At 47.3% G+C, this 72,089-nt stretch overlaps 1 protein-coding gene across 1 annotated transcript; it reads left to right on the plus strand.

Moving 5' to 3' along the window:
- The first annotated feature begins 27,173 nt into the window (after positions 1-27,173).
- PYGO2 (pygopus family PHD finger 2) lies at positions 27,174-53,744 on the plus strand. The gene is made up of 3 exons (XM_069768606.1): positions 27,174-27,390; positions 34,998-35,047; positions 52,243-53,744. The coding sequence occupies exons 1-3, from the start codon at positions 27,330-27,332 to the stop codon at positions 53,299-53,301; spliced, it is 1,170 nt and encodes a 389-aa protein (XP_069624707.1). The 5' UTR covers positions 27,174-27,329; the 3' UTR covers positions 53,302-53,744.
- Positions 53,745-72,089: the final 18,345 nt, after the last annotated feature.

Genomic DNA, 72,089 nt, shown 5'->3' on the forward strand with positions numbered 1-72,089 from the left:
TTGATCATCAGGTCTCGCAGCTGTGCAAAGGTAGTCACTGACAGTCCTTGGGTCCACTGGTCAAAGTGTGTCCCCAGTCCATGCGCCACTTCACTATAACTGTCGTGTGGGCCACGTTGGAGGTTCCGGAACTTTCTGTGTAAACCTCAGGTGTAAGCTGGTACTTGGCTATCAGGGCCTGCTTGATGGCCTCATAGTCACCATCTTGTTCTTGAGGGAGGGCAACAAACGCCTACAGAGCTTTGCCTCTCAGCCTTGGCGTCAGGTATCGTGCCCATTCTTGTGCAGGCTGCTGGTACTGTCTGCAGGCTTTTTCAAAGGCCCGCAGAAAAGTGTCCAAGTCCCCGTCCTTTTCAATAACAGGGAAGTGATCGGGCCGAGGCTTAGGTATCTGAGCGCTGCTGGGCTCACGGCTGGACTGGGACGACCCCTGCACTTGCAGTCGGGCTAACTGCAGCTGGTACTCCCGCTCCGCTTGCCGCTCGGCTCGGGCCTCTCGCTCGGCTCGGGCCTCCCGCTCGGCTCTCAGCCTCCTGCCGGTATTGCTGAATCAGCTGCCGACCCTCATGGTCGTCAGTGGGGAATTCTTTCAAGGCCGCCAGCAGGTGGGGGGTCCAATTCGCCCTGGTTGCTAATCAGGCCCGTATTCAATGGTTGGACCTCTGCTGCAGCACCATGTTCACTTGTGCTGGCTTCTGCGGCCACTGGGCTCTGAGAGTGGTCTAGAGCGGCTTCCCATTGCACCAGATCTGCGACCAGTTGGGCTTTGTTTTTGCCTGCAAAGTCAATGTGCTGTGACTTGCATAAGGCAATAAGGGTGTCTCTGGTCTGCTGCTCATAAAAGGTTTCTCCCAGCACAACCATGGTTGCCAAATAAAAGATAGGACAGAAAACGAAGAGAAAGGGAAGGGATAATTACCAGTACACACAATTGTCTCAGGACTAATAAACACTGAGTTCGTTCTCCAAACTTATTTGCACAGAGTTCTCGCAAGAACTTTGCAAGTTTTTAGTGAGAGGAATGATTGCTCAAACCAAATCACTAATGCTCTAAGATATCCTACCGCCTTGCCACCAATTTGTCACGATTCACACTGTGACCGTCACCCCCACGTCACGGGTTGGACTTTAGGCCAACAGACGGTTATCACATGTGCAGGGGGGCTTATCTTAGTTATCCCTCCACTCCACAATGTGATGAAAAAACACACACAAGGCTATTGACCTCTTAGTTTACAGCAAGGGCTTTTTCTAGGTAACCCACTGCTCTGCAATATACCACGAACTGCAGGGATTTATGTATATCCCGCTTACAGTTCCACTTGAAACTTGCAGCTCTCTGGTGTCCCCCCTTACCCTCAGGTCAGATGAGGTACTGCACCTGGGGTAATTAGTCGCCAGAAAGGCTGCCTGCTATGTACTGGCTATTGGGCACGCTGCAGCGACGCGATTAACTACTCCCACTCAGGCAGGAACAATAATTATCAACGCTGCAGTCGCTACAATGACACCCAAAGGCACTGTACAAATGTATGCTGCCACCAGCTTCGATTAAACGGGTCCGAAGCTAACCCAAAACAGTAGCGTAATTCCCTTCAGAAGATTTAGGGTACGTTTTAGAGCAGGAAGAACGAAAACTAGTAATTTATATATTTTTCTCCGTTAGAATTAAGGCAGTGTCTATAAAAAGATGTTACAATATGAGACAATTGAAATACAGTTAAGTCCATATATATTTGGACAGAGACAACATTTTTCTAATTTTGGTTATAGACATTACCACAATGAAATTTAAACAAAGCAATTCAGATGCAGTTGATGTTCAGACTTTCAGCTTTCATTTGAGGGTATCCACATTAAAATTGGATGAAGGGTTTAGGAGTTTCAGCTCTTTAACATGTGCCACCCTGTTTTTAAAGGGACCAAAAGTAATTGGACAATTGACACCAAGGCTATTTCATGGACAGATGTGGGCAATCCCTTCGTTATGTCATTCTCAATTAAGCAGATAAAAGGCCTAGCGTTTATTTGAGGTGTGGTGCTTGCATTCGGAAGGTTTTGCTGTGAAGTAAACATGCAGTCAAAGGAGCTCTCCATGCAGGTAAAACAAGCCATCCTTAAGCTGCGAAAACAGAAAAAACCCATCCGAGAAATTGCTACAATATTAGGAGTGGCAAAATCTACAGTTTGGTACATCCTGAGAAAGAAAGAAAGCACTGGTGAACTCATCAATGCAAAAAGACCTGGGCGCCCACGGAAGTCAACAGTGGTGGATGATCGCAGAATAATCTCCATGGTGAAGAGAAACCCCTTCAGAACAGCCAACCAAGTGAACAACACTCTCCAGGAGGTCGGCGTATCAATATCCAAATCTACCATAAAGAGAAGACTGCATGAAAGTAAATACAGAGGGTTCACTGCATGGTGCAAGCCACTCTTAAGCATCAAGAAGAAAAAGGCTAGACTGGACTTTGCTAAAAAACATCTAAAAAAGCCAGCACAGTTCTGGAAGAACATTATTTGGACAGATGAAACCAAGATCAACCTCTACCAGAATGATGGAAAGAGAAAAGTATGGTGAAGGCGTGGTACAGCTCATGATCCAAAGCATACCACAACATCTGTAAAACACGGCGGAGGCAGTGTGATGGCTTGGGCATGCATGGCTGCCAGTGGCACTGGGTCACTAGTGTTTATTGATGATGTGACACAGGACAGAAGCAGCCGAATGAATTCTGAGGTATTCATAGCCATACTGATAGCCATCATGGCCATATGCTCAGATGCAGCCAAATGCAGCCAAACTGATTGGTCGTTGTTTCATACTACAGATGGACAATGACCCCAAACATAAAGCCAAAGAAACCCAGGAGTTTATTAAAGCAAAGAAGTGGAATATTCTTGAATGGCCAAGTCAGTCACCTGTTCTCAACCCAATTGAGCATGCCTTTCACTTGTTAAAGACTAAACTTCAGACTGTAAGGCCCACAAACAAACAGCAACTGAAAACCATCGCAGTGAAGGCCTGGCAGCGCATCAAAAAGGAGGAAACACAGCGTCTGGTAATGTCCATGAGTTCAAGACTTCAGGCAGTTATTGCCAACAAAGGGTTTTCAACCTAGTACTAGAAATTAACATTTTATTTAAAATTATTTAATCTGTCCAATTATTTTTGGTCCCTTTAAAAACAGGGTGGCACATGTTAAGGAGCTGAAACTCCTAAACCCTTCATCCAATTTTAATGTGGATACCCTCAAATGAAAGCTGAAAGTCTGAACTTCAACTGCATCTGAATTGTTTTGTTTAAAATTCATTGTGGTAATGTCTATAACCAAAATTAGAAAAATGTTGTCTCTGTCCAAATATATATGGACTTAACTGTATGTGCAAGGTAAATTATAAAATCAACAGGGATTAAATAAGAAAAGGTACAACTCACATGTTCTCAGTTCATATCAGGCAAAACCATGCTGGTGGGCGGAGCTCCCCAAATGTCCCAGTGCATGAGGACTGGTTAGGAACAGCTATTCCAGTTAGACTCACCTAGGCTCCAGCAGACAGACAGACTTATAGCTCAACCTGATGACATCACAGAAAGGGCTGGTTTTTCCAGACCCTCCTACCTCTTCAGTTTAACTAAATTTAACCTAAATTTGTCTAATGCCTGTAACTCCGCTACAGAACATGTCATAGTTATAACAAACCCAGCATTCATCTCGTATTAACATTGGCATTCTAATGAGATCAAATATGTCCTATTTGTGATGCATAATTACAGAGAAATCCCTACTTTTTTACCTGATGGAGGTAGAAGCTCATGTTTACAGCGGTTGACAGATCCGCCGATGGACGTAAAGAATATGTATTTTTCCTTTTTCTAGCCTAAATCGTTAGCCCAATATCTTACAAGAATGGAACAAAGGACTTCTTGCATTTACAGAAGGGAATCAGACCGGTTTTAGCTAGTACAACTTGCCACTGCAGCTATGCCAGTCGTAAATACCTTTTTTCAATAAAACTTCCCTACATACATTGACAAGGCAAGCTAAACACAGAGTGAAGGGGGTCAACGCCCACCCTATATGTGCTGGCAGAGAAACTTATATGATATTTCATACAATATCGTGACAGGATATATTCCAGATTTTTGTGGTCAGTGTAGATTTTGATAGGATGAACGGCTCCCTCCAACAAATACCCGCCACTCCTCTAGCACCAATTTAATGGCCAATAATTCCTTGTCGCCAATGCCGTAATTCCTCTCCGAGACGGAAAACATCTTGGAAAAGAAACCGCAAGCAGCCAATTGTCTGGAAGAAGATCTCTGGGAAAGAACTGCACCAGCACCTATGGCAGAGGCATCTACCTCAAGAACGAAAGGCTTGTTGATCTCTAAACGAAGCATGGGAGCCGAGGCAAAGGTTTGTTTCAAGGACCAAAAAGCGTGTTCAGCTTCAGAGGACCATACGTAAGGGTTGATGTTATGAACAGGTAATTCAGAACCACAATGGACCTTGAAGTTCAGAGCACACAAGGTGACCTGACATATACCAAAAACATAGGACGAGCTCTGAGACGTGGAAACTCTGCTGACCGCAATCCCTAATCCTAACACACCACACTAGAGGTAGCCGTGGATTGCGCCTAACGCTCCCTATGCAACTCGGCACAGCCTGAGAAACTAACTAGCCCTGAAGATAGAAAAATAAGCCTACCTTGCCTCAGAGAAAATTCCCCAAAGGAAAAGGCAGCCCCCCACATATAATGACTGTGAGTAAAGATGAAATACAAACACAGAGATGAAATAGATTTAGCAAAGTGAGGCCCGACTTACTGAATAGACCGAGGATAGGAAAGATAGCTTTGCGGTCAACACAAAAACCTACAAACAACCACGCAGAGGGGCAAAAAGACCCTCCGCACCGACTAACGGTACGGAGGTGCTCCCTCTGCGTCTCAGAGCTTCCAGCAAGCAAGACAAACCAATATAGCAAGCTGGACAGAAAAAATAGCAAACAAAAATAACACAAGCAGAACTTAGCTTATGCAGGATAGAGAGGCCACAGGAACGATCCAGGAGGAAGCAAGACCAATACTAGAACATTGACTGGAGGCCAGGATCAAAGCACCAGGTGGAGTTAAATAGAGCAGCACCTAACGACTTAACCTCATCACCTGAGGAAGGAAACTCAGAAGCCGCAGTACCACTCTCATCCACCAAAGGAAGCTTATAGACAGAACCAGCCGCAGTACCACTCACGACCACAGGAGGGAGCTTGGCCACAGAATTCACAACAGTACCCCCCCCCTTGAGGAGGGGTCACCGAACCCTCACCAGAGCCCCCAGGCCGGCCAGGATGAGCCACATGAAAGGCACGAACCAGATCGGCAGCATGGACATCAGAGGCAAAGACCCAGGAATTATCTTCCTGACCATAACCTTTCCACTTAACCAGATACTGGAGTTTCCGTCTCGAAACACGAGAATCCAAAATCTTCTCCACAATATACTCCAATTCCCCTTCAACCAAAACCGGAGCAGGAGGATCATTAGATGGAACCACAGGTGCCACGTATCTCCGCAACAATGACCTATGGAACACGATATGGATGGAAAAAGAAGCCGGAAGAGTCAAACGAAAAGACACAGGATTAAGAACCTCATTAATCCTATATGGACCAATGAAACGAGGCTTAAATTTAGGAGAGGAAACCTTCATAGGAATATAACGAGATGACAACCAAACCAAATCCCCAACTCGAAGTCGGGGACCCACACAGCGCCTGCGGTTAGCGAAACGTTGAGCCTTCTCCTGGGACAAAGTCAAATTGTCCACTACATGAGTCCAAATCTGCTGCAACCTATCCACCACAGTATCCACACCAGGACAGTCCGAAGACTCAACCTGCCCTGAAGAGAAACGAGGGTGGAACCCAGAATTGCAGAAAAACGGCGAAACCAAAGTAGCCGAGCTGGCCCGATTATTAAGGGCGAACTCAGCCAAAGGCAAAAAGGACACCCAATCATCCTGATCAGCAGAAACAAAACATCTCAGATATGTTTCCAAGGTCTGATTGGTTCGTTCAGTCTGGCCATTTGTCTGAGGATGGAAAGCCGAGGAAAAAGACAAATCAATGCCCATCCTAGCACAAAAGGCTCGCCAAAACCTCGAAACAAACTGGGAACCTCTGTCAGAAACGATGTTCTCTGGAATGCCATGTAAACGAACCACATGCTGAAAAAACAATGGCACCAAATCAGAGGAGGAAGGCAATTTAGACAAGGGCACCAAATGGACCATCTTAGAGAAGCGATCACAAACCACCCAAATGACCGACATTCTTTGAGAGACGGGGAGATCCGAAATAAAATCCATAGAGATATGTGTCCAAGGCCTCTTCGGGACCGGCAAGGGCAAAAGCAACCCACTGGCACGAGAACAGCAGGGCTTAGCCCGAGCACAAATCCTACAGGACTGCACAAAAGAACGCACATCCCGCGACAGAGACGGCCACCAAAAGGATCTAGCCACCAAATCTCTGGTACCAAAGATTCCAGGATGACCAGCCAACACCGAACAATGAACCTCAGAGATAACTTTATTCGTCCACCTATCAGGGACAAACAGTTTCTCCGCTGGGCAACGGTCAGGTCTATTAGCCTGAAATTTTTGCAGCACCCGCCGCAAATCAGGGGAGATGGCAGACAAAATTACCCCCTCTTTGAGAATACCCACCGGCTCAGACAAACCCGGAGAATCGGGCACAAAACTCCTAGACAGGGCATCCGCCTTCACATTTTTAGAGCCCGGAAGATACGAAACCACAAAGTCAAAATGGGAGAAAAACAGCGACCAACGAGCCTGTCTAGGATTCAACCGTTTGGCAGACTCGAGATAAGTCAAGTTTTTGTGATCAGTCAAGACCACCACGCGATGCTTAGCTCCTTCAAGCCAATGACGCCACTCCTCGAATGCCCACTTCATGGCTAGCAACTCTCGATTGCTAACATCATAATTTCGCTCAGCAGGCGAAAATTTCCTGGAAAAGAAGGCGCATGGTTTCATCACCGAGCAATCAGAACTTCTCTGCGACAAAACAGCCCCTGCTCCAATTTCGGAAGCATCAACCTCAACCTGGAACGGAAGCGAAACATCTGGTTGGCACAACACAGGGGCAGAAGAAAAACGACGCTTCAACTCCTGAAAAGCTTCCACAGCAGCAGAAGACCAATTGACCACATCAGCACCCTTCTTGGTCAAATCAGTCAACGGTTTAGCAATGCTAGAAAAATTAGCGATGAAGCGACGATAAAAATTAGCAAAGCCCAGGAACTTCTGCAGACTCTTCAGAGATGTTGGCTGAGTCCAATCATAAATGGCCTGAACTTTAACAGGGTCCATCTCGATAGTAGAAGGAGAAAAAATGAACCCCAAAAATGAAATCTTCTGAACACCAAAGAGACACTTTGACCCCTTCACAAACAAAGAATTAGCACGCAGGACCTGGAACACCATTCTGACCTGCTTCACATGAGACTCCCAATCATCCGAGAAGACCAAAATATCATCCAAGTATACAGTTAGGGCCAGAAATATTTGGACAGTGACACAATTTTCGCGAGTTGGGCTCTGCATGCCACCACATTGGATTTGAAATGAAACCTCTACAACAGAATTCAAGTGCAGATTGTAACGTTTAATTTGAAGGGTTGAACAAAAATATCTGATAGAAAATGTAGGAATTGTACACATTTCTTTACAAACACTCCACATTTTAGGCGGTCAAAAGTAATTGGACAAATAAACATAACCCAAACAAAATATTTTTATTTTCAATATTTTGTTGCAAATCCTTTGGAGGCAATCACTGCCTTAAGTCTGGAACCCATGGACATCACCAAACGCTGGGTTTCCTCCTTCTTAATGCTTTGCCAGGCCTTTACAGCCGCAGCCTTCAGGTCTTGCTTGTTTGTGGGTCTTTCCGTCTTAAGTCTGGATTTGAGCAAGTGAAATGCATGCTCAATTGGGTTTAGATCTGGAGATTGACTTGGCCATTGCAGAATGTTCCACTTTTTGGCACTCATGAACTCCTGGGTAGCTGTTGTGAATTCTGTGGCTGAATTCACTCCTGTGGTCACAAGTGGTATTGCAGCCTCTGGGCTTCCTCCCTCAGGTGTTTTGGTGAGCTCGTTGGCTGCCTTGCTATTTAACTCCACCTGAGTCTGTCTTCCTTGCTCCTTGTCAATGTTCCAGTGTTGGATCTGAGCTACTGCATCTTTCCTGTGGCCTGCTGCTCTGCTAGATAAGTGTTACTTTGTTTTTGTTTCCGTTTTTTCTGTCCAGCTGTGCTATTCTCTTTTGCTGGAAGCTCTGAGACGCAAAGGGTGCACCGCCGTGCCGTTAGTTCGGCACGGTGGGTCTTTTTGCCCCCCTTTGCGTGGTTCTGCTTTAGGGTTTTTTGTAGACTGCATAGTTCTCTTTGCTATCCTTGCTCTGTCTAGAATATCGGGCCTCACTTTGCTGAATCTATTTCATTCCTACGTTTTGTCTTTTCATCTTGCTAACAGTCATTATATGTGGGGGGCTGCCTATTCCTTTGGGGTATTTCTCTGAGGCAAGTCAGGCTTGTATTTCTATCTTCAGGCTAGTCAGCTCCTCAGGCAGTGCCGAGTTGCATAGGTAGTGTTAGGCGCAATCCACTGCTGCTTTTAGTTGTGTGAGGATAGGTTCAGGTATTGCAGTCTGCAGAGATTCCACGTCTCAGAGCTTGTTCTATTGTTTTTGGGTTATTGCCATATCACTGAATGTGCGCTGATTACTGCACACTGTGTTGCCTGATAGCACAGCGTAACAGTACAAGGAGCCGAACCAATGATTCTCAATAGAGGGAAAAAAGAAGTCCTGACATCATTTTTTTTTTTCCTCAGCTCTGTCTTCAGTTTTGTTTTTTTTTTTCCCCTAGACATTAGAGTGCTTCAGGACACAGCTGTGGACATGGATATTCAGGCTCTGTGCTCCTCAATGGATAATCTCGTTATAAATGTACAAAAGATTCAAGATACAATTGATCAGAAATCTATGCTAGAACCAAGAATTCCTATTCCTGATTTGTTTTTTGGTGACAGAACTAAGTTCCTGAGCTTCAAAAATAATTGTAAGCTATTTCTGGCCTTGAAACCTCATTCTTCTGGTAATCCTATTCAACAGGTTTTGATTATTATTTCTTTTTTGCGCGGCGACCCTCAAGACTGGGCGTTTTCTCTTGCGCCAGGAGACCCTGCATTGAGTAATGTTGATGCGTTTTTCCAGGCGCTTGGATTGCTTTACGATGAGCCTAATTCAGTGGATCAGGCTGAGAAAAATTTGCTGGCTTTATGCCAGGGTCAGGATGATGTAGAAGTATATTGTCAGAAATTTAGGAAGTGGTCAGTACTCACTCTGTGGAATGAATCTGCACTGGCGGCTTGGTTCAGAAAGGGTCTCTCTGAAGCTCTTAAGGATGTCATGGTGGGATTTCCTATGCCTGCTGGTTTGAATGAGTCTATGTCCTTGGCCATACAGATCGGTCGTCGCTTGCGCGAGCATAAATCTGTGCACCATCTGGCGGTATTGTCTGAGAGTAAACCTGAGCCTATGCAGTGCGACAGGACTATGACTAAAGTTGAACGGCAAGAACACAGACGTCTGAACAGGCTGTGTTTCTACTGTGGTGATTCCACTCATGCTATTTCTAATTGTCCTAAGCGCACTAGGCGGTTCGATAGCTCTGCCGTCATTGGTACTGTACAGTCCAAATTCCTTCTGTCCATTACCTTGATATGCTCTTTGTCATCGTATTCTGTCATGGCGTTTGTGGATTCAGGCGCTGCCCTGAATCTGATGGATTTGGATTATGCTAAACGTTGTGGATTTTTCTTGGAGCCTTTGCGGTGTCCTATTCCGTTGAGAGGAATTGATGCTACACCTTTGGCCAAGAATAAGCCTCAGTACTGGGCCCAGCTGACCATGTGCATGGCTCCTGCACATCAGGAAGTTATTCGCTTTCTGGTACTGCATAATCTGCATGATGTGGTCGTGTTGGGGTTGCCATGGCTACAAACCCATAATCCAGTATTAGATTGGAACTATATGTCGGTAACCAGCTGGGGTTGTCAGGGAGTACATGGTGATGTTCCATTTTTGTCTATTTCGTCATCCACCCCTTCTGAGGTCCCAGAGTTCTTGTCTGATTATCAGGATGTATTTGAAGAGCCCAAGTCTGATGCCCTACCTCCGCATAGGAATTGTGATTGTGCTATCAATTTGATTCCTGGTAGTAAATTCACTAAGGGTCGTTTATTTAATTTGTCCGTGCCTGAACACACCGCTATGCGCAGTTATGTGAAAGAATCCCTGGAGAAGGGACATATTCGCCCATCGTCATCACCATTGGGAGCAGGGTTCTTTTTTGTAGCCAAAAAGGATGGTTCGCTAAGACCGTGTATTGATTACCGCCTTCTTAATAAGATCACTGTTAAGTTTCAGTATCCCTTGCCATTGATATCTGACTTGTTTGCTCGGATTAAGGGGGCTAGTTGGTTTACTAAGATTGATCTTCGTGGTGCGTATAATCTGGTGAGAATCAGGCAGGGAGATGAATGGAAAACGGCATTTAATACGCCCGAGGGTCATTTTGAGTATCTGGTGATGCCGTTCGGACTTGCCAATGCTCCATCTGTTTTTCAGTCTTTTATGCATGACATTTTCCGTGAGTATCTGGATAAATTCCTGATTGTTTACTTGGATGACATTTTGATCTTCTCTGATGATTGGGAGTCTCATGTGAAGCAAGTCAGAATGGTTTTCCAGGTACTGCGTGCTAATTCCTTGTTCGTGAAGGGATCAAAGTGTCTCTTCGGTGTGCAGAAAGTTTCATTTTTGGGGTTCATCTTTTCCCCTTCTACTATCGAGATGGATCCGGTTAAGGTCCAGGCCATCCAGGATTGGACTCAGCCTACATCTCTGAAAAGTCTGCAGAAATTCCTGGGCTTTGCTAATTTTTATCGTCGCTTCATCTGTAATTTTTCTAGCATTGCCAGACCATTGACCGATTTGACCAAGAAGGGTGCTGATTTGGTTAATTGGTCTTCTGCTGCCGTGGAAGCTTTTCAGGAGTTGAAGCGTCGTTTTTGCTGTGCCCCTGTGTTGTGTCAACCAGATGTTTCTCTTCCGTTCCAGGTCGAGGTTGATGCTTCTGAGATTGGAGCAGGGGCGGTTTTGTCACAGAGAGGTTCTGGTTGCTCAGTGTTGAAACCATGTGCTTTCTTTTCCAGGAAATTTTCTGCTGCTGAGCGTAATTATGATGTGGGCAACCGAGAGTTGCTGGCCATGAAGTGGGCATTCGAGGAGTGGCGTCATTGGCTTGAGGGAGCTAAGCATCGCGTGGTGGTATTGACTGATCATAAGAATCTTACTTATCTCGAGTCTGCCAAGCGCTTGAATCCTAGACAGGCCCGTTGGTCGTTATTTTTTGATCGTTTTGATTTTGTGATTTCGTACCTTCCGGGCTCTAAAAATGTGAAGGCGGATGCTCTGTCTAGGAGTTTTGTGCCCGACTCTCCGGGGTTATCTGAGCCGGCGAGTATCCTCAAGGAAGGAGTCATTGTGTCTGCCATCTCTCCTGATTTGCGGAGAGTGTTGCAGAAATTTCAGGCTAATAAACCTGATCGTTGTCCGGCCGAGAAACTGTTTGTCCCTGATAGGTGGACTAGTAAAGTTATCTCTGAACTTCATTGTTCGGTGCTGGCTGGTCATCCAGGAATCTTTGGTACCAGAGAGTTAGTGGCTAGATCCTTCTGGTGGCCATCTCTGTCACGGGATGTGCGTGCTTTTGTGCAGTCCTGTGGAATTTGTGCTAGGGCTAAGCCCTGCTGTTCACGTGCCAGTGGGTTGCTTTTGCCCTTGCCGGTCCCGAAGAGGCCTTGGACACATATTTCGATGGATTTCATTTCTGACCTTCCCGTTTCTCAAACGATGTCGGTCATTTGGGTGGTCTGTGATCGCTTTTCTAAAATGGTCCATCTGGTGCCCTTGGTTAAATTGCCTTCCTCCTCTGATTTGGTGCCTTTGTTCTTCCAGCATGTGGTTCGTTTGCATGGCATTCCTGAGAATATTGTTTCTGACAGAGGTTCCCAGTTTGTCTCGAGGTTCTGGCGAGCCTTTTGTGGTAGGATGGGCATTGACCTATCTTTTTCCTCGGCCTTCCATCCTCAGACTAATGGCCAGACCGAACGAACCAATCAGACCTTGGAAACATATCTGAGATGTTTTGTTTCTGCTGACCAGGATGATTGGGTGTCATTTTTGCCGTTGGCTGAGTTCGCCCTTAATAATCGGGCCAGCTCGGCTACCTTGGTCTCTCCATTTTTCTGCAATTCTGGGTTCCATCCTCGTTTCTCTTCAGGACAGGTTGAGTCTTCGGACTGTCCTGGTGTGGATTCTGTGGTGGACAGGTTGCAGCTGATCTGGACTCAGGTAGTGGACAATTTGACCTTGTCCCAGGAGAAGGCTCAGCTTTTCGCTAATCGTAGACGCCGTGTGGGTCCCCGACTTCGTGTTGGGGATCTGGTTTGGTTATCTTCTTGTCATATTCCTATGAAGGTTTCCTCTCCTAAATTTAAACCTCGTTTTATTGGTCCGTATAGGATTTCTGAGATTCTCAATCCGGTGTCTTTTCGTCTGACCCTCCCAGACTCCTTTTCCATACATAATGTATTCCATAGGTCGTTGTTGAGAAGATACGTGGCACCTATGGTTCCATCTGTGGAGCCTCCTGCCCCTGTTTTGGTGGAGGGGGAATTGGAGTATATTGTGGAGAAAATTTTGGATTCTCGTGTCTCTAGACGGAAACTCCAGTATCTGGTCAAATGGAAGGGTTATGCTCAGGAGGATAATTCCTGGGTTTTTGCCTCTGATGTCCATGCCCCAGATCTTGTTCGTGCCTTTCATGTGGCTCATCCTGGTCGGCCTGGGGGTTCTGGTGAGGGTTCAGTGACCCCTCCTCAAGGGGGGGGTACTGTTGTGAATTCTGTGGCTGAATTCACTCCTGTGGTCACAAGTGGTATTGCAGCCTCTGGGCTTCCTCCCTCAGGTGTTTTGGTGAGCTCGTTGGCTGCCTTGCTATTTAACTCCACCTGAGTCTGTCTTCCTTGCTCCTTGTCAATGTTCCAGTGTTGGATCTGAGCTACTGCATCTTTCCTGTGGCCTGCTGCTCTGCTAGATAAGTGTTACTTTGTTTTTGTTTCCGTTTTTTCTGTCCAGCTGTGCTATTCTCTTTTGCTGGAAGCTCTGAGACGCAAAGGGTGCACCGCCGTGCCGTTAGTTCGGCACGGTGGGTCTTTTTGCCCCCCTTTGCGTGGTTCTGCTTTAGGGTTTTTTGTAGACTGCATAGTTCTCTTTGCTATCCTCGCTCTGTCTAGAATATCGGGCCTCACTTTGCTGAATCTATTTCATTCCTACGTTTTGTCTTTTCATCTTGCTAACAGTCATTATATGTGGGGGGCTGCCTATTCCTTTGGGGTATTTCTCTGAGGCAAGTCAGGCTTGTATTTCTATCTTCAGGCTAGTCAGCTCCTCAGGCAGTGCCGAGTTGCATAGGTAGTGTTAGGCGCAATCCACTGCTGCTTTTAGTTGTGTGAGGATAGGTTCAGGTATTGCAGTCTGCAGAGATTCCACGTCTCAGAGCTTGTTCTATTGTTTTTGGGTTATTGCCATATCACTGTATGTGCGCTGATTACTGCACACTGTGTTGCCTGATAGCACAGCATAACAGGTAGCTTTGGCTGTATGCTTGGGGTCATTGTCCATCTGTACTATGAAGCGCCGTCCAATCAACTTTGCAGCATTTGGCTGAATCTGGGCTGAAAGTATATCCCGGTACACTTCAGAATTCATCCGGCTACTCTTGTCTGCTCTTATGTCATCAATAAACACAAGTGACCCAGTGCCATTGAAAGCCATGCATGCCCATGCCATCACGTTGCCTCCACCATGTTTTACAGAGGATGTGGTGTGCCTTGGATCATGTGCCGTTCCCTTTCTTCTCCAAACTTTTTTCTTCCCATCATTCTGGTACAGGTTGATCTTTGTCTCATCTGTCCATAGAATACTTTTCCAGAACTGAGCTGGCTTCTTGAGGTGTTTTTCTGCAAATTTAACGCTGGCCTGTCTATTTTTGGTATTGATGAATGGTTTGCATCTAGATGTGAACCCTTTGTATTTACTGTCATGGAGTTTTCTCTTTACTGTTGACTTAAGAGACAGATACACCTACTTCACTGAGAGTGTTCTGGACTTCAGTTGATGTTGTGAACGGGTTCTTCTTCACCAAATTAAGTATGCGGCGATCATCCACCACTGTTGTCATCCGTGGACGCCCAGGCCTTTTTGAGTTCCCAAGCTCACCAGTCAATTCCTTTTTTCTCAGAATGTACCCAACTGTTGATTTTGCTACTCCAAGCATGTCTGCTATCTCTCTGATGGATTTTTTCTTTTTTTTCAGCCTCAGGATGTTCTGCTTCACCTCAATTGAGAGTTCCTTTGACCGCATGTTGTCTGCTCACAGCAACAGCTTCCAAATGCAAAACCACACACCTGGAATCCACCCCTGACCTTTTAACTACTTCATTGATTACAGGTTAACGAGGGAGACGCCTTCAGAGTTAATTGCAGCCCTTAGAGTCCATTGTCCAATTACTTTTGGTCCCTTGAAAAAGAGGACGCTATGCATTACAGAGCTATGATTCCTAAACCCTTTCTCCGATTTGGATGTGGAAACTATCATATTGCAGCTGGGAGTGTGCACTTTCAGCCCATATTACATATATAATTTTATTTCTGAACATGTTTTTGTAAACAGCTAAAATAACAAAACTTGTGTCACTGTCCAAATATTTCTGGCCCAAACTGTACAATCAGGAATTTATCCAGGTACTCTCGGAAGATGTCATGCATAAAGGACTGAAACACTGATGGAGCATTAGAAAGTCCGAATGGCATAACCAGGTACTCAAAATGGCCTTCGGGCGTATTAAATGCTGTTTTCCATTCATCGCCCCGTTTGATACGCACAAGATTATACGCACCACGAAGATCTATCTTGGTGAACCAACTAGCCCCCTTAATCCGAGCAAACAAATCAGACAGCAGCGGCAAGGGGTACTGAAATTTGACCGTAATTTTATTTAGAAGGCGGTAATCAATACAAGGTCTCAGCGAACCATCCTTCTTGGCCACAAAAAAGAAACCCGCTCCCAATGGCGACGATGACGGGTGAATATGACCCTTCTCCAAAGACTCCTTCACGTAACTCCGCATAGCGGCGTGCTCAGGTACAGATAAATTAAACAGTCGACCCTTAGGAAACTTACTACCAGGAATCAAATCGATAGCACAATCACAATCCCTATGCGAAGGTAGGGCATTGGACTTGGGCTCATCGAATACATCCCGGTAATCAGACAAGAACTCTGGGACCTCAGAAGGGGTGGATGATGAGATAGACAGAAATGGAACATCACCATGTACCCCCTGACAACCCCAGCTGGACACAGACATTGATTTCCAATCTAATACTGGGTTATGGACTTGTAGCCATGGCAACCCCAACACGACCACATCATGCAGATTATGCAACACCAGAAAGCGAATATCCTCCTGGTGCGCAGGAGCCATGCACATGGTCAGCTGGGTCCAATACTGAGGCTTATTCTTGGCCAAAGGCGTAGCATCAATTCCTCTCAATGGAATAGGACACTGCAAGGGCTCCAAGACAAACCCACAGCGCCTAGCATACTCCAAGTCCATCAAATTCAGGGCAGCGCCTGAATCCACAAATGCCATGACAGAATAGGAAGACAAAGAGCAGATCAAAGTAATGGACAAAAGAAATTTCGACTGTACCGTACCAATGGTGGCAGACCTAGCGAACCGCTTAGTGCACTTAGGACAATCGGAGATAGCATGAGTGGAATCACCACAGTAGAAACACAGCCCATTCTGACGTCTGTGTTCTTGCCGTTCAGCTCTGGTCAAAGTCCTATCGCACTGCATAGGCTCAGGTTCATGCTTAGATAATACCGCCAAATGGTGCACAGATTTACGCTCGCGCAAGCGTCGACCGATCTGAATGGCCAAAGACATAGACTCATTCAGACCAGCAGGCATAGGAAATCCCACCATGACATCCTTAAGGGCTTCAGAGAGACCCTTTCTGAAAATAGCTGCCAGTGCACCTTCATTCCATTGAGTGAGCACGGACCACTTTCTAAACTTCTGACAATAAATCTCTATCTCATCCTGACCCTGACACAGAGCCAGCAAATTTTTCTCTGCCTGATCCACTGAATTGGGTTCGTCGTACAGCAATCCGAGCGCCAGAAAAAAACGCATCAATATTACATAATGCAGGATCTCCTGGCGCAAGGGAAAATGCCCAGTCTTGAGGGTCGCCACGTAATAAAGAAATAATGATCTTAACTTGTTGAACTGGGTCACCAGAGGAGCGGGGTTTCAGAGCCAGAAATAGTTTACAATAATTTTTAAAATTCAAAAACTTTGCTCTATCGCCAGAAAATAACTCAGGAATAGGAATCTTAGGTTCTAACATAGGATTCTGAACCACTAAATCTTGAATATTCTGTACATTTATAGCGAGATTATCCATCAAAGAGAACAGACCTTGAATGTCCATGTCCACACCTGTGTTCTGAACCACCCTGATGTAAAGGGGAAAAGAAAGACAGAACACAGTGCAAAGAAAAAAAAATGGTCTCAGAACTTCTCTTTTCCCTCTATTGAGAAGCATTAGTACTTTGGGCCTCCAGTACTGTTATGAACAGGTAATTCAGAACCACAATGGACCTTGAAGTTCAGAGCACACAAGGTGACCTGACATATACCAAAAACATAGGACGAGCTCTGAGACGTGGAAACTCTGCTGACCGCAATCCCTAATCCTAACACACCACACTAGAGGTAGCCGTGGATTGCGCCTAACGCTCCCTATGCAACTCGGCACAGCCTGAGAAACTAACTAGGCCTGAAGATAGAAAAATAAGCCTACCTTGCCTCAGAGAAAATTCCCCAAAGGAAAAGGCAGCCCCCCACATATAATGACTGTGAGTAAAGATGAAATACAAACACAGAGATGAAATAGATTTAGCAAAGTGAGGCCCGACTTACTGAATAGACCGAGGATAGGAAAGATAGCTTTGCGGTCAACACAAAAACCTACAAACAACCACGCAGAGGGGCAAAATGACCCTCCGCACCGACTAACGGTACGGAGGTGCTCCCTCTGCGTCTCAGAGCTTCCAGCAAGCAAGAAAAACCAATATAGCAAGCTGGACAGAAAAAATAGCAAACAAAAATAACACAAGCAGAACTTAGCTTATGCAGGATAGAGAGGCCACAGGAACGATCCAGGAGGAAGCAAGACCAATACTAGAACATTGACTGGAGGCCAGGATCAAAGCACCAGGTGGAGTTAAATAGAGCAGCACCTAACGACTTAACCTCATCACCTGAGGAAGGAAACTCAGAAGCCGCAGTACCACTCTCATCCACCAAAGGAAGCTTATAGACAGAACCAGCCGCAGTACCACTCAAGACCACAGGAGGGAGCTTGGCCACAGAATTCACAACAGGTTGAACCCTTTGCGAGTCAAGGCGGAAATGGAAGCAGCCAGAGTGGAGAAATGTGGGATAAACTGCTGGTAGTAGTTAGCGAAGCCAAGGAAGCGTTGAATTGCCTTAATCCCCTGGGGACGTGGCCAATCAAGCACAGCAGACACTTTATCTGGATCCATTCGCAAGCCTGAGTCAGAAATAATATAACCAAAAAACAGTAACGAAGATTGCTCAAAGATACACTTCTCAAGTTTGGCATAAAGATGGTTCTCCCTAAGACGAGACAAGACTTGGCGGACGTCTCTTCTGTGGGAAGAAAGATCCGAGGAAAACACAAGAATGTTGTCCAAGTATACCACCACACAGGAGTAGAGTAGATCCAGGAAAACATCATTCACAAACTCCTGAAACACTGCAGGAGCGTTACACAAACCAAAGGGCATGACTAAATACTCATAATGGCCGTCTCGGGTGTTAAAGGCAGTCTTCCACTCGTCTCCTGAATGAATACGGATTTGGTTGTACGCTGCGCGAAGATCCAATTTCGTGAAGATACGAGCTCCCCTAAGATGGTCAAACAACTCCGGAATAAGCGGTAGCGGATACTTGTTCTTAATCGTGAGATTGTTAAGACCTCGGTAGTCAATACATGGACGGAGGGAGCCATCCTTCTTGACGAAGAAAAAACCTGCACCTGCTGGAGAGGAGGACTTGCGAATAAAGCCTATAGCTAAATTCTCCCGGACATATTCAGACATAGCTTGCGTCTCGGTGGGAGACAACAGGTAAATTCGGCCTCTGGGCGGAGTAGAACCCAGAACAAGATCGATTGGGCAGTCATATGGACGATGCGGTGGCAAGATCTCTGCTTTTTTATTGAAGACATCCTGGAAGGACCAATAGCTGGAAGTAGATTGGAGGACTCCGGATTTGGACGAGAAGAATTACTCAGCAGAACTGGCCGCAGACAGTTGCTTTAGCAAAACAGTCCTCAATGCAGACTATCACCAGACCGCCAGTCAAGATAAGGTTCGTGAGTCCTCAACCAAGGAAGTCCAAGCAGAATTGTGTGGGACAACGAAGGCAGCACATAAAAGACTATCTTCTCTCGATGCAAGATTCCTATTTGAAGTTCCAGTTCTTCGGTCACCAAAGTAACGGACTCCCGCAAGGGCTGACCGTCGACCAACGCAATCTGCCGAGGAGTCTCCAGGGATCTGACCGGAAATCGTAGTCTCCTAACCGCCTCGAGTTGGATGAAATTCTCGGCCGCTCCAGAATCTATATAAGCTAAATCAGAAAAACGTTTAGAACCCAGATGCAAAAGAACAGAAAGAGTCAGAGGTGGAGAGGATTCAGGAACACCTAGGGAGACCTCTCTTACCTGTCCTAGGTGGAGGCATTTCCCGGCCTCAAAGGACAGGAACGCAGAAGATGAGCAGCACTGCCACAATAGAAACAGAGACCTTGAGCCAGTCTCTCCTTCCGGTGATTTTCTGCCAGTTTGAGACGATCCACCTGCATGGGCTCTGGGACAGAAACTGCAGAAATCGTCACAGGACGCGGACGGGAAGGACTCAGAGTAGCTGAAGGAAGACGAGGAACTCTCCTCTCCCTAGCGTATTCTCGGGTATGCGCTTGAAAACGTAAGTCTATGCGGGTTGCCAGGGATATAAGATCTTCCAAGGAAGTCAGAGTATCCAGACCTGCCAATTCGTTCTTAATTTGAGACGAGAGCCCTCGCCAAAAGGCTCCCACCAATGCCTCACTGTTCCATGCTAATTCAGACAAAAGTGTGTGAAACCGAATGGCATATTGACCCACAGAAAGAGACCCCTGGTGAAGGTTAAAAAGAGACTCGGTGGTAGAGGCCAATTGACCCAGTTCGTCGAATACTTTACGAAAAGTATCTAAAAAGATGGATAGTTGAGAGACAAGAGGGTCATCTCGCTCCCAGAGGGGGTTACCCAAGCTAAAGCCTCTCCCTCTAAGTGGGAAATCACAAAGGCCACCTTTGCTCGGTCAGTAGGGTACGGCATAGGAAGCAACTCAAAATGGAGTTGGCACTAGTTCAGAAACCCTCTACATAATTTAGGATCCCCACTGTAACGAGGTAGTTTAGCCAGGCGAGGCGGTGGGTAAGGGGCCGAGGACTGAGAGGAAACAGGACCAGGAGACTGGAGGGCACGATCATCCACGGATGCCATGAAATTAAGGATGTGGGCTTGAATGTCACGCTGCTGAGCAAGCTCCTGTTGGAGACCTGCCAGCTGCGGAGCACTCCCAGGCTGGGAGGCCTGCAGAGACGAGACTCCATGGATTTCAAGAAGGACATGATCCTAGACTGGTTCTCCCAGAGGAACAGTAGTTCATTTTGGGTAGGAGTCGGGGTACCAGCGGGGTCCATGGCCTGATTGTACTGTTAGATCTTTTGGAACTCCTAAAGTGAGCCCGCAGAACCACGACAACGAACCTCCCAAGGGTGAGCTGGTCTGGTGGACCACCCCCAATACAGGGAGTGTTAGGGGCAGGCCCGAGGGAGACTATTGCCACAGAAGCTGATACCCGGGGACAGGAAGCAAAAGCGGAAAACACGCAGAACTGGCTATAACGGAGACACAGGACAGACTGGCAATAACTGAGACTAATAGGCAGGATATGGCGGACGCCCAGGACAGACTGGATATGGCGGAAACACAGGACAGGCAGGGTATGGTGGAAACACAGGACAAGCAGGGTATGACGGACACACAGGACAGAGCAAGGTATGGGGGACGCACAGGACAGAGCAAGGTATGGGGGACGCACAGGACAGAGCAAGGTATGGCGGACGCACAGGACAGAGCAAGGTATGGCGGACGCACAGGACAGAGCAAGGTATGGCAGACGCACAGGACAGAGCAAGGTATGGTGGATGCACAGGACAGAGCAAGGTATGGCGGATGCACAGGACAGAGCAAGGTACAGAGGGACCTGGGTCAAATGAGGACAAATTACAATCAGGCATGGAGCAGAGGAAGGAGTTACCTTAAATAGACCGGGTGCAGCAGAACTTCCGGGTCAAGATCCTCCAGAATTATAGAGTGACGGAACGGAGCGTCTGCAGACCAGAGAGAGGAAGTGCGCGTGTGCAGTGAGAGGCGCGCACCCGACGAGAGCCAGGGACCAGCGGCGAGTCAGGAGAAGAGACCGGAAGGCGCGCGTACACCGCTGGAGCACGCCGGGACTGGCGAGTATGTCGGCGTGCAGCGTGAGCAGCAGACGCGGCGGCAGGTGACGTCGTGACACAGACCATCCCATCTCAGTCTGTATTCCAAATGGCGCTCCTTCCCTTCCAAGCTCTGCCATGCGCCTAAACGGTGGTTCCCCCCACATATGGGGTATCAGCGTACTCAGGACAAATTAGACAACAACTTGTGGGGTCCAATTTCTCCTGTTACCCTTGGGAAAATACAAAACTGAGGGCTAAAACATAATTTTTGTGGGAAAAAAAAGATTTTTTTTCACGGCTCTGCGTTATAAACAGTAGTAAAACACTTGAGGTTCAAAGTGCTCACCATATATCTAGATAAATTCCTTAGGGGGTCTACTTTCTAAAATGGTATCACTCTTGGGGGGTTTCAATGTTTAGGCACATCAGGGGCTCTTCAAACGCGACATGGCATCCTATCTCAATTCCAGTCAATTTTGCATTGAAAAATCAAATGGCGCTCCTTCCCCAAACAGTGGGTAACCCCCACATATGGGGTATCAGCGTACTCAGGAGAAATTTTGGGGTCCAATTTCTCCTGTTACCCTTGGCAAAATAAAACAAATTGGAGCTGAAATAATTTTTTTGTGAAAAAAAGTGAAATGTTCATTTTTTTTTTTCAACATTCCAAAAATTCCTGTGAAACACCTGAAGGGTTAATAAACTTCTTGAATGTGGTTTTGAGCACCTTGAGGGGTGCAGTTTTTAGGATGGTGTCACTTTTGGGCATTTTCTACCGTATAGACCCCTCAAAGTGACTTCAAATGTGATGTGGTCCCTAAAAAAAAATGGTGGTGTAAAAATGAGAAATTGCTGGTCAACTTTTAACCCTTAAACTCCCTAACAAAAAAAAAATGTTGTTCCAAAATTGTGCTGATGTAAAGTAGACACGTGGGAAATGTTATTAAGTACTAGATGGTGGCCCGATTCTAACGCATCGGGTATTCTAGAATATGTATGTATGTATGTATGTATATAGCCTTGACTACTGCAACCTCCTGCTCTGTGGCCTCCCCTCTAACACTCTCGCACCCCTCCAATCTATTCTAAACTCTGCTGCCCGACTAATCCACCTGTCCCCCCGCTATTCCCCGGCCTCTCCCCTCTGTCAATCCCTTCACTGGCTCCCCATTGCCCAGAGACTCCAGTACAAAACCCTAACCATGACGTACAAAGCCATCCACAACCTGTCTCCTCCATACATCTGTGACCTCGTCTCCCGGTACTTACCTACCCGCAACCTCCGATCCTCACAAGATCTCCTACTCTACTCCCCTCTTATCTCCTCTTCCCACAATCGTATACAAGATTTCTCTCGCGCATCACCCCTACTCTGGAACCCTCTAACACAACACATCAGACTCTCGCCTACCATCGAAACCTTCAAAAAGAACCTGAAGACCTACCTCTTCCGGCAAGCCTACAACCTGCAGTAACCACCGATCGACCAAACCGCTGCATGACCAGCTCTATCCTCACCTACTATATTCTCACCCATCCCTTGTAGATTGTGAGCCTTCGCGGGCAGGGTCCTCACTCCTCCTGTACCAGTTATGACTTGTATTGTTTAAGATTATTGTACTTGTTTTTATTATGGCGCTTTATTATGGAATAAATGGCGCTATAACAATAAATAATAATAATAATATAGCAGCCGCATAGTATATAGCACAGGCCACGTAGTATATAGGAACCATGTAGTATATAGCAGACAAATACTACGTGGCCTGTGCTATATACTATGTGACTGCTATATACATACAGTGGGGCAAAAAAGTATTTAGTCAGTCAGCAATAGTGCAAGTTCCACCACTTAAAAAGATGAGAGGCGTCTGTAATTTACATCATAGGCAGACCTCAACTATGGGAGACAAACTGAGAAAAAAAAATCCAGAAAATCACATTGTCTGTTTTTTTAACAATTTATTTGCATATTATGGTGGAAAATAAGTATTTGGTCAGAAACAAAATTTCATCTCAATACTTTGTAATATATCCTTTGTTGGCAATGACAGAGGTCAAACGTTTTCTGTAAGTCTTCACAAGGTTGCCACACACTGTTGTTGGTATGTTGGCCCATTCCTCCATGCAGATCTCCTCTAGAGCAGTGATGTTTTTGGCTTTTCGCTTGGCAACACGGACTTTCAACTCCCTCCAAAGGTTTTCTATAGGGTTGAGATCTGGAGACTGGCTAGGCCACTCCAGGACCTTGAAATGCTTCTTACGAAGCCACTCCTTCGTTGCCCTGGCGGTGTGCTTTGGATCATTGTCATGTTGAAAGACCCAGCCACGTTTCATCTTCAATGCCCTTGCTGATGGAAGGAGGTTTGCACTCAAAATCTCACGATACATGGCCCCATTCATTCTTTCATGTACCCGGATCAGTCGTCCTGGCCCCTTTGCAGAGAAACAGCCCCAAAGCATGATGTTTCCACCACCATGCTTTACAGTAGGTATGGTGTTTGATGGATGCAACTCAGTATTCTTTTTCCTCCAAACACGACAAGTTGTGTTTCTACCAAACAGTTCCAGTTTGGTTTCATCAGACCATAGGACATTCTCCCAAAACTCCTCTGGATCATCCAAATGCTCTCTAGCAAACTTCAGACGGGCCCGGACATGTACTGGCTTAAGCAGTGGGACACGTCTGGCACTGCAGGATCTGAGTCCATGGTGGCGTAGTGTGTTACTTATGGTAGGCCTTGTTACATTGGTCCCAGCTCTCTGCAGTTCATTCACTAGGTCCCCCCGCGTGGTTCTGGGATTTTTGCTCACCGTTCTTGTGATCATTCTGACCCCACGGGGTGGGATTTTGCGTGGAGCCCCAGATCGAGGGAGATTATCAGTGGTCTTGTATGTCTTCCATTTTCTAATTATTGCTCCCACTGTTGATTTCTTCACTCCAAGCTGGTTGGCTATTGCAGATTCAGTCTTCCCAGCCTGGTGCAGGGCTACAATTTTGTTTCTGGTGTCCTTTGACAGCTCTTTGGTCTTCACCATAGTGGAGTTTGGAGTCAGACTGTTTGAGGGTGTGCACAGGTGTCTTTTTTTACTGATAACAAGTTTAAACAGGTGCCATTACTACAGGTAATGAGTGGAGGAAAGAGGAGACTCTTAAAGAAGAAGTTACAGGTCTGTGAGAGCCAGAAATCTTGATTGTTTGTTTCTGACCAAATACTTATTTTCCACCATAATATGCAAATAAATTGTTAAAAAAACAGACAATGTGATTTTCTGGATTTTTTTTCTCAGTTTGTCTCCCATAGTTGAGGTCTACCTATGATGTAAATTACAGACGCCTCTCATCTTTTTAAGTGGTGGAACTTGCACTATTGCTGACTGACTAAATACTTTTTTGCCCCACTGTACATACATATTGTAGAATACCCAATGCATTAATACAGGCCACACAATATATAACAGTGGCCACATAGTATATAACACAGCCCAAACAGTATATAACACAGCCCACGCAGTATATAGCAGCCACGCAGTATATAAAACTGGCCACGTAATATATAGCACAGCTCATGCAGTATATAACTCTGGCCACGTAATATATAACACAGCCTATGCAGTGCATAACACAGCCCACATAGTATCTAACACTGGCCAGGTAGTATATAGCAGCCACGCGGTATATAACAGCCCACGCAGTATATAACACTGGCCACATGATATATAACACAGCCCACGCAGTATATAACACTGGCCATGTAATATATTGCACAGTCCATACAGTATATAACACTGGCCACGTAATATATAGCACAGCCCACGCAGTACATAACACAGCCCACATAGTATCTAACACTGGCCAGGTAGTATATAGCAGCCACGCGGTATATAACACAGCCCACGTAGTATATAGCAGTGTGAGCACCACATCCCTGTTAAAAAAAATAATTAAAATAAAAAATAGTTATATATTCACCCGCCGGGATCCAATCCAGCGAAGCTCTGGCGATGCGCGCAGCTGCCGCCATCTTCCGTTCCCAGGATGCATTGCGAAATTACCCAGATGACAGCGGTAGTCCGCGGCTTGGCTGACTACTGAAGGTGAGAATAGCAGGTTTTTTTTAAATTATTTTTAACATTACATCTTTGTAATATTGATGCTGCATAGGCAGCATCAATAGTAAAAAGTTGGGGACACACAGGGTTAATAGCAGCGGTAACGGAGTGCGTTACCCGCGGCATTAACCTTGTGTGAGCGGTGACTGGAGGGGACTATGCGGGCGCCGGGCACTGACTGCAGGGGAGTAGGGAGGGACTAATCAGACTGTGCCCGTCGCTGATTGGTCGCGGCAGCCATGACAGGTAGCTGGCGAGACCAATCAGTGACGCAGGATTTCCGTTACGGAAGTTGCAGACAGAAAGACGGAAGTACCCCTTAGACAATTATATATATAGACTAGATGGTAGCCCGATTCTAACGCATCGGGTATTCTAGAATATGTGTGCGTAGTATATAACAGCCCACGTAGTATATTGCACAGCCATGTAGTATATTGCGCAGCCCACGTAGTATATTGGGCAGAGCACGTATATTGCCCGGCCCACGTAGTATCTTGCCCAGCCCACGTAGTATATAGCACAGCCCACGTAGTATATAGCACAGCCCACGTAGTATATTGCGCAGCCCACGTAGTACATTGCGCAGCTCACGTAGTACATTGCGCAGCCCACGTAGTACATTGCTCAGCCCACGTAGATTGCCCAGCCCACGTAGTACATTGCACAGCCCACATAGTACATTGCCCAGCCACGTAGTATATAGCACATCCCACGTAGTATATTGCCCAGCCCACGTAGTACATTGCGCAGCCCATGTACTACATTGCACAGCCCACGTAGTACATTGCCCAGCCCACGTAGTACATTGTGCAGCCCACGTAGTACATTGCGCAGCCCACGTAGTACATTGTGCAGCCCACGTAGTACATTGCGCAGCCCACGTAGTACATTGCCCAGCCCACGTAGTATATTGCCCAGCCCACGTAGTACATTGCGCAGCCCACGTAGTACATTGCGCAGCCCACGTAGCATATTGGACAGCCCACGTAGTATATAGCAATGTGGGCTTCATATCCCCGTTAAAAAAAGAATTAAAATAAAAAAGTTAGCCCGGATCCAGGCGAAGCGGTTACCGACGCTCCTCGTGCGCTCCGGTCTCAAGAGTGCATTGCAGTCTCGCGATATCGCAATGCATGGCGCTGTCACGGAGCGTCGCGAGGAGCGGGAAAGGCCTGTTCTAGATCCGAGGGGGCGACAGACGGTGAGTATATAACGATTTTTTATTTTTTAAATTATTTTTAACATTAGATCTTTTTACTATTGATTCCGCATATTCAGCGTCAATAGTAAAAAGTTGGTCACACAGGGTTAATAGCAGCGTTAATGGAGTGCGTTACACCGCGGCATCACGCAGTCCATTAGCGCTGCCATTAACCCTGTGTGAGCGCTGACTGGAGGGGAGTATGGAGCGGGCACTGACTGCGGGGAGGAAGGAGCGGCCATTTTCTTCCGGACTGTGCCCGTCGCTGATTGGTCGTGGCTGTTTTGCCACGACCAATCAGCGACTTGGATTTCCATGACAGAGGTTGCGACCAATGAATATCCGTGACAGAAAGACGGAAGTGACCCTTAGACAATTATATAGTAGATTTTGTGTGACATATCTCTGTGAATAAAGGGCATAAAAATTCAAAGTTGGAAAATTGCGAAATTTTCACCAAATTTCTGTTTTTTTCACAAATAAACGCAGGTAATATCAAAGAAATGTATAGGGCACGTCACCAGATGGTCTTTGGCTTACAGCTACTGAGGTAAAATACTCCACGCACACTGCAGGTGTGAACGTGCCCTCAGTATCCTTAGTATGTCGGAGGCTGGTTAGTGGCAATGTCAGGCAGAGGCCCGTGTAGTCAGCAGTCTCTGGCTGCAGTCACCGCCGCGCACCTCAGCCAGTCTTCCCAGCCTCCCCCCTCGGGTTAACTAGTGCACCAGTCCGACCTACAAGCAGCGAGGAAAACATGGCCGGTACCATTCACATAGTGGGGGCCACAGGCAATAGCAATTAACCATCTAGCGGAGCCTCAGAGTGATGAGCCGCTCTGTCTGGTTAATGATATGATGGCGCCAGAGGAACAACAGTCAATTCAGTCCCGTGTTCTCTGCCGCCGTCCCCGAAGTCTCAACCTACTCTTGCCAATCGATGGTATTACCCTAGCAGCTTCCGGTGCGCTCTTGGCGTTTCCGGTTTTTGTGCGAGTGAGACATTGAGGCTCGCACCTCTGCGCCTGGAAAGTGAGGGAAGAAATTGTGACATATCGGGTACTGCGGCCTGCACACTGACGGGGCACCGGGGACATGCCCGGTGTGTAGACTTCGGCCCGCTTTCTCCTCTAATGGCGGCGGACCAGGACAAGCTGGAAGGTCTCACACTCCCCGGCCGCAGAGCCAAAGCCGGTGAGACCGGGCGAGCGTCAATGTGTGTGGGGGAAAGGAGCTGACTAACAGGGGGAGGGGCAGAATATCAGGGGGGAGGGGCTGAGGATTAAGGGGAGCGGATGGTCTGAGGATCAGGGGGAGGGGCTGAGGAGTAGAGGAAAAGGGGCTGATGATTTGTGGAAGGAGGGGCTAAGGATTAGGGGGAGGGGCTAAGGATTTGGGGAGGAGGGGCTGAGGATCAGAGTAAGGAAAAGGCTGAGTTTTAGGAGGGGAGGAGGATTAGGTGGGAGGAGGAGCAGAGAATTAAGGAGGAGGGGTTGAGAATTAGGAGGATGAGGGTGTGGAGATTTAGGAGGGAGAGAGGATTAAGGGGGAGGGGGCGGTGGATTAGGTGAGAGGATAGGCGGAGGACGGGTGGAGGAATAGGGGAGGGGCAGTGAATTAGGAGGGAATAGGATTGGTCAGATGAGGGGCGGAGGATTAGGAAAAGGGAGGAGGATTGGGGAGGAGAGTGAGGATTAGTGGAGCTGTGGAGGATTAGGTGGGAGGATTAGGGGTAGGAAGGGCGTAAGACTCGCTGGAGTGGAAGGAGGTTTAGGGGAAGAGGGAGCAAAGGATTGTTGGAGGAAACGGGGCAACGTTTTAGGAAGAGTGGAGGATTAGGGGGCAGGAGAAGTGGAGGAAAAAGGGCGGAGTTTAAGGAAGGGTGGAGGATTAGGGAAGTAAAAGGGGTGAAGTTTTAGGAAAGGTATAGGATTGGGGGAGAAGAGGTGAAATTTTAGGTGGGCTGAGCAGTGGGAATAGTGGCAGATGATTAAGTAGGAGGCGCAGAAGGTTAGGGGGAGGGGTGGGGAATGTGTGAGGTGGGGAGGAGGGGCGTAGGATGTGTGGGTTGGAGGGAAGGAGGGGCGGAAGATGTGTGGGGATGAAGGGCAGAGTATGTGGGGAGGAGTTAGGGTGGAGGATTAGGGAAGTAAAAGGGGTGAAGTTTTAGGAAAGGTATAGGATTGGGGGAGAAGAGGTGAAATTTTAGGTGGGCTGAGCAGTGGGAATAGTGGCAGATGATTAAGTAGGAGGTGCAGAAGGTTAGGGGGAGGGGTGGGGAATGTGTGAGGTGGGGAGGAGGGGCGTAGGATGTGTGGGTTGGAGGGAAGGAGGGGCGGAAGATGTGTGGGGATGAAGGGCAGAGTATGTGGGGAGGAGCAGTGGAGGATGTGGGGTGGAGGGATGTGGGGAGGATTAGGGAAGGCTGTGGGGTGGAAGGAGGAGGGGCGAAGGATATGAGGGGTGGAGGGATGTGGGGTGTTGAGATTTGGGGCAGAGGATGTCAGGGTAGGAGCAGCTGAGGGGTGGGGGAGAAGGATGTGAGGGGAAGAGAATGTGGGGTGGAGGATGTGAGTCAGAGGAGTGACAGAATGTTGGGAAGAGGGATTGGTGGGGAGGAGCGACGGAGGATGTGGGGTTGAAGGGCGGTGGGTGATGTGGTGAGGTTGGAAGGAGGAGGTCGAGGGTCAGAGTCTGGAGAGGAGAAGTGGAGGATGTGGTGGAGTGGAGGATGTGGTGAGGAGGGGCAGAAGATGTGGGGGGGGTGGAGTGAAGGATGTGGTGGAGCTTGTGTGGGGAGGAGGAGTGGAAGATGTGGTGAGGCGAGGCAGAGGATGTGGAGTGGAGGATGTGGTGAGGAGGGGCAGAGGATGTGGGTGGAAGATGTCGAGGGGCGGAGTCTGTGTGGGGAGGAGAAGTGGAGAATATGGTGAGGCGTGGCAGAGGATGTGGGGAGGAGGAGTGTAAGATATAGCGAGGCGGGGCAGAGGATGTGGGGGTGTAGTGGAGGATGTGGAGAGGCGGGGCAGAGGATGTGTGGGGTGGAGTGGAGGATATGGTGAGGTGGAGCAGAGGATGTATGGTTGAGTGGAGGATGTGGGGAGGCGGGGCAGAGGTTGGTGGGGGGTGGAGTGGAGGATGTGAGGGGGCAGAGGATGTGGAGGGGCAGACGCTTTGTGGGGAGGAGTGGAGAATGGTGAGGAGGGGCAGAGGATGTGGGGTGGAGGATATGGTGAGGCGGGGCAGAGGATGTCGAGGGGTGGAGTCTGTGGGGAGGAGAAGTGGAGGATGTGGGGAGGAAGGGCAGAGGATGTGGGGGTGGAGTGGAGGATGTGGTGAGGAGGGGCAGAAGGTGTGGGGGTGGAGTGGAGGATGTGGTGAGGGGCAGAGGATATGAGGAGGAGGAATGGAGGATATGGTGAGGCGGATCAGTGGGTGTGGTGGAGTGGCGCCTGTGGGGAGGAGGAGTGGAGAATATGGTGAGGCGGGGCAGAGGATGCGGGGAGGAGGAATGGAGGATATGGTGAGGCGGGGCAGAGGATGTGGGGGTGGAGTGGAGGATGTGAGGAGGGGCAGAAGATGTGGAGGATGTGGTGAGAGGCAGAGGATGTGGGGGGTGGAGTGGAGGATGTGGTGAGGCGGGACAGAGCATGTGAGGGGCAGGGGTTGTGGAGGGGCGGATGCTTTGTGGGGAGAAGGAGTGGAGAATGGTGAGGAGGGGGCAGAGGATGTGGATGGTGGAGCGGAGGATATGATGAGGGGCAGAGGATGTGGGGGGTGGAGGATATGGTGAGGAGGGGCAGAGGATGTGGGGGTATGGAGTGGAGAATATGGTGAAGAGGGGCAGAGGATGTCGGGGGTGGAGAGGAGGATATGAGGAGGGGCAGAGGATGTGGGGGTGGAGTGGAAGATGTGAGGAGGGGCAGAGGATGTATGGGGTGGAGTGGAGGATATTGTGAGAGGCAGAGGATGTGGGGGGTGGAGTGGAGGATATGAGGGGCAGAGGATGTGGTGAGGAGGGGCGGAGCCTTTGTGGGGTGGAGTATGTGAGGAGGGGCAGAGAGTGTGGAGGGGCGGATGCTGTGTGGGGAGGAGGAGTGGAGGATGTGGTGAGGGGTGGCGGATTGGGTGGGAATAGGATTGATGGGATGAGGGGTGGAGTATTAGGAAAGGGGAGGAGGATTGTGGGAGGAGAGTCTGAGGATTAGGGGGAGGAGGGGCATAAGATTCGCGAGAGGAGAGGCACAGGATTAAGGGGAGGAGGGGTTGAGGATTAAAGGAAGAGTGGTGGATTAAGTGGTAGGAGGGGCAGAGGATTAGGGGGAAGATTGGTGGATGATTAGGAAAGGAAAAGGCAGAGTTTTAAGAAGGGTTAGGGGGTGGAGGATTGGGGGAGGAGAGGTTGAGGATTAGGGGAGGGCCGATGGATTAGGTGGGAGGAGTGACGTAAGATTAGGGGGAGGAGGGGTTGAGGATTAGGGGAAGGGCAGTGGATTAGGTGGTTGGAGGGACAGAGGATTAGGGAAGGACAAGGCGGAGTTTTAGGAGGAGCGGAGGATTAGGATACAGATACAGACTGCTGTATTTCTCATGCGAGAATCGCATCGCACTGCACGGACTGGCCTGGCACCTTCCTGACCTGAGCAAGACAGCATGATGGATTACTATGCAGCTGTCAAGCTCAGGTCAGGAGAGCCGACAGCCAGTACAAGGTTTACGTTATGATGGGATTCTCGCACGAGAAATCCAGCAATCTGTCTCTGCCCTTAGAGGGAGCAGGAGTTGAGCATTAGGGGAATGAGGATTAGGAGGGAGGAGGGGCTGAGGATGTGGGGTTGGAATGGAGGATGTCATGAGAAGGGGCAGAGGATGTGGGGGGTGGAGTGGAGGATGTGAGGAGGGGCAGAGGATGTGAGGCGAGACAGAGGATGTGGGTGGATGATGTGGTGAGGTGGGACAAAGGATGTCGAGGGGTGGAGTCTGGGGTGGAGAATGTGGTGAGGCGGGGCAGAGGATGTGGGGTGGAGTGGAGGATGTGAGGAGGAAGGGCAGAGGATGTGGTGGTGGAGTGGAGGGTGCGGTGAGGGGGCAGAGGATGTGGAGGGGCAGATGCTTTGTGGGGAGGAGGAGTGGAGAATGGTGAGGAGGGGCAAAGCATGTGGATGGTGGAGCGAAGGATATGGTGAGGAGGGGCAGAGGATGTGGGGGGTGGAAGATATGGTGAGGAGGGGCAGAGGATGTCGGGGGGTGGAGTGGAGGATATGGTGAAGAGGGGCAGAGGATGTGGGGGGTAGAGAGGAGAAAATGATGAGGGGCAGAAGATGTGGCAGTGGAGTGGAAAATGTGGGGGTGGAGTGGAAGATGTGAGGAGGGGCAGAGGATGTGGGAGTGGAAGATGTGAGGAGGGGCAGAGGATGTGGGGGGTGGAGTGGAGGGGCAGAGGATGTGGGGGGTGGAGTGGAGGGGCGGAGGCTGAGGGGAGGTGGAGTGGAGGATGTGGTGAGGCGGGGAAGAGGATGTTGGGGGTGGAGGATGTGGTGAGGCGAGACAGAGGATGTGGTGAAGCGGGGCAGAGGATGTGGGGGTGGAGTGGGTGATGTGGTGAGACGGGGCAGAGGATGTGGGAGGTGGAGTGGAGGATGTGGTGAGGCGGGGCAGAGGATGTGGGGGTGGAGTGGATGATGTAGTGAGGCGGGGAAGAGTATGTGGTGGGTGGAGTGGAGGATGTGGTGAGGCGGGGCAGAGTATTTGGGAGGTGGAGTGGAGGAAGTGGTGAGGCGGGGCAGAGGACGTGGGGGTGGAGTGGATGATGTGGTGAGGCGGGGCAGAGTATGTGGGGGGTGGAGTGGAGGATGTGGTGAGGAGGGACAGAGGATGTGGGGGTGGAGTGGAGGATGTGAGGGGGCAGAGGATGTTCGGAGTGGAGGATGTGTTGAGGCGGGGCAGAGGATGTGGAGTGGAAGATATGGTGAGGCGTGGCAGAGGATGTGGGGAGTGGAAGATGTGGTGAGGCGGGGCAGAGGATGTGGGGGGTGGAGTGGAGGATGTGGTGGGGTGGAGGATATGGGGGTGGAGTGGAGGATGTGGTAAGGCGGGGCAGAGGATGTGGAGGGATGGAGTGGAGGATGTGGTGAGGTGGGTCAGACGATGTGGGGTGGAGTGGAGGATATTGTGAGGCGGGGCAGAGGATTTGGGGGGTGGAGTGGAGGATGTGGGGAGGCGGTGCAGAGAATGTGGGGAGTGGAGGATGTGGGGAGGCGGTGCAGAGAATGTGGGGAGTGGAGGATGTGGTGAGGCAGAGCAGAGGATGTGGGGGGATGGAGTAGAGGATGTGATGAGGCGGGTTAGAGGAAGTGAGGGATGGAGTGGAGGATGTGGTGAGGTGGGTCAGAGGATGTGGGGGTGGAGTGGAGGATATGGTGGGGCAGAGGATGTGGGGGGTGGGGTGGAGGATATGGTGAGGCGGGGCAGAGGATGTGGGGGATGGAGAGGAGGATGTTGGGAGGTGGGTCAGAGGATGTGGGGGTGGAGTGGAAGATATGGAGAGGTGGGGCAGAGGATGCGGGGGGTGGAGTGGAGGATGTGGTGATGCGGTGCAGAGGATGTGGGGAGTGGAGGATGTGGTGAGCCGGAGCAGAGGATGTGGGGAGGTGGAGTGGAGGATGTTGGAAGCTAGGTCAGAGGATGTGGGGGTGGAGTGAAAGATATGGTGAGGTGGGGCAGAGGATGCGGGGGGTGGAGTGGAGGATGTGGTGAGGCGGTGCAGAGGATGTGGGGAGGTGGAGTGGAGGATGTTGGGAGCTGGGTCAGAGGATGTGGGGGTGGAGTGGAAGATATGGTGAGGTGGGGCAGAGGATGCGGGGGGTGGAGTGGAGGATGTGGTGAGGCGGTGCAGAGGATGTGGGGAGGTGGAGTGGAGGATGTTGGGAGCTGGGTCAGAGGATGTGGGGGTGGAGTGGAAGATATGGTGAGGTGGGGCAGAGGATGCGGGGGGTGGAGTGGAGGATGTGGTGAGGCGGTGCAGAGGATGTGGGGAGGTGGAGTGGAGGATGTGGTGAGGCAGTCAGAGGAAGTGGGGGATGGAGTGGAGGATGTGGTGAGGTGGGGCAGAGGATGTGGGGGGTTGGAGTTGAGGATGTGGTGAGGTGGGTCATAGGATGTGGGGGGTGGAGTGGAGGATGTGGTGAGGCGGGGCAGAGGATGTGGGGTATGGAATGGAGGATGTGGTGAGGAGGGGCAGAGGATGTGGGGGTGAAGTGGAGGATGGGAGGAGGGGCAGAGGATATGGGTGGGAGATGTGGAGGGGCGGAGGCTGTGGGGGGAGAAGGAGTGGAGGATGTGGGGGATGGAGTGGAGGATATGGTGAGGATGTTGGGGGTGGGTGGAGGTTGTGGTGATGAAGGGCAGAGGATGTGTCGAGTGGAGTAGCGGATGTGGTGAGGAGGGGCCGAGGATGTGAGTGGAAAATGTGGTGAGGATGTGGAGGGGCGGAGTCAGTGGTGAGGAGGGGCAGAGGATGTGAGTGGAAAATGTGGTGAGGATGTGGAGGGGCAGAGGATGTGAGTTGAAAATGTGGTGAGGATGTGGAGGGGCAGAGGATGTGAGTGGAAAATGTGGTGAGGATGTGGAGGGCGGAGTCAGTGGGGAGGAGGGGCAGAGGATGTGATGGGTGGAGTAGAGGATGTGGGGCTTTAGATGAGAAGCTGTGATGTGTAGAGGAGGAGAGAGGCAGGAGAAGTGTGGGCAGTAGGATAGTTTGCGTAGGAGGAAAAGTAATGGCAGGCACTGTTGCTGTGCACACAAGTGATATTTGTAAAGGGAACAAATTAACGATGTAGTGCCCCTGTAAGTCCCTCATGGATAGCGCTTGAGTACCAGCTGGGGGTGTGGCAAGTGGAGGCTGCAGCTTCATGCCTCTCTTTATGGCCTCCGTCATTCAGTTGCCTTTTACCAGAACTCCATTGATGGTTGCCATGATGTAGATGAACGGGCAGGCATTCCCGGGTCCCTTTTTAATGAATAGTTGGCCTGTCAACCATTAGGCTATGTGCACACGTTCAGGAATTCATGCAGAAAATTCCTGTGAAAATCCGGACATTTCTGGAAGATTTCCGCATGAAATCCGCATGCGTTTTTTTGCGCGGTTTGGACGCGGTTTTGGCGCGTTTTTTTCCGGACATTTCCCAATGCATTAGACAGTGGGAAAACCGCGAAAAAAAACGCAAAATTAATCAGCAGGTTCATTATTTTTCTGCAATGCGTTTTTCATGCGGAAAAACGCACATCATGTGCACAGAAATTGCGGATTTCATTAAAAATGATAGGATGCTTAATGTATGCAGATTATTTGCGGTTTTATAGCGTTTTTATAGCGCAAAAACGCTAGAAAACCGCAAATAATCTGCAACGTGTGCACATAGCCTCACTGTGGTGGTTCCTCCATAGATCCAGTAGCTTGGGATCATTATGGGGGTATTCCAGCCCTGCTTACTTCCACATTGGGGTTTGACTTCACATCTTCAGATTCCTGCTTATAGGTTTGATTCTGGCAGACGAATTGATCTGTGCTGCTTACATAGTTACATAGTTATTACGGTTGAAGGAAGACTATAAGTTCATCTAGTTCAACCCATAGCCTAACCTAACATGCCCTAACATGTTGATCCAGAGGAAGGCAAAAAAACCCATGTGGCAAAGAGTAAGCTTACCTGATGGGAGATGAGTGGCACATGAATACCCTTCTCATATAATAACGTCCTGGCACATAATTATGACCTTGTTGCTCTTCTTGTGTTTTTCAGGCATGCAAATGAAGAGCCCAGAGAAGAAACGCCGCAAGTCAAACACTCAGGTATGGAGAACGGGGGGTTGGGAAGAAACAGAGCAGAGAGTAAAGGGATATTCACTAATGGCCACTTTCCGAAGGTTGGGGCCCTCCACTGTCTGTAGACTAGTCTCTGTCTCTCAGAACTAAACCCGTTATTCAGTGGTCCTAGTGGTGGTCTCCATTGTCCGATCCTCTACATCCATCCCGTCATTAGCAGCATCTTCCGTAATTTTCAGGGACCTTAGTCCTTTCTGTGTGATACTGGAGGAGATGATGATGGTACACATGGTGTGTGATACTGGAGGAAATGATGATACACAGGGTGTGCTATACTGGAGGAGATGATGATAAACGAGGCGTGTGATACTGAAGGAGGTGTTGATACATGGGGTGTGTGATACTGGAGGAGATGATACACGGGGTGTGTGATACTGGAGATGATGATGGTAAACCGGGTGTATGATACTGGAGGAGATGATGATACACGGGGTGTGTCATACTGAAGGAGATGATGATGGTAGACGGGGTGTGTGATACTGAAGGAGATGGTAGATGGGGTGTGTGGTAGTGGAGATGATGATACAAGTGGTTTGTGATACTGGAGGAAATGATGATACACGAGGTGTGTGATACTGGAGGAGATGATATTCACAGGATATGATACACGAGGTGTGTGATACTAGAGATGATACACGGGGTGTGTGATACTGGAGGAGATGATACACGGGGTGTGTGATATTGGAGGAGACGATACACGGGTGTGTGATACTGGAGGAGATGATTATGATACATGGGGTGTGTGATACTGGAGATGATGATACACGGGGTGCATGATACTGGAGGATATGATGATACACGGTGTGTGATAGTGGAGATGGTGATGATACACTGGGTGTGTGTTACTGGAGGAGATGATGATGATACACGGGGTGTGTGATAGTGGAGGAGATGATGCACGGGGTGTGTGATACTAGAGATGATACACGGGGTGTGGGATACTGGAGGAGATGATACACGGGTGTGTGATCCTGGAGGAGATGATGGTACACGGGGTGTGTGATACTGGAAGAGATAATGATGTACACAAAGTGTGTGATACTGGAGGAGATGATGATACACAGGGTGTGCGATACTGGAGGAGATGATGATACACGAGGTGTGTGATACTGGAGGAGATAATGATACACAAGGTGTGTGATACTGGAGAAGATGGCGATACATGGGGTGTGTGATACTGGAGGAGATAATGATGGTACACAGGGTGTGTGATACTGGAGGATATGAAAATGATACACGGTGTGTGATAGTGGAGATGATGATACACTGGGTTTGTGATACTGGAAGAGATGATGATACACGGGGTGTGTGATACTGAAGGAGATGATGATACACGGGGTATGTGATACTGAAGGAGATGATACACGGGGTGTGTGATACTGAAGGAGATGATGATACACGGGTGTGTGATACTGGAGGAGATGATGGTACACTGGGTGTGATACTGGAGGAGATGATGATACTGTGTGTCTTACTGGAGGAGATGATGGTACACGGGGTGTGTGATACTGGAGGAGATGATGATACACGGGGTGTGTTATACTGGAGATGATGATGGTACCCGGGGTGTGTGGTACTGGAGATGATGATACACGGGGTGTGTGATACTGGAGGAGATGATACACGGGGTGTGTGATACTGGAGGAGATGATACACGGGGTGTGTGATCCTGGAGGAGATGATGGTACACGGGGTGTGATACTGGAAGAGATAATGATGTACACAAAGTGTGTGATACTGGAGGAAATGATGATGATACACAGGGTGTGCGATACTAGAGGAGATGATGATACACGAGGTGTGTGATACTGGAGGAGATAATGATACACAAGGTGTGTGATACTGGAGGAGATGGCGATACATGGGGTGTGTGATACTGGAGGAGATAATGATGGTACACAGGGTGTGTGATACTGGAGATGATGATGGTACACGGGGTATGTCATACTGGAGGACATTATGATGGTACACGGGGTGTGTGGTACTGGAGGATATGAAAATGATACACGGTGTGTGATAGTGGAGATGATGATACACTGAGTTTGTGATACTGGAAGAGATGATGATACACGGGGTGTGTGATACTGAAGGAGATGATGATACACGGGTGTGTGATACTGGAGGAGATGATGGTACACGGGTGTGTGATACTGGAGGAGATGATGGTACACTGGGTGTGATACTGGAGGAGATGATGATACTGTGTGTCTTACTGGAGGAGATGATGGTACACGGGGTGTGTGATACTGGAGGAGATGATGATACACGGGGTGTGTTATACTGGAGATGATGATGGTACCCGGGGTGTGTGGTACTGGAGATGATGATACAAGGGGTGTGTGATACTGGAGGAGATGATGATGCACAGGGTGTGATAGTGGAGGAGATGATGATGCACAGGGTGTGATAGTGGAGGAGATGATACAGTTTATCCCGCCCACCATTCCAGGAGTAAGCAGCACTGAACATGAGCTCCTGAACTTTCATCACTTTATACAGTGGGGCAAAAAAGTATTTAGTCAGTCAGCAATAGTGCAAGTTCCACCACTTAAAAAGATGAGAGGCGTCTGTAATTTACATCATAGGTAGACCTCAACTATGGGAGACAAACTGAGAAAAAAAAATCCAGAAAATCACATTGTCTGTTTTTTATCATTTTTTTTGCATTTTATGGTGGAAAATAAGTATTTGGTCAGAAACAAACAATCAAGATTTCTGGCTCTCACAAACCTGTAACTTCTTCTTTAAGAGTCTCCTCTTTCCTCCACTCATTACCTGTAGTAATGGCACCTGTTTAAACTTGTTATCAGTATAAAAAGACACCTGTGCACACCCTCAAACAGTCTGACTCCAAACTCCACTATGGTGAAGATCAAAGAGCTGTCAAAGGACACCAGAAACAAAATTGTAGCCCTGCACCAGGCTGGGAAGACTGAATCTGCAATAGCCAACCAGCTTGGAGTGAAGAAATCAACAGTGGGAGCAATAATTAGAAAATGGAAGACATACAAGACCACTGATAATCTCCCTCGATCTGGGGCTCCACGCAAAATCCCACCCCGTGGGGTCAGAATGATCACAAGAACGGTGAGCAAAAATCCCAGAACCACGCGGGAGGACCTAGTGAATGAACTGCAGAGAGCTGGGACCAATGTAACAAGGCCTACCATAAGTTACACACTACGCCACCATGGACTCAGATCCTGCAGTGCCAGACGTGTCCCACTGCTTAAGCCAGTACATGTCCGGGCCCGTCTAAAGTTTGCTAGAGAGCATTTGGATGATCCAGAGGAGTTTTGGGAGAATGTCCTATGGTCTGATGAAACCAAACTGGAACTGTTTGGTAGAAACACAACTTGTCGTGTTTGGAGGAAAAAGAATACTGAGTTGCATCCATCAAACACCATACCTACTGTAAAGCATGGTGGTGGAAACATCATGCTTTGGGGCTGTTTCTCTGCAAAGGGGCCAGGACGACTGATCCGGGTACATGAAAGAATGAATGGGGCCATGTATCGTGAGATTTTGAGTGCAAACCTCCTTCCATCAGCAAGGGCATTGAAGATGAAACGTGGCTGGGTCTTTCAACATGACAATGATCCAAAGCACACCGCCAGGGCAACGAAGGAGTGGCTTCGTAAGAAGCATTTCAAGGTTCTGGAGTGGCCTAGCCAGTCTCCAGATCTCAACCCTATAGAAAACCTTTGGAGGGAGTTGAAAGTCCGTGTTGCCAAGCGAAAAGCCAAAAACATCACTGCTCTAGAGGAGATCTGCATGGAGGAATGGGCCAACATACCAACAACAGTGTGTGGCAACCTTGTGAAGACTTACAGAAAACGTTTGACCTCTGTCATTGCCAACAAAGGATATATTACAAAGTATTGAGATGAAATTTTGTTTCTGACCAAATACTTATTTTCCACCATAATATGCAAAAAAAATGTTAAAAAAACAGACAATGTGATTTTCTGGATTTTTTTTTCTCAGTTTGTCTCCCATAGTTGAGGTCTACCTATGATGTAAATTACAGACGTCTCTCATCTTTTTAAGTGGTGGAACTTGCACTATTGCTGACTGACTAAATACTTTTTTGCCCCACTGTACCTTGTAATGAGGAAACTTTAGGACACGACCTGGAAAAATTCATACCTGTGGATTACAGAAGTGAGCTGGACTGAGCCGGACTATAGATCTTTATGAAAAAGGAGAAAAAATAAGTTTTAAAGGACAAAACAAGAATCTCCTGGCGGACAGACAGCATCCAGAGGACAGCACCCTCAGGTAGGACCATCCTCCGCCTCATCACACTCGTAAACTTGCTAGAACTTACAACTATCAGAAATAATGATTAGAATTAAAAAAATGGAAAAATTAAATCTGGAACAGAACAAAGTAAATGCAGATCGCAGAGATACGGGGACACAATCCAGCAGGGGGTCAGAAGGACAGAAGGGCAGTCGTCAGTGAAAGTCATAAAAACTGCCACAATTAGAGAAAACCCAGAGACCCTCTATGCTGACTTAACATCTAGTGAGGAAGATAAAAAAAAAACAAAGTGTTATTCTTCACAGAGTATCTCCTGGCCTGGCACACCGCCCTGTGCAAACAATATAAATATACAACCAAGTCTGATATCAATAATGGCCAGCAGATCAGAGTCAGAAACCATGAAGATGATGAGTGCAGCTCACTTACCATCACTCTGTATAACAATGGCACCGTCCTGGTACAAGGGACTGAGGACAATCTGGAGCAATTTGAAGACAGGTTCCCTCATATTAAACTCCAGGCCCAAACTCACATAGAACAACAAACCCAAACCACCACTGATGTCCGCACCCCTACAGCCACCTCTGATGTCCGCAGCACTACAGAGACCTCCAGAGACACCACTGCTCCCAATGCTTCACACCCCTCACCCCAGACCCTCAGAGACTGTCTGTCTCAACTAGAAAGAGACTTTGTACAATTTAAAGAAGAACATCTGAGAAACACTGGAGACAGAAATGCTAATGACCCAGCAATTAATGAGATAAACAAACTGAAATGTGAATACAGGTCCACTGTGCAGGAAATAAGAGCACCAATGTGTGAACTGCAGCAAGAAAATGCCAGACTGAGGCAGGAGATAGAAAAGTTACAACCACCAACCCCTGGACATCTGAGCCAGGAGGGGGGCATGGAAATGAGGAGTGCAGAGGACATAACCTCCACTGGCAAGGAGGCTGAGAAGCCTAATAAACCCAATATGGAAGACCCTGAGTCTAATAAAAGGGAGACAGAAATAAGACCCATAGTAGAGAGAAGAGAACCTGCTACCAACGTAATCTCCAGCACAGACCCCCATCAGCAGTCACACACCCCACCCACAACGTCACAAAGTTCTGATACCGTCCTCATAATGGACTCAAATGGGAAATACCTAAATACACGGCGGCTATTCCCAGGAAAAAGGGTCAATAAGATCCGCTGTGCAACTATTAAGCAGGTGACAGCAGTCATCAATAATCCACGGTTTACCAACCCAAGCCATATCATTATACACACTGGCACAAACAATCTGCCAGACCAGCACCAGCAGATCCAAGGACAACTTTCCCAACTAGCAAAGACGGCACAACTAAAATTCCCTGACAGCAAAATCATTCTGTCATCTCTGCTCCCAAGAAAGGATATATCCAACCACACCAACTAGAATATTAACACGGACTTAACCGCAAGATTGAAATCTGTGCCACGAGTAATTCTGGCATAACACCCCTCCATGAATCACCATCACCTCTATGACAGCAAGCACCTGAATAAACTGGGGTCAGCCTTCAGGCCAAAGAGCTGAAGGACATTGTACTAAACAGGGACCCTAAGCCTGGATCCAATGCCAACCAGAATCTCATGAAAATACCCTCAACAATGAAAAGGCAGGACGCCACAACCATATCTAAGGAAGCTGGAAACAAACACCCTCACCCAAAGTCACACCATCAGAGGAGGAGACCTCTGACCTCACATAGAGACATACAAAACAGAGGCATCCAGAGCAGAGATATGGAGGAGATAAGGACTCTGCTCAACACATGTGCAGGAAACTAACGGAACTGGATGGAACCAACAACATTACTAAACCAGTCTGAGATCCGGTGTGTCCTACACAGCCACACTCATTACAAGGTATACACACACAAGTGATAGAAAAAATGACTTCACTTAATTTAGCAGCTGGAACATCCAAGCCCTGAACACCTCTGTGTTTGGATGTAAAACAAATGACCCAGATTTTATACACAGACTGAAAAACATAGACATTCAGATTCTCCTAGAAACATGGACCAGGGCCAAAAATGAATCCCTGGTGCCCATCGGATACAGGGAAATCTGTGTCCCTGCCCTGAAAAATAAGAACATTAAACAGGGCCGCTGCTCAGGAGGAGTATTGATCTGGCATAAAGAAGAGTTCCACCAGTACATCAAACCAGTGAAGAGAGGAGACAGCCACATATTTTTTTAGAATCACCAGCTCCATCATCACCTCTCAGTCTGATGTCTATGTGTGTGCCATCTATATAGCACCACCAGAGTCACCCTACGTCAATCCAGAGAGCCTTGAGATCTTACAAGAAGAAGCTGCCCATTTTCAGGCCCTGGGCAAAGTTCTCATCATCGCAGACCTCAACTCAAGAACCAGGAGAGAAAAAGACTTTCTGACCGTGGATGGAAACATCTACATACTTGGAGCAGAGACTGACAGCCATGACCCAGTACATATGGAGAGAAACAGCTACGACAGTACATTCAAGAAACGTGGCAAAAAGATCCTGAACCTATGTAGAAGTTTAGGACTTCATATTCTTACTGACCGTACTAAGGGAGACTCCCTAGGAAGATATACATGTAGGAAGGAGTGTAGTAGACTACGCCATTATAGATATGGACATGGAAAATATCTGCGGGTTCATAGTCAACCCACAAACATACCTGTCAGATCACAGTCAACTTCTTCTGTACATAAAATCTACAAAGAAACCATCGGCACAAAAGCCTTAGCAGAGCGGCCTCTTCAACCTGCCTCCATCCTATAAATGGTCCAAGATGTCAGCAATAAAATATCAAGAGACTCCCAGCAGACCCAGAATAAAGGAGATGCTCCACCACTTCTACAACTACGGGTACAAGCCTAACCCAGAAGGAGTGAACCAAGCTACAAAACAGCTCAGTGATATATTCTACACCATGGCCGAACTGTCCGACCTTAAAAAAGTCAACTACAAAAGGCCAAAAGAAAAACAGGACAATGGTTTGACAGAGAATGTAAAGCCATACGGAAGACCCTGAGAACAGCCTCAAACAAGAAACACAGAGACCCCAACCATCTGGGCCTGAGGGATGCCTACGACACCATAAAAAGGCAATACAAAACCAGCCTCAAGAGGAAGAAGCAAAATTACATCTCCACTAAACTTAACCAACGCCAAGATGCCCTCCAAAACAACTCCTTCTGGGAACTATGGAACCACATGGGCACAAAAATCAAGAAAAACAACATCCATATCCAAAATGGCAATATCTGGCTTCAGTACTTCAGAGACCTCTACAAAGACATCCCGAAGGAAGAACTAAACCAAGAACAGAAAAACTAAAAGCTATGGAGGAAAAAGTCAAACATTTCCAAGACCCACTGGATACACCAATTGTACTACAGGCAGTTACAGAGAGAATCTCTTCCGTAAGGTGTAGAAAAGCCAGTAGCTCGGATGGAATCCCACCAGAAATGCTGAAATACAGCCCACCAGAAATACAGGCAGCAATGGTTAAACTGTTCAATATTGTGCTGAGTGCTGGCTACTTCCCTCGTACCTGGAATCAAGGCCTCATCTCACCCATTCACAAGAGTGGGACAGGTACGACCCTGCAAACTACAGAAGAATGTGTCAGCTGCAACCTGCATCTTGAACAAAAGGATCCTTAATTTCCTCACCGAGCATAACGTCCTCAGCAAAAGTCAAGCAGGGTTCATGCCAAACCACCGCACTACCGACCACATCTACACCCTGCACAGCCTCATTCAGAGCCACTTCCACAACACAAAGCACGGGAAGATGTTCATTTGTTTTGTGGATTTTAGAAAGGCTTTTGACTCAGTGTGGCACCCGGGCCTGTTACTGAAACTGCTGGAGAGCTGATTAGGAGGAAAGACCTATGATGTCATCCAAAGCTCCTACACCGAGAACCGCTGCAGCGTGAGCGTAGAACGGTAGAAGAACGGCTGATATCCACTAGAGCCGGGGAGTCAAGACATGGCTGCACCCTAAGCCTAACACTCTTCAATATCTACATCAATGAGTTGGCCACTGCTCTGGAATCTTCCACGGCACCAGGTCTCACACTCCATGACGCCCAGGTGAAATTCCTGCTGTATGCAGATGACCTACTGCTGCTGTCACCAACTGAGAAAGGTCTCCAAGAAAATCTGAAAATCTTGGAGAAATTTAGCTCCGCATGGGCACTACCGATCAATGCAAAGAAAACCAACATCATGGTGTTCCAGAAGAGAAAGCCAAGACCGAACCAGCACCTTCGATTCGTGCAAAACAACTGCGCTCTTACAGAAACGGACAAATATACCTACTTGGGCCTGGAAATTCACCAGTCAGGGAGCTTCAAACAAGCCATAGAGACCCTGAAGGACAAGGCCTGCAAAACCTTCTATGCCATCCGAAGGAAACTCAACCATCTGAAGCCACCAGCGAGGGTCTGGCTAAAAATCTTCAATGCCATAATCACCCCAATCCTCCTGTACAGCAGTGAAGTGTGGGGCCCTCACACATATCCGGACTGGTCAAAGTGGGATTCCAGTCCAACAGAAATATTCCACCTGGCAGTGACAGTGCCTGTTGGGCTGAGCTGGGCAGATTCTCACTGCATCTAGCAATGCTGAAGAGTGCGCTGTCCTTCCAGGCTCACATACAAAGTAGCAACCCAAGCTCCCATCACCATAAAGCCATGCTACATATAGGATGTCCCCACAAACCAGGACCCCTAAAACAACTCCTCCAAACCCAACCTGACCAAACCATCAACCAAAACAACCTGACAAAAGCCACAATCAGGAAGATGGTAGAGGAGGGGCAGAAGAGGTATGTCAGTGTCTGGAGGAACGAGATCAGCAGCTCACAGAAAATGACCGTGTGCCAGAGTCTACAGAGAGACTACAGACTGGTTCCATATCTGAAGAAACTCGGACCTCAGAGACCGCCAGACCCTGAGCCGGTATAGACTCAGTGCCCACAATTTGGCCATCGAGATCGGCGGGCACAGACAGAGCTACAAGCCCAGGGAGGACAGACTGTCCCTACACTGTGACCTGGAGGCCCTGGAGTATGAGACCCACTTCCTGCTACACTGTCCCAAATACTCAGCAGTGAGGGACACACTTCAGGAGACTCTCCGATCTCTTCCTGGATTTTAGATCCATGAAGGAAGAAGAGAAAACATATATCCTGCTGGGGGAAGAAGAGCGCGCAGTGGAGATAGCAGCGCAGTATGTGAGCACATGACATAGACTGTTTAAAAAAAAGACAGCCATGATATGCCATGGACTTCCTTAGCCCCCACCCTGTACCCCATCCATCGTCCCCACCCATTATCCCCACAGCCACTACTCCCTATTCCCTATTGTTCACGTTATTTGGCAAAACTAATGTTTATTTTGTTCTGCCAATAAAGCTTCTTTGAATTGAATTGATGATACATGGGGTGTGTGATACTGGAGGAGATGATGATACACGGGGTGTGTGATAGTAGAGGAGATGATACACGGGGTCTGTGATACTAGAGATGATACATGGGGTGTGTGATACTGGAGGAGATGATACACAAGGTGTGTGATACTGGAGGAGATGATACACTGGGTGTGTGATACTGGAGGAGATGATGGTACACGGGGTGTGTGTTACTGGAGATGATGATAAATGAGGTGTGTGATACTGGAGGAGATGATGATACACAGGTGTGTGATACTGGAGGAGATAATGATACACTGGGTGTGTGTTACTGGGGGAGATGATGATGATACACTGGGTGTGTGATACTGGAGGAGATGATGATACACAGTGTGTGATAGTGGGGATGATGATACACAAGGTGTGTGATACTGGAGGTGATGATACACAGGTGTGTAATACTGGAGAAGATGATCATACACAGGGTTTGTGATAGTGGAGGAGATGATACACTGAGTTTGTGATACTGGAGGAGATGATACACGGGGTGTGTGATACTGGAGGAGATGATACACGGGGTGTGTGATACCGGAGGATATGATAATGATACACGGTGTGATAGTAGAGATGATGATGATAATACACTGGGTGTGTGATACTGGAAGAGATGTTGGTACACGGGGTGTAATACTGGAAGAGATGATGATGATACATGGGGTGTGTGATACTGGAGGAGATGACACTGGAGGAGATGATGATACACAGGGTGTGATAGGGTCATTCCATGTCAAGTGAACCAATGATTTTTACCTCTATATTTTTAATTTCTTTTGAGGTTTTGTTATTTGGTAATCGTGTGTCAGAAAATGCAAAATGTGAAGAAATTTTTTTTTTTTTTTTTTTTAATTGATTTTCAAAGTTCGGAAAAAGTGCGATTTTCGGTGTTGCCTGCCTTTATGTTTCTCCTCATAATTCGGGCTAGAAAAAAGATAGAGAAACAAAATAAACACCATTGTACTCAGAACTGTACAGGCTTTCGCCAGATATGTCACAAGAGTATCTTTGTTAATATTTTACCCATGTGAATGGAAACGCAATATTTTAAAACGCATTTCTGAAAAAACGTTTAATTTCAAAATGTCAAAAACTGCACATTGTGCCTGCTATGTTCCTACCCACATCTGTACCAAAATACAAGATGGGATCGTGATGGGATCATATTTTAAAAAATAAAACTTTTAGTGTCAATTCGAAAATCTTGAATTCAGATCTGTTCAGCCTGTGGTCTAAAAGTGTGGGGTCTATATTTACCAAATCCATGATTTTTAGATATTACTGTATTATTTTATTATGTTACAGCTTAGAAGCAGGAGAGGACAGAGGAGAAAGCTTTGTTAGGGCCCAACCTGAGAGTGAACAGGGGTAGACAGTGAATGCAGAGCAGATGACGGGCCGGCAGCTCGAGCCTCTAGAGGCCATATTTACACCAAAGCTTAACACCCAGGCAACTCCTCAAATGGAGGGAGAAAAATATTCTTAACATCCAGTTCATGTATTGTACAAACCAGGACTACGAAGCGGAGGAGAGTTTCTGAAAACATCGGTTACATGAAGCAGAACCCATCAAAGGGACTCCGCAATACCACACTGTCATCCCATGTAGTGACACAGAAATAAAAACAAGGGTTTCTTCATTCAGCAAAGACCGTGAAGTCCCTGAAGTGGTAGAAGGCGGCACAAGATCAGCAGTGGATGACATAACTGGTGATGTGACCTGTGAATATGATTGGCGCTTGTGGCAGCTACTGTACTCTCCAAAGATTGTGAAAATGAAGAAGTACCGGTAGGTGACTTTTCTGCACCTTCTGGTCCAGCGCCGTCCTTTGTGTATCCAAGAAAACCAGACATTTTAAAAGTGAACAAAAATCAGATATGAACTCCGGTGGAGCTGAACACCATGACAGGCCACACATACTCTTGACACAAAAGGAAATAGCCATTGTTAGTAAGCGCTTATAGACAAGATTACATTTCACCCACTAGAAGGGACACATTGATGATAAAAGGCCAGTTTAAAAACCTACTAATGATTGTTTGATTAGTTCATACTTTATAGAACGAAGATTTAACTACTGTACTATTCTTCTTAAACACTTCATAAATGACATGTTTAGTGAGATAAAACAAATGGTTACATGTATAAATAGGTGGTAAAAATATTGGTTCTTTTAATCTGGATTTCTGAAACTTAACATGGACAAAACAGAATTCATCATCTTTCCCCCATCTCACATGACCCACCCAACGAACCTATCCATTACAGTAAATGGCTGGCCACTCTCCCCAGTCCCACAAGCTCGCTGCCTCGGGGTAATCCTTGACGCTGATCTCTCCTTCAAACCACATATCCAAGGCCTTTCCACTTCCTGCCGACTTCAACTCAAAAATATTTGACAAATCCGTTCATTCCTCAACCAAGAATCTGCAAAAACCCTAGTCCATGCCCTCATCATCTCTCGCCTTGACTACTGCAACCTCCTACTCTGTGGCCTCCCCTCTAACACTCTCGCACTCCTCCAATCTATTCTAAACTCTGCTGCCTGACTAATCCACCTGTCCCCCCGCTATTCCCCGGCCTCTCCCCTCTGTCAATCCCTTCACTGGCTCCCCATTGCCCAGAGACTCCAGTACAACACCCTAACCATGACGTACAAAGCCATCCACAACCTGTCTCCTCCATACATCTGTGATCTCGTCTCCCGGTACTTACCTACACGCAACCTCCGATCCTCACAAGATCTCCTTCTCTACTCCCCTCTTATCTCCTCTTCCCACAATCGGATACAAGATTTCTCTCGCGCATCACCCCTACTCTGGAACCCTCTACCACAACACATCAGACTCTCGCCTACCATCGAAACCTTCAAAAAGAACCTGAAGACCTACCTCTTCCGGCAAGCCTACAACCTGCAGTAACCACCGATCGACCAAACCGCTGCATGACCAGCTCTATCCTCACCTACTGTATTCTCACCCATCCCTTGTAAATTGTGAGCCTTCGCGGGCAGGGTCCTCACTCCTCCTGTACCAGTTGTGACTTGTATTGTTTAAGATTATTGTACTTGTTTTTATTATGTATACCCCTCCTCACATGTAAAGCGCCATGGAATAAATGGCACAATAACAAAAAATAATAATAATAATAATCTGGTTTTTAACATATAATTAGGATCAGACTGTATTTAGAAAATCACACTTGAGGATATGATCACCTTTTTTCTTTTGGCTTGCTCAGCATTTTCAACCTGAATGCATTGAACAAGTTGTGTTATGATGATGATTAAGATGTATTTATTCTGGCACTTCGGTATTTGTTTTTTGTGCATCTTTATTGTTTCATATAAATGTTGAATTCAGTAAGTTGTAATTTGAAAAGAAAAAGGGAAGAAACTCACACAAACATAAAATCAGATGATTCAAGGCTTAAAAAAAAAATAAAAATTTGATCGGTCCCAAGTTGAGTCCCTGTACAAATATAAACAAGAACACAGGTAACACACATGCATGTTTTCACAATTTTAAAACATACGTTTTTTTCTTAATTGCGCATCAAAATTTTGAATTTAATTTCTCCAAAACAAAATATAAAGAAACATAGTCTTGTGACATATCAAATGAAAGCTGGTACCGTCCTGAGAAAAATGATACCTCTCCCACCTCTATATCTTAATTCTAGCCTGAGATATGATAAAAATGTAAAGCCATACCAGGCCAAAATCCGCACTTTTCAAAACTTTAGAAATCTGTAAAAAATTAACTGATGAAGAAAAAAAATCAAATCTTTTAACTTGTAATTAGCTAAAGTTGTACTTCCTAAAAACAAAAAATAAAAAAAATCTAAAGACGTCAGGTAAAAAAATATTCATATTTGGATCACTTGATATAGAATGACCCGATACTGGAGGAGATGATAATGATACACGAGGTGTGTGATACTGGAGGAGATGATACGCGGGGTGTGTGATACTGGAGGAGATGATACACGGGACTGGAGGAGATGATGATACTCGGGGTGTGTGATACTGGAGGAGAGTATGATGATACACGGGGTGTGTGATACTGGAGGAGATGATACACGGGACTGGAGGAGATGATGATACTCGGGGTGTGTGATACTGGAGGAGAGTATGATGATACACGGGGTGTGTGATACTGGAGGAGATGATACACGGGACTGGAGGAGATGATGATACTCGGGGTGTGTGATACTGGAGGAGAGTATGATGATACACGGGGTGTGTGATACTGGAGGAGATGATACACGGGACTGGAGGAGATGATGATACTCGGGGTGTGTGATACTGGAGGAGAGTATGATGATACACGGGGTGTGTGATACTGGAGGAGATGATACGCGGGGTGTGTGATACTGGAGGAGATGATACACGGGACTGGAGGAGATGATGATACTCGGGGTGTGTGATACTGGAGGAGAGCATGATGATACACGGGGTGTGTGATACTGGAGGAGATGATACGCGGGGTGTGTGATACTGGAGGAGATGATGATACACGGGTTGTGTGATACTAGAGATGATATACAGGGTGTGTGATACTAGAGATGATACACGGGGTGTGTGATACTGGAGATGATTATTATGATACATGGGGTGTGTGATACTAGAGGAGATGATGATGATACACGGTGTTTGATAGTGGAGATGGTGATGATGATGATACACGGGGTGTGTGGTAATGGAGGAGATGATGGTACACGGGGTGTGATACTGGAAGAGATGATGGTACATGGGGTGTGATGCTGGAGGAGAGATGATGATACTGGAGGAGATAAGGATACACTGGGTGTGTGTTACTGGAGGAGATGATGATGATACACTGGGTGTGTGATATTGTAGGAAATGATGGTACACAGGGTGTGTGATACTGGAGATGATGATACACGAGGTGAGTGATACTGGAGATGATGATACACGGGGTGTGTGATCCTGGAGGAGATGATACGTGGGGTGTGTGATACTGGAGGATATGATATGATACACTTGGTGTATGATACTGGAGGAGATGATACAAGGGGTGTGTGATACTAGAGATACACGGGGTGTGTGATACTGGAGGAGATGATCATACACGGGATGTGTGATATTGGAGGATATGGTAATGATACACGGTGTGATGGAGATGATGATGATACACTGGGTGTGTGATACTGGAGGTTATGATATTGGAGGAGATGATGATACACGGGGTGTGATACTGGAGGAGATGATGATGATACATGGGGTGTGTGATACTGGAGGAGAGCATGATGATACACGGGGTGTGTGATACTGGAGGAGATGATACGCGGGGTGTGTGATACTGGAGGAGATGATGGTACACGGGGTGTGATACTGGAGGAGATGATGATGATACACGGGATGTGTGATACTGGAGGAGATGATGGTACACAGGTTGTGACACTGGAATAGATGATGATACTGGAGGAGATAATGATACACTGGGTGTGTGTTACTGGAGGAAATGATGATGATTCACAGGGGGTGTGATACTGGAGGAGATGAAGATACACGGGCTGTGATACTGGAGGAAATAATGATGGTACACGGAGTGTGTAATACTGGAGGAGATGATGATACACGGGGTGTGTGATACTGGTGGAGATGATGATGTTACACGGGGTGTGTGATACTGGAGGAGATAATGATGGTAGATGGGGTGTGTGATACTGAAGGAGATGATGATACACAGGGTGTGTGATACTAGAAGAAATGATGATGATACATGAGGTGTGTGATACAGGAGGAGATGATGATACCTGGTTGTGATACTGGAGGAGATGATGATGATACATGGGGTGTGTGATACTGGAGGAGATGATGATACACGAGGTGTGTGATATTGGAGGATATAATGATGATACATGAGGTGTGTGATACTGGAGGAGATGATGATACACAGGGTGTGTGATAGTGGAGGAGATGATACCATGGGTGTGTGATACTAGAGATGATACAGGAGGTGTGTGATACTGGAGGTGATGGTACACGGGGTGTGTGATACTGGAGGAAATGATGATGATACACGAGGTGTCTAATACTGGAGGATATGATGATGATACACAGTGTGTGATAGTGGAGCTGGTGATGATGATACCCTGGGTGTGTGATACTGGAGGAGATGATGGTACACGGGGTGTGATACTGGAGGAGATGATGATACACCGGGTGCGTGATACTGGAGGAGATGATGATACACGGGGTGTGCGATACTGGAGATTGTGGTATACAGGGTGTGATACTGGAGGAGATAATGATACACTGGGTGTGTGATACTGGAGGAGATGATAATACACGGTGTGTGATAGTGGAGATGATGATACACGGGGTGAGTGACACTGGAGGAGATGATGCACAGGGTGTGATACTGGGGGATATGATAATGATTACAAGAGGTGTGTGATACTGGAGGGGATGATGATACACAGGGTATGTGATAGTGGAGATGATACATGGGGTGTGTGATGCTGGAGGAGATGATACACGGGGTGTGATACTGGAGATGTTACACGGGGTGTGATACTGGGAGATATGATAATGATACAAGAGGTGTGTGATACTTGAGGAGATGATGATACACAGGGTGTGTGATAGTGGAAATGATACACGGGGTATGTGATACTGGAGGAGATGATACATGGGGTGTGGTACTGGAGGAAATGATGGTACACGGGGTGTGTGATACTGGAGGATATGATGATGATACACGGTGTGTGATAGTGCAGATGATGATGATAAACTGGGTGTTTGATAGTGGAGGAGATGATACACGGGTGTGTGATGCTGGAGGAGATGATGGCACACGGGGTGTGATATTGGAGGAGGTAATGATACACTGGGTGTTTGTTACTGGACGAGATGATGATACACAGGGTGTGTGATACTGGAGATGATGATACACTGGGTGTGTGATACTGGAGGAGATGATGATGATAGACAGGGTGTGTGATACTGGAGGAGATGATGATGGTACACAGGGTGTGTGATACTGGAGGAGATGATGATGATACACTGGGTGTGTGATACTGGAGGAGATGATGATGATACACTGGGTGTGTGATACTGGAGGAGATGATGATACACGGGGTGTGTGATACTGGAGGAGATGATGATACACGGTGTGTGATTCCGGAGCAGATATCTGGTGTGATGCTATGGTGTTCAGGACGTGTTGTGCTTGGTATCGGCTTTGTCCCCATTCTATGACATGACAGGTGATGTGGTGGGAGAGGGTTGAAGCCTTCTTTTTCCTGTTAGTGCATGAGGTGTCTTCTAGGTGGTGCTCTACTCCTTCCTGTTGTGGTTATGGTCGGTGAATGTGACTTTCTTATGCCGTCACCTGCTCGGTGTGTCTTTTTGTCTTCTACAGGGACCCGCGTACTCTCACCTTTCGGAGTTTGCCCCTCCGCCCACCCCAATGGTCGATCACCTGGTGGCATCTAATCCCTTTGAAGATGACTTTGGGCCTCCGAAGGTCACCGCTGCCCCCTCTCCCTTCATGAACAACCCGATGCCGTTTGGAAACTTCCGAATGCAGGGGGGCATGCCACACCAAGTACCGCCTGGTTATCCTGGGGGGCCGCAGCCTATGAGACGTCAGGCCCCGCCCTTCCCTCCCAGTCAGATGGGCCCTGGATTTGGGATGCCGCAGAATCCTAATTATGTTCAATCGGGAAACATGAATTTTTCCAATCAGCCTTTCAATCAGGGCATGGGACAGAGCTTCAGCCCCCCGGCCGGGCAGATGATTCAGGGGCCAGTAGGAGGGTTTGGCCCTATGATGTCGCCCACAATGGGACAACCACCGCGAGGTGACATGGGCCCCGGCCCTGTACTAAACTCCCCTGGTGGACCTCCATTCTCTCAGCGCTTTGGTTCTCCTGGACACCCATTTGGACAAGCTGCCATGCAGAGACCCAGCCTTCCTCCTAACAGCAGCCCCTTTTCTGGAGCAGATCAGACCTTCCCGCCTGGCGTGGAGGAGCACAGCAAAAGCGTTAACCCCCCGAACAACAGCTTCAACCAGGAGCAGCACGTCGGCTCACCATCTGCTATTAATGGCAACCAGCAAAACTTTACCCCAAATTGCGCCCCCCGGGGAAACAGCAGCACTCCTGAAGTCAACAACATTCCCCCGCCAAGCAAACCCACCGGCAACTCTGGCCACCAGCCACCACCCGGCCTGGTGTATCCGTGCGGAGCCTGTCGGAACGAGGTGAACGATGATCAGGATGCCATCTTGTGTGAGGCGTCCTGTCAGAAGTGGTTTCATCGTGAGTGCACAGGGATGACCGAAAGCGCCTACAGTCTGCTGACCCGCGAGTCCTCCGCGGTCTGGGCCTGCGACTATTGTCTGAAAACCAAGGACATCCAGTCTGTGTACATACGAGAACCTATGGGCCAGCTGGTGGCCGCCAATGATGGCTAACAGCCCCCCGCTACTGACTCATGAACCCCCATTCTCTGAGTGGAGATACAATCGTGGGTTTATTCTCTACAGGTCAATGAGAGATGCTTAAATTGTGTGCGTCCAGGAGCCCTGAAAGTGCTGATCAGGGGCAAAGTGTGCAGCTACATGATACATGTGGGGCAGTGCTGATGGCAGGGGGCCCTCAGACCAGCACTTGTGGGGGCATCTGGGTCACTCCTTAGTACAGATGTGCCATTGTCATAGCTTTGTGTGGCCTCTGGGGCGGCGCTGTGAGTCTCTCCTGTGCAAGGGTTGCTCTGTTTTCTGTCATTCTACCTCATTGTAATAAGATACTACAGAAGACGCACGAGACCTGTGCTGAGCAGCCTCCTGTGTACCGGCGTGGCGCCACCACCGTGCTGCCGTCATATCATATGCACTTAATAAATCCACTGCCCGTGGTTTCCTCGCATTTATGAGCCAACGTCACGTTTCTGCCATTGCTACTGGAGGAGCAGGTCCTTAAAGGGATTCTTCATGTTGCTTTTCACTGTCAGGATTGACACAGGTGGGGGAGATTGTACTGTACCATTGCGGCCTCCTGCAGCTCTATTTGAAGATCTATTATGCAGTGCAAGATGTCAAAAAACATACTGTCAGGTGGACAGATACTGTCTGTGGGTGGGCACTAGAGTGCAAGAAGAGTTGTCATAGGGACAGCTGCATCTTCTATCACTGACTGCTCTTCCGTAATCATGGAGAGGTCTCTGGCTGCAGCTTTACTATAGAGAAGGGACACCATGCAGCTCAACTGTGACCTCCATATGAGACGACATCCTGGGAGGGTTTAGATCTTGCATGCTGGGAGTTGTAGTTTTCTGACAGCTGGAGAGTCGTAGGTTGGAGAGCACTGCAGGGGCTGTGTACAGTACTCACCGGCCCATAATGTTCAGAGCTCGATGCACGAGGTTGTGGGTCAATAGTGGTGGTCTTAGGACCCTCAGTCAGGTGTACTGGAAATCTGGGGGTAGATATCACCCCAAAACGCAAGGATGGGGAATGGTTTTCTGCCAAGTGCCAGATGGATCTTTCTATCATTATACAGGGCTCACTCAAAATTATCAACTTGAAATTTATCCTGTGATATTTGGTCAAACAATTACCTCTGCCCTAATTTGAGGGTGGTGCTGCTTTTTGGTGCGACTTTGATATTGGGTGGGATAGATAATGATGATGCTACTCACAGCTGCTTTTCCAGTTTTGTGTTGTTTTGGAGTGGTCGACTTTTTGTGATGAATTTCAAAAAGAACTTACAGCAGTAAGCTCTGGACACAGATGTAGATTCCACTGCAGATCTCACTGGGAAATCAATGCTCATATTACATTTATAGGCTGCAATCAGTGGGGGTCTGCTGTATATGCATCACGTAGGAGACGCTGACACAGCTGTATATACATTACATAGAAGACACTGAAACAGCTGTATATACATGACATAGGAGACGTCGGGACTGCCGTCTATACAACACGTAGGAGACGCCTGAACTGCCGTCTATGCATCATGTAGGTGATGCCGGGAATGCCGTCTATACATCACATTGGAGACATACAGACTGCCGTATATACAGTGGGGCAAAAAAGTATTTAGTCAGTCAGCAATAGTGCAAGTTCCACCACTTAAAAAGATGAGAGGCGTCTGTAATTTACATCATAGGTAGACCTCAACTATGGGAGACAAACTGAGAAAAAAAAATCCAGAAAATCACATTGTCTGTTTTTTTAAGAATTTATTTGCATATTATGGTGGAAAATAAGTATTTGGTCAGAAACAAACAATCAAGATTTCTGGCTCTCACAGACCTGTAACTTCTTCTTTAAGAGTCTTCTCTTTCCTCCACTCATTACCTGTAGTAATGGCACCTGTTTAAACTTGTTATCAGTATAAAAAGACACCTGTGCACACCCTCAAACAGTCTGACTCCAAACTCCACTATGGTGAAGACCAAAGAGCTGTCAAAGGACACCAGAAACAAAATTGTAGCCCTGCACCAGGCTGGGAAGACTGAATCTGCAATAGCCAACCAGCTTGGAGTGAAGAAATCAACAGTGGGAGCAATAATTAGAAAATGGAAGACATACAAGACCACTGATAATCTCCCTCGATCTGGGGCTCCACGCAAAATCCCACCCCGTGGGGTCAGAATGATCACAAGAACGGTGAGCAAAAATCCCAGAACCATGCGGGGGGACCTAGTGAATGAACTGCAGAGAGCTGGGACCAATGTAACAAGGCCTACCATAAGTAACACACTACGCCACCATGGACTGAGATCCTGCAGTGCCAGACGTGTCCCACTGCTTAAGCCAGTACATGTCCGGGCCCGTCTGAAGTTTGCTAGAGAGCATTTGGATGATCCAGAGGAGTTTTGGGAGAATGTCCTATGGTCTGATGAAACCAAACTGGAACTGTTTGGTAGAAACACAACTTGTCGTATTTGGAGGAAAAAGAATACTGAGTTGCATCCATCAAACATTATACCTACTGTAAAGCATGGTGGTGGAAACATCATGCTTTGGGGCTGTTTCTCTGCAAAGGGGCCAGGACGACTGATCCGGGTACATGAAAGAATGAATGGGGCCATGTATCGTGAGATTTTGAGTGCAAACCTCCTTCCATCAGCAAGGGCATTGAAGATGAAACGTGGCTGGGTCTTTCAACATGACAATGATCCAAAGCACACCGCCAGGGCAATGAAGGAGTGGCTTCGTAAGAAGCATTTCAAGGTCCTGGAGTGGCCTAGCCAGTCTCCAGATCTCAACCCTATAGAAAACCTTTGGAGGGAGTTGAAAGTCCGTGTTGCCAAGCAAAAAGCCAAAAACATCACTGCTCTAGAGGAGATCTGCATGGAGGAATGGGCCAACATACCAACAACAGTGTGTGGCAACCTTGTGAAGACTTACAGAAAACGTTTGACCTCTGTCATTGCCAACAAAGGATATATTACAAAGTATTGAGATGAAATTTTGTTTCTGACCAAATACTTATTTTCCACCATAATATGCAAATAAAATTTTAAAAAAACAGACAATGTGATTTTCTGGATTTTTTTTTCTCAGTTTGTCTCCCATAGTTGAGGTCTACCTATGATGTAAATTACAGACGCCTCTCATCTTTTTAAGTGGTGGAACTTGCACTATTGCTGACTGACTAAATACTTTTTTGCCCCACTGTACATCACAGGTAACACTGATGTGGAGACACGAGGGTCAGTGGGTACTCTGCTCTTGGCTGTCTTTAGCGAAACCGCAGGGACTGGGGCTCATCCCACTCAATGCCCGTACTCCTCTGTGGGCAGAACACTACTCAGATACCACACTCTGATGAGAATTTATTGGATCACCAACAGCTGTAAGCATATCTCTAATTCCCAGCAAGTACCCAAGATGGTGCAAATGACATGCGTCTCACCCTTCCGCTATCTTGCCGGGGTCACGCAGATCCAACCGCTGTTACCTTTTGGTCAAGAGAACACAACTCTGCTGCCTCCAATCATCCAGACAATTACAAAATTGTCTGATAAATGATGGAATAGACTGAGGCTACTTTTATTACTAGGCCAGTATTTGGGAAACTAAGAGTGAGTGTATGGTTTATACACCTCCGATTCCAGCGCATTGAATATACAGTGCCTACAAGTAGTATTCAACCCCCTGCAGATTTAGCAGGTTTACACATTTGGAATTAACTTGGCATTGTGACATTTGGACTGTAGATCAGCCTGGAAGTGTGAAATGCACTGCAGCAAAAAAGAATGTTATTTCTTTGTTTATTTTTTTTTTTAAATTGTGAAAAGTCTTTTCAGAGGGTCATTTATTATTCAACCCCTCAACCCACCAGAATTCTGTTTGGTTCCCCTAAAGTATTAAGAAGTAGTTCAGGCACAAAGAACAATGAGCTTCACATGTTTGGATTAATTATCTCTTTTTCCAGCCTTTTCTGACTATTTAAGACCCTCCCCAAACTTGTGAACAGCACTCATACATGGTCAACATGGGAAAGACAAAGGAGCATTCCAAGGCCGTCAGAGACAAGATCGTGGAGGGTCACAAGGCTGGCAAGGGGTACAAAACCCTTTCCAAGGAGTTGGGCCTACCTGTCTCCACTGTTGGGAGCATCATCCGGAAGTGGAAGGCTTATGGAACTACTGTTAGCCTTCCACGGCCTGGACAGCCTTTGAAAGTTTCCTCCCGTGCCGAGGCCAGGCTTGTCCGAAGAGTCAAGGCTAACCCAAGGACAACAAGGAAGGAGCTCCGGGAAGATCTCATGGCAGTGGGGACATTGGTTTCAGTCAATACCATAAGTAACGTACTCCACCGCAATGGTCTCCGTTCCAGACGAGCCCGTAAGGTACCTTTACTTTCAAAGCGTCATGTCAAGGCTCGTCTACAGTTTGCTCATGATCACTTGGAGGACTCTGAGACTGACTGGTTCAAGGTTCTCTGGTTTGACGAGACCAAGATCGAGATCTTTGGTGCCAACCACACACGTGACGTTTGGAGATTGGATGGCACTGCATACGACCCCAAGAATACCATCCCTACAGTCAAGCATGGTGGTGGCAGCATCATGCTGTGGGGCTGTTTCTCAGCCAAGGGGCCTGGCCATCTGGTCTACATCCATGGGAAGATGGAGAGCACGGCCTACCTGGAGATTTTGGCCAAGAACCTCTGCTCCTCCATCAAGGATCTTAAGATGGGTCGTCATTTCATCTTCCAACTAGACATCGACCCAAAACACACCGGCATGAAAACCAAGGCCTGGTTCAAGAGGCAAAAAATCAAGGTGTTGCAGTGGCCTAGTCAGTCTCCTGACCTTAACTCAATTGAAAACTTGTGGAAGGAGCACAAGATTAAAGTCCACATGAGACACCCAAAGGACCTAGATAACTTGGAGGAGTGGGCCAAGATAACTCCAGAGACCTGTGCCGGCCTGATCAGGTCTTATAAAAGACGATTATTAGCTGTAATTGCAAACAAAGGTTATTCCACAAAATATTAAACCTAGGGGTTGAATAATAATTGACCCACACTATTATGTTTAAAATTTATAAAAATTTAACTGAGCAACAAAACTTTTTGGTTTGTAAGATTTATGCATCTGTTAATAAATCCTGCTCTTGTTTGAAGTTTGAAGGCTCTAACTTATTTGCATCTTATTAAACCTGCTAAATCTGCAGGGGGTTGAATACTACTTGTAGGCATTGTATGTATATATATATATATATATATATATATACTAGATGGCAGCCCGATTCTAAAGAATCGGGAGTCTAGAATCCATATATACTTTATTTATTCAAATGTAAAAATAATACAATTAATAAATAATAGTAAGAAAGAACAAAAAATGGCTGCACTCACCAGCTCTTGACAATTCTTGTTATTTAAGGTACAGTTACACAGGATCCATGAACATGCTTATGAGGGGAGGGATGAAAGACATCAGACGACAACTTTGCGTGTTGTGGCAAATGCCACAACAACGGTTCTTTGCTTAAGAACAATGTCAGGTAGTAGGAAAATACCCAGTTAATAATAGGCAATAGTTCTTTGCAGGAATGCAGATATTAATAAATAGGCAGTTTATATTGCAGAGAAATTGCTGGGCAATAATGGACAATGTCCTTATGTGGCAAATAATAGAGCAATATACCCAATGTGGCAAAGAAGAGGTTAATAAACGGCAGTCTCTCAGTATAACAGTCAGTGAATAATAGGCAGTATATGGAGAAAACACCAAACAAAAGTTCAAAATTGGTGTGAAAATGTCACTGAACCACTTCACAACTAAATATATATAGTTTTGGTAAATGGTATTATCATTTTTTTGACGAAATTCGGCAGGAGCTTGAAGAGCAACGTCACTGGGCCCGCCTCCACGCAGTAGAAACTTGCTGTGAGGTAAAAATTCAAAAATCACACCAAAATGGCGGGCGGAGTGTGTCACAGTACGGCACGTTTCTGATTGGTCGCTCGCAGCAGGCGGCAACCAATCAGACACTGGACACTGTTGACGTCACTTATCTCCGGACATTAGCTCCGGACATTATCTCCGGACATTAGCTCCGGACAGGAAGTTGGCACAAATTGCAGGAAGTAGTATTCTAGGCAATTATATATTAGATATATATATATATATATATATATTGTGAGGGGTTAACTCCCTTAGCTGCTTGCAAAGGTAAACCCAGGTATGCCTCTTGTGGTAAATTACCTGCTGGTTTATTAAAGAACAGCATAAACCATAGCAGGGTTGAACAAAGTAAACGTGGCCTAATCCCCAACCACAATCGATGTGAATACTTTTCTGCCCAGTGATGACAAAATTATTCTTGGAGTGATACCTTTAGGCTGCCGTCCACTATCAGTATTTGGTCAGTATTTTACATCAGTATTTGGAAGCCAAAACCAGGAGTGGGTGATAAATACAGAAGTTGTGCATATGTTTCTATTATACTTTTCCTCTATTTGTTCCACTCCTGGTTTTGGCTTACAAATACTGATGTAAAATACTGACCAAATACTGCTAGTGTGACGGCAGCCTTGATGGCTAACCAGAAAATAATGTTTGCATATATGACTCGGCTTATCTTTAAGAGGCATCACCCACCCCCCCACCTCATGAACAAATGTCCTACTGTAGTATCCCTTAAATGTTGTGCCTTTTTCTGATTAATTTATTTGTAATCCCGCCTAGAGAAGGAGCCTCTGCACTCTGAAAGCTTGAAAACATATATTCTTTTCTGGTTACCCGATAAAGGTATCACTCCGAGAATACTTTTGTCATCATTGGGCAGAAAAGTATTCACATCGATTTTTCTGGCTAACACGGTACCCCAGTATCATTTTTAGCCCGGGATCACACACAGTGAGATACGACCGAGTCTCGCAGGTTAAAACCAAGCTCTGGCTTGGTGCGCATAGCAATACATGGAACCGCATGCTCCGCTTCGGAGTGCTGGTGCTAGAGCTTGGTTTTAACCTGCGAGACTCGGCCTTATCTCGCTGTAGTGTGGCTTCTTGTACATCACTCCCCAACCACACACAGAGAAAACAAAACATTTAACTCTCCAGCCACTGCCTTGAGGTGGAGATATCGTGAGTAGGTAGGTGTCCCGTCCAACTCTGACCTACTTACCTAAAAACCCTGTCCTTTATCATGGCTGATTAACCCCTTCAGCACATAGTATGCTGGAGAGAGACATGGGTTTCTAGATCACGGAAGAAAGCTATCTTCGTGACACATATCTCCCCTCGCATACAGCGCCAGTGACTGTCACAATATATATAGAGAGTACAGACCAAAAGTTTGGACACACCTTCTCATTTAAAGATTTTTCTGTATTTTAATGACTATGAAAATTGTACATTCACACTGAAGGCATCAAAACTATGGATTCACACTTGGAATTATATACTTAACCCCGTCATGACCTTGGGATTTTCCATTTTTCCGTGTTCATTTTTTGCTCCCCTCCTTCCCAGAGCCATAACTTTTTTTATTTGTCCATCAATATGGCCATGTGAGGGCTTATTTTTTGCGGGATGAGTTGTACTTTTGAACGACATCATTGGTTTTACTGGTTAGAAAATGGGGAAAAATTCCAAGTGCAGTGAAATTGCAAAAAAAGTGTAATCCCATGCTTTTTTGTTTGGCTTTTTTGCTAGGTTCACTAAATACTAAAACTGACCTGCCATTTTGATTCTCCAGGTCATTACGAGTTCAAAGACACCAAACATGTCTAGGTTCTTTTTTATCTAAGTGATGAAAAAAAATTCCAAACTTTGCTAAAAAAAAAATTGCGCCATTTTCCGATACCTGTAGCGTCTCCATTTTTCGTGATCTAGGGTCGGGTGGGGGCTTATTTTTTGCGTGCCAAGCTGACGATTTTAATAATACCATTTTGGTGCATATACGTTCTTCTGATCGCCCGTTATTGCATTTTAATGCAGTGTCGCGGCGACCAAAAAAACTTAATTTTGGCATTTCAAATTTTTTTCTCGCTACGTCGTTTAGCGATCAGGTTAGTCCTTTTTTATTGATAGATTGGGCGATTCTGAACGCGGCGATACCAAATATGTGCATATTTGATTATATTTTTACTAGCTATTGAACCCGTTCTACGCCCGGGTGGCGAGCATTTATATTGGTATATGGTCTCCATCCTGGTATGTGCTGCTCCATCCTGCGTCCCCATCCTGTCATGTGCTGCTCCATCCTGCGTCCCCATCCTGTCATGCGCTGCTCCATCCTGCGTCCCCATCCTGTCATGTGCTGCTCCATCCTGCGTCCCCATCCTGTCATGCGCTGCTCCATCCTGCGTTACCATCCTGTCATGTGCTGCTCCATCCTGCGCCTCCATTCTGTCATGTGCTGCTCCCATCCTGCGTCCCCATCCTGTCATGCGCTGCTCCATCCTGCGTCCCCATCCTGTCATGCGCTGCTCCCATCCTGCGTCCCCATCCTGTCATGTGCTGCTCCATCCTGCGCCTCCATTCTGTCATGTGCTGCTCCCATCCTGCGTCCCCATCCTGTCATGCGCTGCTCCATCCTGCGTCCCCATCCTGTCATGCGCTGCTCCCATCCTGCGTCCCCATCCTGTGATGCGCTGCTCCCATCCTGTGATGCGCTGCCCCCATCCTGCGTCCCCATCCTGTCATGTGCTGCTCCATCCTGCGTCCCCATCCTGTCATGTGCTGCTCCATCCTGCGTCCCCATCCTGTCATGTGCTGCTCCATCCTGCGCCTCCATTCTGTCATGTGCTGCTCCCATCCTGCGTCCCCATCCTGTCATGCGCTGCTCCATCCTGCGTCCCCATCCTGTGATGCGCTGCTCCCATCCTGTGATGCGCTGCCCCCATCCTGCGTCCCCATCCTGTCATGTGCTGCTCCATCCTGCGTCCCCATCCTGTCATGTGCTGCTCCATCCTGTGTCCCCATCCTGTCATGTGCTGCTCCATCCTGCGTCCCCATCCTGTCATGCGCTGCTCCCATCCTGCGTCCCCATCCTGTCATGCGCTGCTCCCATCCTGCGTCCCCATCCTGCTTCCCCATCCTGTCATGCGCTGCACCCATCCTGCGTCCCCATCCTTATGTGCTGCTCCATCCTGCGTCCCCATCCTGTCATGTGCTGCTCCATCCTGCATCCCCATCCTTATGTGCTGCTCCATCCTGCGTCCCCATCCTTTCATGTGCTGCTCCCATCCTGCGTCCCCATCCTGTCATGCGCTGCACCCATCCTGCGTCCCCATCCTTATGTGCTGCTCCATCCTGCGTCCCCATCCTTATGTGCTGCTCCATCCTGCGTCCCCATCCTTATGTGCTGCTCAATCCTGCGTCCCCATCCTTTCATGTGCTGCTCCATCCTGCGTCCCCATCCTGTTATGTGCTGCTCCCATCCTGCGTCCCCATCCTTATGTGCTGCTCCATCGTGCGTCCCCATCCTTATGTGCTGCTCCATCCTGCTTCCCCATCCTTATGTGCTGCTCCATCCTGCGTCCCCATCCTTATGTGCTGCTCCATCCTGCGTCCCCATCCTTATGTGCTGCTCCATCCTGCGTCCCCATCCTTTCATGTGCTGCTCTATCCTGCGTCCCCATCCTGTTATGTGCTGCTCCCATCCTTATGTGCTGCTCCATCCTGCGTCCCCATCCTTATGTGCTGCTCCATCCTGCGTCCCCATCCTTATGTGCTGCTCCATCCTGCGTCCCCATCCTTATGTGCTGCTCCATCCTGCGTCCCCATCCTTTCATGTGCTGCTCCATCCTGTGTCCCCATCCTTTCATGTGCTGCTCCATCCTGCGTCCCCATCCTGTTATGTGCTGCTCCCATCCTGCGTCCCCATCCTTATGTGCTGCTCCATCCTGCGTCCCCATCCTTATGTGCTGCTCCATCCTGCTTCCCCATCCTTATGTGCTGCTCCATCCTGCGTCCCCATCCTTATGTGCTGCTCCATCCTGCGTCCCCATCCTTATGTGCTGCTCCATCCTGCGTCCCCATCCTTTCATGTGCTGCTGCATCCTGCGTCCCCATACTGCCTCTGACCCGCTCGGCGCCGAGTGCTGGGGGGCCTGAGCAGGCGGGGACACCGGCACGCTGTGGGGGTCAGGTGCCGGTATCGCCGCCAGCTCAGGCCCCCCAGCACTTACTATATTCACCTGTCCTGCGTTCCAGCGCTGGGCGCCGCCATCTTCCCGGTCTCCTGGCCGTGACTGTTCAGTCAGAGGGCGGCGCCGGCGCGCATTAAGCGCGTCATCGCGCCCTCTGAACTGAAGGATACAGGCCGAAGACCGGGAAGATGGCGGCGCTCAGCGATGGAACGCAGGACAGGTGAATATAGGCGATACTCACCTTCCTGGCGGTCCCTGCTCTCTGTTGGAGATCGCGGTGTGCGTTCAGTGTGAACGCATACCGCGATCTCCCGGGAGCGTCACTCTGTGAGGCCCAGACTGCGCCAGCGCTTGCGCCTGCGCAGTCTATAAAGGCTTCGGACAGAGTGACGCTCCCAGCGTTATATTATAGATTGTTTTATTTTGAATGGGGGTTGATTTAAACTTTTATATTTTTTTTATTTATTTCATTTTTTTAACATTTTTTTTAACTTTTGCAATACTTCAATAGCCTCCATGGGAGGCTAGAAGCTGGCATAGCCTGATTGGCTCTGCTACATAGCAGCAATCATGAGATCACTCCTATATAGCTTAATTACAAGCTTGCTATGAGCGCCGACCACAGGGTGGCGCTCACAGCAAGCCGGCATCAGCAACCATAGAGGTGTCGAGGAGACCTCTGGTTACTATGCTGACGCATCGCTGACCCCCGATCATGTCACAGGGGTCAGCGATGAGCGCATTTCCGGCCGCACAGCCAGAAGCGGTAGTTAAATGCCGCTGTCAGCGTTTGACAGCAACATTTAACTAGTTACTAGCGGTGGGTGGATTGCGATTCCAGTCGCCGCTATGGCGCGCACATGTCAGCTGTTCAAAACAGCTGTCATGCTCACCGCCGGAGCCCACATCAAAGCAGGGGATCTGACCTCGGACCTACTATCCGGTCCAAGGTCAGAAAGGGGTTAACAAAAAGTGTGAAACAACTGAAATTGTCTTTTATTCTAGCTTCTTCAAAGTAGCCACCTTTTGCTTTGATGACTGCTTTGCCCACTCCTGGCATTCTCTTGATGGAATGGTCTTCCAACAATCTTGAAGGAGTTCACAGAGATGATTAGCACTTGTTGGCCCTTTTGCCTTCACTCTGCGGTCCAGCTCACCCCAAACCATCTCGATTAGGTTCAGGTCTGGTGACATTGGAGGCCAGGTCATCTGGCGTAGCACCCCATCACTCCTTCTTGGTCAAATAGCCCTTACACACCCTGGAGGTGTGTTTGAGGTCATTGTGCTGTTGAAAAATACAGTTAGGTCCGTATATATTTGGACAGAGACATTTTTCTAATTTTGGTTATAGACATTACCACAATAAATTTTAAAGACAACAATTCAGATGCAGATGAAGTTCAGACTTTCAGCTTTCATTTGGGGTATCCACATTAACATTGGATGAAGGGTTTAGGAGTTTCAGCTCCTTAACATGCGCCACCCTGTTTTTTAAAGGGACCGAAAGTAATTGGACAGATTCAATAATTTTAAATAAAATGTTCATTTTTAGTACTTGGTTGAAAACCCTTTGTTGGCAATGACTGCCTGAAGTTTTGAACTCATGGACATCACCAGACGCTGTGTTTCCTCCTTTTTGATGCTCTGCCAGGCCTTCACTGCAGTGGTTTTCTGTTGCTGTTTGTTTGTGGGCCTTTCTGTCTGAAGTTTAGTCATTAACAAGTGAAATGGATGCTCAATTGGGTTGAGATCAGGTGACTGACTTGGCCATTCAAGAATATTCCACTTTGCTTTAAAGGGACTCTGTCACCTGAATTTGGCGGGACTGGTTTTGGGTCATATGGGCGGAGTTTTCAGGTGTTTGATTCACCCTTTCCTTACCCGCTGGCTGCATGCTGGCTGCAATATTGGATTGAAGTTCATTCTCTGTCCTCCATAGTACACGCCTGCGCAAGGCAAGATTGCTTTGTGCAGGCATGTACTATGGAGGACAGAGAATGAACTTCAATCCAATATTGCAGCCAGCATGCAGCCAGCGCAGGGCCGGCTCCAGGTTTTTGAGGGCCCCGGGCGAAAGAGTCTCAGTGGGCCCCCTCCCTTTAACACATACCCGATTTATGATGCACAGATACGGCAGAGAAATGTATAGTACAATGCCAGATTTCACTTCTTACATGAGTGACAGCTATTGTAAATTCTGCAGTGTATATATACAGGACAGGAGGAGTGGTACTGTGCAGTGTATATATACAGGAGGAAAGGTGCTGTGCAGTGTATATATACAGGAGAGGTGCTGTGCAATGTATACATACAGGAGGAAAGGTGCTGTGCAGTGTATATATACAGGGGGAAAGGTGCTGTGCAGTGTATATATACAGGAGAGGTGCTGTGCAGTGTCGTGAGCAGGGCGTTGTTGTATCAGAAAATCTTTTCTGTTTTAAGTTTTTCTATGAAACAAAGACTTTTCTACATAAACAACGTTGTTTGGTTTTGCGGCCCTAACAGATCTGTGCTACAAAGTAACATCGCTCGGGCATTAATGAGGGACCTGATGCTGAATCCTTTCCACAAACCCTAATGACCCAATTAGTGCCCCGTCATTAGAAGCTCATTAAACGCCTCCCTGTCCCGAGCAATCATGTACAGTATGGGGGGATCCTGCAGCCCACCCGTGACTGCTCCATACCATACACTGCCCTCTGTCGCTCTCACTATTATCCTGTGCATTTCTCCTTCATCGTTACCCCATGTTACACTTGTCACCCCCCACTACAGAGTAGCAGGGCAGCCAATGTCACCCCCTCCCGGACCCTAATGGCAGCAGGAAATGTCTGCTCCTCTATTGGGTTGGAACCTGATTTAATCAAGGAATAATGTGGATTTGTTGCCGGTGGCTGCAGAGGAAGGGTTAAGTGATGCCATGTCCGTGGTGGGAGCGGTGGCAGCTGCTGGGACCTGGACAGAGACAACCAATGTTGCTGTGACTGCACAGTGTGACCTGGAGGAGAGAAGCTGAGACTCCGGAGCAGAAATCACCCACATGCCAGCACTGGGCAGAGTCCCTCCAGTCACCAGCATGGGGCCACGGGCCCCAACCTACAGCCCACATGGCAGCAGCTCCCCTTCCTCCTGGCATCTGGTTAACCCCATTTATGCGGGTCAGATTGTTATATTTAAGGTTTAGCAATAACCTTCATACAGATGGGAAGGGGTTAAGCTTCTTCCTACCCCACTGGTGCAGGTTTGGTGCAGCATGCATATATTCTGGGGTTCTGGGAGAGCTGGGTGGCTGCAGGCTGCACCCCACCAGCTGCTCCTCCAGACATCACCCACATTTTTAGGCAGCAGAGACAGACAGCAGCAGACTGAGCCACAGGACCAACTGCAATTATTGCTGGATACCTTTGCACTCTGGTAGGACTAGCTCCTCCGGAATCTTCCTGATAAGTTCAGCTCAGCAGCACTGTCTGCAGCCAGCCAGGGGCCAGAGCAGAGAACTGCTCTCTCCGCCCACAAACAGTCACACTGGCTGCCTTCTGTTAACCCCTATGTGTGCCTGCCTGGCTGCACTGACTGAGTGATCAGATGCTTGTGTCAGAGCTGGCACATAGGGGTTAAGAGAACGCAGCCAGCAGTGACATTGTGGGCGGAGAGAGCATGTTATCTCCTGCTCTGCTCTCCCAGCTGCTAGTGGGCCCCCCTTTCTTCCCAAGGCCCCGGCATTTGCCCGCTGTGCCGGGTGCTGACGCCGGCCCTGAGCCAGCGGGTAAGGAAAGGGTGAATCAAACACCCGAAAACTCCGCCCATATGACCCAAAACCAGTCCCGCCAAATTCAGGTGACAGGTTCCCTTTAATAAACTCCTGGGTTGCTTTGGCTTTATGTTTTGGGTCATTGTCCATCTGTAGTATAAAACGACGACCAATCAGTTTTGCTGCATTTGGCTGGATCTGAGCACACAGTATGGCTCTGAATACCTCAGAATTCATTCGGCTGCTTCTGTCCTGTGTCACATCATCAATAAACACTAGTGACCCAGTGCCACTGGCAGCCATGCATGCCCAAGCCATCGCACTGCCTCCGCTGTGTTTTACAGATGAGGTGGTATGCTTTGGATCATGAGCTGTACCACACCTTCGCCATACTTTTCTCTTCCCATCATTCTGGTAGAGGTTGATCTTGGTTTCATCTGTCCAAAGAATGTTGTTCCAGAACTGTGCTGGCTTTTTTAGATATTTTTTTTAGCAAAGTCCAGTCTATCCTTTCTATTCTTGATGCTTATGAGTGGCTTGCACCATGCAGTTAACCCTCTGTATTTACTTTCATGCAGTCTTCTCTTTATGGTAGATTTGGATATTGATACGCCTACCTCCTGGAGAGTGTTGTTCACTAGGTTGGCTGTTGTGAAGGGGTTTCTCTTCACCATGGAGATTATTCTGCGATCATCCACCACTGTTGTCTTCCTTGGGCGCCCAGGTCTTTTTGCATTGATGAGTTCACCTGTGCTTTCTTTCTTTCTCAGGATGTACCAAACTGTAGATTTTGCCACTCCTAATATTGTAGCAATTTCTCAGATGGGTTTTTTCTGTTTTCGCAGCTTAACCCCTCTGTGACCTTAGACGTACTATCCCGTCGAGGTGCCCTGGGCTTATCTGACCCTGGACGGGATAGTACGTCATAGCCGATCGGCCGCGCTCACGGGGGGAGCGCGGCCGATCGCGGCCGGGTGTCAGCTGCTTATCGCAGCTGACATCCGGCACTATGTGCCAGGAGCGGTCACGGACCGCCCCCGGCACATTAACCCCTGGCACACCGCGATCAAAGATGATCGCGATGTGCCGGCGGTGCAGGGAAGCACCGCGCAGGGAGGGGGCTCCCTGCGGGCTTCCCTGAGACCCCCGGAGCAACGCGATGTGATCGCGTTGCTGCGAGGGTCTCACCTCCCTCCCTGCTCCCTCCAGCCCCGGATCCAAGATGGCCGCGGATCCGGGTCCTGCAGGGAGGGAGGTGGCTTCACAGAGCCTGCTCAGAGCAGGCACTGTGAAGCCTGCAGCGCTGCATGTCAGATCAGTGATCTGACAGAGTGCTGTGCAAACTGTCAGATCACCGATCTGTGATGTCCCCCCCTGGGACAAAGTAAAAAAGTTAAAAAAAATTTTTCCAAATGTGTAAAAAAAATAATAAAAAATATTCCAAAATAATGAAAAAAAAAAAAAAATATTATTCCCATAAATACATTTCTTCATCTAAATAACAAAAAAAAAACCAATAAAAGTACACATTTAGTATCGCCGCGTCCGTAACGACCCGACCTATAAAACTGTCCCACTAGTTAACCCCTTCAGTAAACACCGTAAGAAAAAAAAAAAAAAAACGAGGCAAAAAACAACGCTTTATTATCATACCGCCGAACAAAAAGTGGAATAACACGCGATCAAAAGGACAGATATAAATAACCATGGTACCGCTGAAAGCGTCATATTGTCCCGCAAAAAAAGAGCCGCCATACAGCATCATCAGCAAAAAAATAAAAAAGTTATAGTCCTGAGAATAAAGCGATGCAAAAATAATTATTTTTTCTGTAAAATAGTTTTTATCGTATAAAAGCACCAAACCATAAAAAAATGATATAAATGAGGTATCGCTGTAATCGTACTGACCCGAAGAATAAAACTGATTTATCAATTTTACCAAACGCGGAACGGTATAAACGCCTCCCCCAATAGAAATTCATGAATAGCTGGCTTTTGGTCATTCTTCCTCACAAAAATCGGAATAAAAAGCGATAAAAAAATGTCACGTGCCCAAAAATGTTTTCAATAAAAACGTCAACTCGTCCCGCAAAAAACAAGACCTCACATGACTCTGTGGACCAAAATATGGAAAAATTATAGCTCTCAAAATGTGGTATTGCAAAAAATATTTTTTGCAATAAAAAGGGTCTTTCAGTGTGTGACGGCTGCCAATCATAAAAATCCGCTAAAAAACTCGCTATAAAAGTAAATCAAACCCCCCTTCATCACCCCCTTAGTTAGGGAAAAATAAAAAAAAATGTATTTATTTCCATTTTCCCATTAGGGTTAGGGTTAGGGCTAGGGTTAGGGCTAGGGCTAGGGTTAGGGCTAGGGTTAGGGCTAGGGTTAGGGCTAGGGTTAGGGCTAGGGTTAGGGTTGGGGCTACAGTTAGGGTTGGGGCTAAAGTTAGGGTTAGGGTTAGGGTTTAGATTACATTTACAGTTGGGAATAGGGTTGGGATTAGGGTTAGGGGTGTGTCAGGGTTAGAGGTGTGGTTAGGGTTACCGTTGGAATTAGGGTTAGGGGTGTGTTTAGATTAGGGTTTCAGTTATAATTGGGGGGGTTTCCACTGTTTCGGCACATCAGGGGCTCTCCAAACACGACATGGCGTCCGATCTCAATTCCAGCCAATTCTGCGTTGAAAAAGTAAAACAGTGCTCCTTCCCTTCCGAGCTCTCCTGTGTGCCCAAACAGGGGTTTACCCCAACATATGGGGTATCAGCGTACTCAGGACAAATTGGACAACAACTTTTGTGGACCAATTTCTCCTGTTACCCTTGGGAAAATACAAAACTGGGGGCTAAAAAATAATTTTTGTGGGAAAACAAAAAGATTTTTTATTTTCACGGCTCTGCGTTATAAACTGTAGTGAAACACTTGGGGGTTCAAAGTTCTCACAACACATCTAGATAAGTTCATTGAGGGGTCTAGTTTCCAATATGGGGTCACTTGTGGGGGGTTTCTACTGTTTAGGTACATTAGGGGCTCTGCAAACGCAATGTGACGCCTGCAGACCAATCCATCTAAGTCTGCATTCCAAATGATGCTCCTTCCCTTCCGAGCCCTCCCATGCGCCCAAACGGTGGTTCCCCCCCCACATATCGGGTATCAGCGTACTCAGGACAAATTGGACAACAACATTTAGGGTCCAATTTCTCCTGCTAACCTTGGAAAAATACAAAACTGGGGGCTAAAATATAATTTTTGTGGAAAAAAAAATATTTTTTATTTGCATGGCTCTGCGTTATAAACTGTAGTGAAATACTTGGGGGTTCAAAGCTCTCACAACACATCAAGATGAGTTCCTTAGGGGGTCTACTTTCCAAAATGGTGTCACTTGTGTGGGGTTTCTACTGTTTAGGTACATTAGGGGCTCTGCAAACGCAATGTGACGCCTGCAGACCATTCCATCTAAGTCTGCATTCCAAATGGCGCTCCTTCCCTTCCGAACCCTCCCATGCGCCCAAACGGTGGTTCCCCCCCACATATGGGGTATCAGCGTACTCAGGACAAATTGGACAACAACTTTTGGGGTCCAATTTCTCCTGTTACCCTAGGGAAAATACAAAACTGGGGGCTAAAAAATAATTTTGTGGGAAAAAAATTTTGTTTTATTTTTATGGCTCTGCATTATAAACTTCTGTGAAGCCCTTGGTGGGTCAAAGTGCTCACCACACCTCTAGATAAGTTCCTTAGGGGGTCTACTTTCCAAAATGGTGTCACTTGTGGGGGGTTTCAATGTTTAGGCACATCAGTGGCTCTCCAAACGCAACATGGCGTCCCATCTCAATTTCTGTCAATTTTGCATTGAAAAGTCAAACTGCGCTCCTTCCCTTCCGAGCTCTCCCATGCGCCCAAACAGTGGTTTACTGCCACATATGGGGTATCGGCGTACTCAGGACAAATTGGACAACAACTTTTGAGGTCCAATTTCTTCTCTTACCCTTGGAAAAATAAAAAATTGGGGGCAAAAATATAATTTTTGTGAAAAAATATGATTTTTTATTTTTACGGTTCTGCATTATAAACTTCTGTGAAGCACTTGGTGGGTCAAAGTGCTCACCACACATCCAGATAAGTTCCTTAGGGGGTCTACTTTCCAAAATGGTGTCACTTGTGGGGGGTTTCAATGTTTAGGCACATCAGTGGCTCTCCAAACGCAACATGGCGTCCCATCTCAATTCCTATCAATTTTGCATTGAAAAGTCAAATAGCGCTCCTTCCCTTCCGAGCTCTCCCATGCGCCCAAACAGTGGTTTACTGCCACATATGGGGTATCAGCGTACTCAGGACAAATTGGACAACAACTTTTTGGGTCCAATTTCTCCTGTTACCCTTGGTAAAATAAAACAAATTGGAGCTGAAGTAAATTTTTTGTGTAAAAAAGTTAAATGTTCATTTTTATTTAAACATTCCAAAAATTCCTATTAAACACCTGAAGGGTTAATAAACTTCTTGAATGTGGTTTTGAGCACCTTGAGGGGTGCAGTTTTTAGAATGGTGTCACACTTGGGCATTTTCTATCATATAGACCCCTCAAAATGACTTCAAATGAGACGTGGTCCCTAAAAAATAATGGTGTTGTAAAAATGAGAAATTGCTGGTCAACTTTTAACCCTTATAACTCCCTAACAAAAAAAAAAATTGGTTCCAAAATTATGCTGATGTAAAGGAGACATGTGGGAAATGTTACTTATTAAGTATTTTGTGTGACATATCTCTGTGATTTAATTGCATAAAAATTCAAAGTTTGAAAATTGCGAAATTTTCAAAATTTTCGCCAAATTTCCGTTTTTTTCACAAATAAACGCAGGTACTATCAAAGAAATTTTACCAGTATCATG

The sequence above is a fragment of the Ranitomeya imitator genome, chromosome 1, assembly GCF_032444005.1.
Source record: "Ranitomeya imitator isolate aRanImi1 chromosome 1, aRanImi1.pri, whole genome shotgun sequence".
NCBI lineage: Eukaryota > Metazoa > Chordata > Amphibia > Anura > Dendrobatidae > Ranitomeya > Ranitomeya imitator.

Coding starts and splice junctions, on each gene's coding strand:
- PYGO2 (XM_069768606.1), top strand. CDS start 27,330: ATGGCGGCGGACCAGGACAAGCTGGAAGGTCTCACACTCCCCGGCCGC. Junction 27,391..34,997: donor CGGCCGCAGAGCCAAAGCCG/GTGAGACCGGGC, acceptor TGTGTTTTTCAG/GCATGCAAATGAAGAGCCCA. Junction 35,048..52,242: donor GCCGCAAGTCAAACACTCAG/GTATGGAGAACG, acceptor TGTCTTCTACAG/GGACCCGCGTACTCTCACCT.